The sequence below is a fragment of the Aptenodytes patagonicus genome, unplaced genomic scaffold (assembly GCF_965638725.1).
Source record: "Aptenodytes patagonicus unplaced genomic scaffold, bAptPat1.pri.cur scaffold_326, whole genome shotgun sequence".
Lineage (NCBI taxonomy): Eukaryota > Metazoa > Chordata > Aves > Sphenisciformes > Spheniscidae > Aptenodytes > Aptenodytes patagonicus.
This window is the reverse complement of record NW_027472242.1, coordinates 1-52,976: the sequence shown is the minus strand read 5'-3', so window position 1 is coordinate 52,976 and position 52,976 is coordinate 1. Positions and strand designations below refer to the sequence as shown.

The following is a 52,976-nucleotide window of genomic DNA, read 5'->3' as shown; positions in this document are numbered from 1 at the left end:
GCCCCCCCAACCTCTCACACACACACCCACCCCCCAGCCGTGCCCCAAAATCTCGAAGCACGACAGAGCCGGCCTGGCCCCGGCTCTTCCCCCCAGCACCCCGTTATGCTGTAGTGCAGAGAGGCTGGAGACAGGGGGACGTTTGGTGGCACAGTGGCCCCGTCCCCAGCTGTCACCCCCTGTTGGGACCCTCCTCCTCCTCCCCGGGGAGGCAGGGCACAGCTGATGTGCACCCGCCGCCCTCCCTCCATGGGTCCCCATCCCCACCCGGCTGCTGCCTGTCCCCGAGCCACCTCGGGGGTGGCTCATCTGTGCACTGAGTTTAGCACGTTCTCAGCCTGCGTTACTCCTGCGTGGCTCAGCCCCAGGCCCATCTCCCACACCAGCCCCTGCTGGCACCCATGGGGCCACGGTCCCCTGGGGTGACCCCACCATGAAACCCTTGCTGGCCACCCCAGCAGCCCCCTCAGCAGAGCAGCCGGTAGCTGCCGGCCGCCACGTCCTCCCAAATTCCGCTGCTTTGACGTTTTTCCCCAGAAACGCCCCCGGTTCGGGCACCGCAGGGCAAAGCCGCAGCCGGGGCGCGCAGGAAGCAGACGGGGCCGGCGGGGGCGGGGAGCGGAAAGCCTCGTGTGCCCCCCCCCCCCCCCCGAACCCCACAAACCAGGCACCGTCGCGGCCGAGCTTCGTCCCCCTTTATTCGCGCTCATCCCACGGCCACAGATTAGACAGTGAAGCCCCTTCCGCGGACCAGCACAGCCCTGACACTGGTCCCAGTGCCAGGGACTGGGGGGGAGGCATGAGGGCAGCCCTGGGCATCTCCCGCCACAGGGCTGCCCCGTGCCTCAGTTTCCCCACCTGTAAAAGGGGGGTCGCGCTACTGACCTGTTTGCTGGGCAGCTGGGGAGCGGCGGCGGAGGCAGGTTTGGTGGGGGAACCCCGAACCCTAAACCCCACTCCTCACCCCCAGACCCCCATTTCCATCCCCCCTCCCCCCCCAAAAAATAAGAGAAGACCAGGGTGGTCTCCTCCCGACCGGCAGCCCCCCACTCCCTCCCCCTGATTTGGGGCACCCCAATTTATTTCCAGGGGAAATGCACCCCGCGGAGCATCCTCACTTCGCCTGCCACCCCCTTCCCAAGGCACCCGCTCCTCGGCTGGGCCCTTGGAAGCAATAAATAACGCGGGGGGGGGGGGGGGGGGGGGGGGGTCCCGGCGGTGGGGGTGCGGCCGGAGGAGGGCAGGGGGGGGTGCAGAGTCTGGCGCGGGTCCGAGGACGCCCCGGGGGGGGGGGTCAGAGTCAGGCCGTCCCGTTGGGGAGCCGGCCGGGGCTGCTGTCCTTGCGGGCGGGCAGGGGGGACGCGGGGGGCTCGTCCTCCCCGGGGGACTGATCCGTCTCGGTGTCAGAGGGGTTCGCCCGAGCCGCGCCGGCAGTTCTCGGGGCTGTAGAAGAAGGAGAGGGTGCGGAAAGCGGGCGCCATGTGGTCCTTGATGCTCTCCAGGAGCTGGACCGAAGGAGGGGCGCTGGCGCGGGTTCTGCTGCCAGCACAGGCACATCAGCTCGTGGCTGCGGGAGAGAGGGAGCCCGCTGGGTTTGGGGGGGGGCCCGACACCCCACGGCCATCCCGACGCTGCAGAGACCAGAGGCCAGGGTGACGGGCTCGGTGCCGTTTCCCGCCCCCCCAGCCTTTCCCGCAGCAGGGTGGGGGTCCGGGGTGGGGGGGGTGTCTACCCCTCCACTCACAGTTTGTCGGGGCAGTTTTCGGGGCGCTCCAGGACGCCGTTGTCCATGACGAAGCGCAGGACCTGCTCGTTGGACATGCCCTGGTAGGGCTGCTCGGCCAGTGTGGCGATCTCCCACAGCACCACGCCGAAGGACCTGCCAGCACGCCGCTGCTCAGCCGGGGGACGTCCCCCGAATCCCCCCTGGGCTCCCCCCCACCCCAACACCTACCAGACGTCAGACTGTGTGTTGAAGATGCCGTCCTTGAGGGCCTCGGGGGACATCCAGCGGACAGGGAGCAGCCCCTTGCCCCCTTTCCGATAATAATCCGTCTCGTAGATATCCCGGGTCATGCCGAAATCTGGTGGAGGAGGAAGAGGAGGAGGAAGAGGAGGAGGGAGGCGTGAGCACCGGGAGATGCGGGACTGGCAGCGAGCCTGCCCGCCGCTGCCCTCCCACCTCCGATCTTGACGGTGAAGTCCTCGGGACACCATGCAGTTGCGGGCGGCCAGGTCCCGGTGCACAAACTTGTTGGCGTTGAGGTACGCCATGCCGTCGGCGATCTCACCCGCCATCTGGATCATGTCCTTGAGCGACGGCGGCGGCAGCCCGGGGTTGTTCTGCACCAGACACAGAGAGCCGGGGCTGGGGGGGACGCACCAGGACACCCCCCCCCCCTCAGGAACAAGGTGGGTGCCCCTTTACCCGTGGGGCACTGCGGCACCTGGCCAGCCCCTCACCTCGGCGTCAGGCCTGAGCGAGCGCAGGTAGCTCTTCAGGTCCCCGCGTGTCATCAGCTCCATGATGACCAAAGCTGGCTGGCCCTGGGACACGACACCGAGCAGACGGACCTGGGGGGGACAAATGGGGTGGCACGTGAGCGGCCGGAACCCCCCCCCCCCCGTGTCCCCTCCCTCCCTTCCAGCCGCCCACCTACCACGTGGTGGCACTTGAAGGCTTTCATGACGGAGGCCTCGTTGAGGAACTCGATGCGCTCCCGCATGGTGGCCAACTCGTTGACCGTCTTCAGGGCCACCTTGGTCTCCTCGCCCTCGGTGGCCAGCCCCAGTGCCAGCCCCTCGTACACCATCCCGAAGGAGCCCTGCCCCAGCTCCCGGATCACCGTGATCTTCTCCCGCGACACCTCCCACTCATCGGGGATGTACACTGCAGGGTGAGGGGGCACCACCCCGTCACCATCCCCATCACCCTCACCATCACCGTCGCCATCCCTGTCACCATCTCCATCCCCATCCCACCCCCATCTTCCTCCCCATCACCAGCCCAGCCCAGCCCAGCCCCAGCCCCACCGGCATGGCCCCAGCAAGGGAAGGGGGCAGCCGACCCCACGAGGACGCCCCTGCCTGTCCCTACGTACTGTCCGAGGCACTGAAGTACTCGGGGTTGACGGAGGCGTAGAGCGTCCCGCTGGGGTACCCGTCGTTGCTCCTGCGAGGGGTGGGCATCACTCAGAGGATGGGGGGCGAGGGCACGATGTCACCTCCCCACGATCCTTCCCCAGCCCCGGCCCGGCTGGATCCGGCCCCAGCCCAGCCCTGGGGGTGCAGGGGGGGTCGCTACCTCTTCTTATTGTAGAAGAAGACGAAGACGGCGAGGCAGGAGATGAGCACCATGAGGACCACGGGCGTGACGGTGAGCAGGACGTAGAAGCTGCCGGACTCCTCCTCGGCTGCCGGGAGCAGGCGGCCATGGGCCAGGGCCCGGGCACTCATCCCGCCCCACGTGTTGGAGGGACACTTGTCCCACCACCACCACCGGGCCAGAGAGGGGGTCCCCCCAGCTCCCCAGACCAGCAGCACCCACTGATCTCTGGGTGTCCCCGTCCCAGAACATCCCCCAATCCCCTGGATCCCCCGATCCAGCGGCATCCCCTGATCCTCCAGCTTCCCAGTGCAGCAGCATCCCCCATCCTCAGCATCCCGGTCCAGGAGCATCCTCTGATCCTCAGCATCCTGGCCCAGCAGTGTCCTCTGGATCCCCAGCTCCCCAGTTCAGGAGCACCCCCCAATCCCTCAGCTCCCCAGTCCAGCAGCATCCCCCATCCTCAGCGTCCCGGTCCAAGAGCACCCCCTGATCCTCTGCCTTCTGGTCCAGCAGCATCCCCCAATCCCCCAGCTCCCCAGTTCAGGAGTATCCCCCGTCTTCAGCATCCCGGTCCAGGAGCATCCCCCGACCCTCAGCATCCCGGTCCAGCAGCATCCCCCAACCCTCCATCTCCCCAGCCCACCAGCATCCCCCAATTCCCCAGTGCCCTGATCCGGCAGCACCCCCTGACCCCCAGCTCCCCGGCCCCACAGCCCCCCCCCCTTCCTGCCCGCCCCATGGCCGGGGACCCCGCTGGCATCTCCCCTGTCCCCCGCGGGTACCTGGCCCCAGGATGTAAAACTTGACGAGCCCCGTCCACGAGCCGTTGCCGGCCAGCGAGGTGGCCCGGACCTTGGCCGAGTAGTTCCCCGGCTGGAGCAGAGCCAGGTGGACCCCCCCGTACTTGGAGTAGCGGTGGCGGGAGACGCAGACGACGGTGGTGACCTCCTGGGGGGGGGGGGGGACACAACGGGGGGTGGGGGTGGTGAAGGGGGCTTCATCCCCCCCCCCCCAGCCATGCACAAGCCTCAGGGGAGGGAGGTGGGATGGGAAGGGATGGGATGGGATGGGATGGGATGGGATGGGATGGGATGGGATGGGTGCTGTGCCCCCATAACCAGACCTGGCAGGGGATGCCGGGGGGGGGGGGGGTGTCCTCACCTCGCTCTCGCGGCTGTACTTGATCTCATACTTGAGGATGAGCCCGTTGGGGTTCCTGGGCTCTTCCCAGCGCAGCAGGACGCTGTTCTTGCCGGCCGGCTCCCACGTGACGTTGCCGGGAATGTTGTCAGCTTGCACTGGAGAGGGGCACAGAGGGGGTTAGCTCCTGGGGGCATCATCTGGACCCCGACCCGCTGCCAATCCCCCATCTCGAAGGCGCCAGGACCCCAGAGCATCCCAGCATCGCCGAGGCGGGGTTTGGGAGGGGGCAGGCTGCCGGGACGTACGCTCGGGCATGGTCCTGGCGAAGACGAAGGTGGCGGCACTGCAGCCCACGGTGTGCGCGGCGTGGTTGCAGGCGTGGATGTCGATGCGGTACTCAGTGAAGTGCCGCAGCCGCGACAGCACTGCCCGGTCGCGCACCACCTTGTCCTCGAAGATCTGGAAGTCGGGTTTGGGCTCGCCCCCGGCACGGCTCGGGACCGGCGGCTCCGCCGAGGAGGCATTGGCCGGGGACGTGACGGCCACCACGTCCCTGCGCCTCTTCGGGGTCCTGCAGGAGATGGGGAGAGGAGGCGATGGGGAGCCAGGATGCCTGGGTTGTCCCCCAAAATTGAGCAGGGGAGGGGAGACCATCCAGGCTTGTGTGGTCCCGGCTCACCTCTGCGGGTTCTTGTTGATGGATGTCACCTTCCAGGGTGGCCTGAGACAGCAGGAAATCGGTTAAAGGATCTGCCAGGAGCGGCCACCGGACCCCCCCACCAGGGCAGCCCCACGCACCCAGCCTGGGGGACTCCCCCGACATGGGGACCCCCCCCCAGATGGCACCTGGGGATGATGATGGAGTTGTGGAGGAAGTTCTCAAACTTCTTCTGGAAGGACTCGGCTTCTCCCTCCATACGGAGCTGCCCGTCGGCGGGGCGGCAGGGGCAGCACCTCTCCTCCGCGTCCTGCTCCACCTCGGGGCCGTCCCCGTCCCCGAAGCGGGTGTCCGCGCTGCTGGTGGGCAGCTTCAGACCTGCGGGCGGAGACGGGCAGAGCTGGCAGCGCTGCTCGGTGGGAGCATCCCCATCCCGCCGGTGTCCCCGGCTGCTGTGCTCAACCTGGCTGCAGTGCCCCTGCCCGGCAGCCCTGCCTGCCCTGCCTGCCCTGCCTGCCCTGCCTGCCCTCACCTTTGTGGCAGTAGTCGTTGACGTAGAGCTCCATGTCCTCGGCCAGCTGCTGCCACAGCACCAGGTAGTAGGTGATGTTGCCGTTGCGCTGCGTGGGCGGCTTCCAACGCACCACGATGTGGGAGGAGGAGTTGGACATGGAGATGACGTCTCGAGGCACCGTTGGGGCTGGACGGACACGGGGGTTTCAGCCCGTCTTTGGGGGGCCACCACGGGCATCCCTGGCCCCCTCGCCAGCCCCTTACCCGCTGGCATGGTGCGGATGTAGACCACCTCGCTCTGCGCCCCGTAGTTCCGTCCTTCCTCGGCGGTGGTGAGGGTGATGGCGCGGACGAAGATGGCGTATTGGGTCCAGGGGCGGAGGTTGAGCAGGGCCACCCCCGGCGCCTGCTCGCTGCTGAGCGGCAGCTCCACGTCCAGCACATTCCAGCTCTGCGCCCCGCAGGCGTCCTGCCCCACGTACTCTGACACATTCTGGAAGGGTCTGCCCCACACCGGGCATCGGGGGGGCGTCCCGGGACCCCCTCCCAGCCGCACGACCCCCCCCTGAGGTCCAGCAGCCCACCAGCGCACAAGGACACCATGGGCTGGGGTCCCCAAGCCCTCTGCCATGGGGACAAGTGGGGGACGGGGACCACTTACGACTCCTTGTAGTAGACAATGAAGCTGAGGAGGTCCCGGTACTCGGGGGGCCGGTACCGCTCCCACTTGAGGAAGATGCGGTCGGACTCGGTGACGTTGGAGATGAAGCGCAGGGTCTGGGTCTTGCCTGTGGAGGGGTGGCAGGGTTCGGACAGGGGGCCACGGAGCTGCCGGATGTCCCCGTCCCCGTACTCACAGGACGCCCGGTCCCCGTTGGTGCGGGGGTTGATCTCCGCCTTGTTCTGCCGCCCCTTGGTGCCCGTCACCTCCTCCATGCGGTAGATCTCGGCCAGGCACAGCTTGGGGTTGAAGGCGAAGTACATCTTGCCCACGGGGATGGAGAGGACGTGGTGGCTCCAGTCCCAGAGCTGCTGCAGGTTCTGGTTGTCCAGGACGTACAGGGTGTAATTCCTGGAGGACAAGACGTGGACCGGGGCGGTGGGCACGGGCACCCCCAAAGCCACGTGTGTCCCCCAAACCCACACCCCGTCCTCACCCGTCCACCATGGAGTCGCCGCGGATCAGCTTGAGGTTCTTGAAGAAGGACAAGGAGACGAGGGCGAAGGAGTGCTTGATCTTCAGGAAGCCCGTGATGGTCTCGATGAGCCCCAGACTGCTCTGCAGCTCCGAGGCCAGGTTGTCTGGGGACAACCCATGGGTGTGAGCTCAGGGAGGGGGTCACCCCCCCGTTAATTCACCCTGCAAGGGAAAAGACCCCCCTCCTTCACCCCCCCCACACCCCGCGGCAGCTCTCCCACCCAGGGCGGGTTGCGGGGAGGGCCGGCTCCGGCACTCACAGCCCCGGCGGATGTTCACGATGAGGTTGCCCTCGACGAGGGTGCAGCCCCCCAGCTCCTGTGCCGCCCGCGTCGAATCGATGGTCTTGGTGCCCACCTTGCACTCCTTGGGGCACAGCCCCTCGCATTTGTGGCAGAAGATGCTGCAGGCAGGAGGACGGGGACGGGACGTGAGCTGGGCACCATGCCACCGCTGTGCCCGTGCCAGGAGGCACCGGGGACACCCCCCCCCCCCCCCCCCGACCTGCTCTCATTCCTGGTGTAGCCCGAGGGACACTCGGAGAGGCACTGTCGCTGGTGGATGACGAACTTGGAGGCATCGCGGGGGTTGTCGGAGACCTTGCGGAGGCTGGCGCAGTACTCGGCGGTGACGCAGCGCCAGCCCTCGTACTCGTAGGTGCGGGGCGGGCAGGAGGGCAGGCAGTGCCCATTGAAGTGGAAGTGGCGGCAGGCGACGCAGGCTCGGTTGTCGCGGGGTCGCCCGCAGCCCCCCAAACACTCGGCGTGGCAGCACTCGCCCGCCGCCGTGCACGCCGAGCCAGCGCCACACGGGCACACTGCAGGGAGAGAGCCGGCGCCGTGGGCGAGGAGAGTCCTCCGGGCGCAGATCGCCCGGCCCCGGGGCAGCGTAGCGGGGCAGGGGGTCTGGGGTTCGCTCGGGGGTGAGAGGGAAGAGGTGGGAAGGGCTGGGGGGGGGGGGCTGCCGACACCCTCCGGGTGTGGGGAGCAAGGGGAGAGGGGTGGAGGAATGGAAGGATAGATGGAGGGATGCAGGGACGGAGGGATGCAGGGATGGAGGGAGGGATGGAGGGATGGAGGGAGGCAGGAATGGAGGGAGGGATGCAGGAATGGATGGAGGGAGGGATGCAGGGATGGGTGGAAGGATGCGGGGGTGGAGGGATGAAGGGATGAAGCGACGGAGGGATGCGGGGATGCAGGAATGGATGGAGGGAGGGATGGAAGGAGGGATGCAGGGATGCAGGAATGGAGGGAGGGAGGGATGGAAGGAGGGATGCAGGGATGCAGGGATGCAGGAATGGATGGAGGGAGGGATGAAGGGGATGGAGGGATGCAGGAATGGATAGAGGGATGCAAGGATGAAGTGATGGAGGGATGCAGGGATGGAGGGATGGAGGGAGGGATGCATGGTGGAATGAAGGGATAGAGTGATGCAGGGATGCAGGGATGCAGGGATGGAGGGAGGGAGGGATGAATGGAAGGATGGAGGGATGGAAGGGTGGAGGGAAGGACGGAGGGATGCAGGGACAGATGGAGGGATGCAGGAATGGGTGGAGGAATGGAGGGATGGCCAAATGGCGAGTGGACAGCGGGACAGGTGGGTGGATGGGTGGCTGTGGGACCGGCTGGGTGGGTGGATGAAGGGCTGCACGGGTAGACGGCAGGACAGATGGATGGATGGGGTGAGGCTCAGCCCATGCTGAGCCCCAGCTGCCGCGTGCAGCCGGTGCCGGGGCAGCGGCCGAGGTTACAGCCCCGATAAGGATCTGTGTTTATAGTATATATTTCATTACCAGGTCTTCTGTTTACAGCAAACGAGCCTGGGAGGGGCCCGTATTTACCTCGCCCCTGGGAAAACACGGCAGCCGGGAGCTGGCCTCTCCTCCGGAGGATGATACAGCATGGCTCTCGTTACCCCCACCACGCTGCAGGCGCAGCACGCTCCCGGCGACAGGGGAGCGACGGCCACGTGCCGGGGCCTGCCATCCCCTTGCGGCTCCACCAGCTTTCCCCAGTGCCCTCCCAATTTACCCCGCAGCCGCCACGGAGCAAACCAGTACAATCCCGGCAAAGCAGCTGGCACGATCGAGCCCCGCGCCGCCGGCACCCACCTTTCTGGCAGTAGCTGGATGTCCAGCAGCGATAATCCAGCTGCCCGTTGACGCTGGTCTGCGCACACGGCTTCTCCACGTCCAGGATGCCCGGGCAGACGTCGGCGCACTCTTCAGCCAACTTATTGCCGACGATGTAGGTGTTGTCCACAGCGTCGGGCAGCAGCAGCCCCCAGTCGATGGTGGAGAGGTGGCAAAGCTCCTGGTTGCGCTCGATGCGGACCGAGCCGCGCAGGACGTGGCCCAGGCTGTGCAGCCCCACGTCCCGCAGGTGCGGCATCTCGAAGATGACCAAGGCGTAGCTGAAGAAGAGGTTGGTGCCGCGGATGACGGAGAGGTTGGGGAAGAGATCCCGCAGGCTCTCCAGCCCGTAGACGCGGAAAAGGAGCAGGTACTCGGTGATCATGAGCAGGCGAGGGAAGCTGAGTCCCCGAAAGTCCTCGGCGCCCGTGGTGAACATCAACAGGATCTGCAGGTTGCCCTCGATGATGGAGCAGTTCTCCAGCTTCTGGAGCTGGGAGACGTCGTTGCGGATGTCCATGCTGCCACAGACTGGGGTGGTGAGAGGGGAACCCCGTGGGCAGCGGGGACGGGGCAGCTGCCCCCCTCACCACCACCCAGGGACCCCCCCCCACCACCACTGCACCCATCGCTGGGGCTGCAGCGACGCTCGGGGGGGTTTAATATCCCGGCTCTGCCTGTCAAACGTGGCTGCAATTGGTTTGGGCGGTCAGGGAGACGCGAGCGGCTCTGACAGGCGGCCAACGCGCCGCGGCTCTCCGGGGCACGACGCGTCCGTCAGCTCGGCGAGCGGTGATGCTAATGAGGTCTGGCTGCCCAGGCAGCCGTCTCGCCCCGTGTCAGCCCCGGGAGCACGTCCCAGCCCCGCTGCCCTCCCCGGAGGGGTCCGTCTGGGGGTGCAGAGGGCTTTCCCCCTTCCCTGAGCTGTGGGGCAGCCGTGGGGGGCTCACGGCATCCTCCCCCGCTCCGCGGGCGTGTAGTTACCCAGCGGGCCAGCAGCTCCCGTGAGGTCGTTCCCATTAACGCCCCGGCACGGTGCTCAGGTGGCTAACGGGGCACGCGGGGCTACCGCGCTCACCCAGGCGGCACAGCCCAACCCCAAGCGGTGGGTTTGCCATCCCAGGGCTTTTCCACCCGGGATTGCCCCCAGACCCTGGCAGGGAGCGGGAGCATCGGGGGTAGAACGGGGCCGAGCATCTCCTGCTTCCCAGTCCCAGCGGGGATACAAGAGCCAGGACGAGCCGGCAGCTTCCCACCAGCAGCATCCCCGGCCCGAAACCTGACGCCAAGTTATGGTGGAAAGAAGCCGCTGAGATCTCGGCGAGAGATTTACTGTAAACACCCAGAGTAAACACGGCCGGCTCGGCGTGTACCCTAAACACCAGGCAACGCCGGCACCCCAGCTCGGCCGCCCGTGCCGCAGAGACCCGCCGGCCGGCGCACGGCACACGGCACACGGCTCGCTGGCGCAGTCCGGGTCCTGGCGGGGGGTCCGGGTACACGGTTCACCACCTGTCTGTCCGCAGCCAGCCTGGGCCTGCGGCTCATGGCCGTAGCCTTGTGAACGCGTGCCCGGCGGCGTTTTTTTCCCCCTCTCGGTGTCACTCATTAACCGCGGGCACTGTGGTTGTACCCCTCGCCCCCAGCCCCGCACCGGGACTCGGCCGTTTGCAGGGGGCTGGCGCTGGCCGGGGGGGAGCCCTGGGTCCCCTGTCCTCCCTGGTGAGGACACGAGGGTCCCCTCCATCCTCCCGCGGGACTGAGGGACCGGCCGCGGCTGCAGCACCGGCCCCAGGGGCTACAGCCCCCACTGCCACCGCCACCCTCCCTGACCTTGGCAAAGTCACCCCCTCCCTCCACCGCGCAAGGGGACAGGGGTCCTCCGTGTCCCTGGGGGGACAGAGCGGGGACAGGGGTGCCAGGTGGGAACAGACACAGCGAGGCGCGTCCCCCGGGCAGCTCTCAGCACAGCCCCAGCTCTGGGATGCTTCACCCCCCTCCTCCATTGCTCCCACACCCCCCCAGCACACCCCCTCGGTGCTCGGGGAAACCGAGGCACGGGGCGGCAGGTAGAGGGGAAGGCAGGACAGACTGACAGACCCTGAACCCAGCCCTCCTGGTGCCCCCAGCCCCCTGCCAGTCAGCGGAGCTGGGGCGGGAGCCCAGACGTCCCCCACCATGGCCGTGAGAGCCGGGACCCACAGCCGCCCCCCCCTCCCCGCCGTGCCGCCCCCTCCCCGGCTGTTTTCCATCCCAGCAGCAGCGCTGGGAGCAGCGGTGCCGGTCCCGGCTCCCGCACAGCTACGATTTTCCACTCTCCCGGCTCCCGGCGGGGCCGAGCGATCGATGCCCCCGGCTCCGGCCGAGCCCCCGCCACGCTCCCCTCTTCCCATCCCAGCAGCGGGGGGGGGGGGGGGGGGGGTCCCACGCTCTGCCCTTCCCGCCCCAGACGCCGCAGCACACAGGGGTACTGCCGTGAGGGGAAACTGAGGCAGGAAGCACCAGAAGAGTTTTGCCTCAGGGTTCGGCTCTTGCAAGGACATCGCCGTGCAGCCCCCCCCCCCCCAGCCCTCCCCCCAAGACCTGCCCTCCTCCAAGCAAGCGCCCCCCACCCCGCTCCTGGCCACCCCCTTCCAAGCACTTACTTTCGGAGGGGGCCCGAACGGGGGGCAGTGGGAGGGGACCGAGGACCAGCAGCATCACCCCCAGCCGCAGGGCACCCAGCACCCTCGTCCCCATCCCCGAGTGGGACCCCCGAGGTCCCGTCCCCGTCCCGCCTCGGGCGCTGCTGCACCGTGTCCGGCCCTACACGCCGTGTCCAGCCGGCACTCCCCGCCGGCACCCGCGGCACGCCGGGATAGGGGTGGCCCCCACGGCCCTCGCCCGGACCCTGCGGCCCCTTCACTTTTGTTTTCGGCTGCCGCACACAAAATATTTAGCCTGACAACTGTCAGGGCCAGGGCCAGGGCTTGTTTGGGAAATAGAGAGGGGGAAAACAGGGTGCCCCCCCCGCGCCAGAGCGGGCTGGGAAGGAAGGACTGCCTCCTGCCTCAGTTTCCCCAGTTGGAGCAGGAGGATCCAGGTTGCTCTGGTGTGGGGATGCCGGAAAAGCATCCGAGCACCAACAGAGATCCCCCCCCCCGGAGCAGCACAGAGGGGACGACTCAAGAGTCACCCTCCATCGCAGGGTGGATCCAGGGTGCCGGGACCCCACGTCCCCCGGGGACCCCATGCCCCAGCAGCCCTGCAGCGAGGAGGAGGAGCGGGAGAAAACTGCGGGCGCTCGGCACAGGCTGTTGCAGATGCAGGAGAGGAGGAGGGATGAGGGGGAGACATTTATTTCTCGCCCTAGGGCCGAGCATGGGCGAGGGTCCCGGCCGTGGGGCAGCCCCAGCCCCGCCGCAGCAGGGACCTGGGGGGCAGGAGTGGGGGGGCCACTGCCCCAGTGACCCTCCAGCACCATGGAACTGGGAGCACTGGGGCTGGAGGGTGCTCCTGCCCCCTGGGATGGGGAGATGGGGGGACCCTCAGGGCGCCTCTCATGGGATGGCCCCTCTCGGGGGGTCCCGTCTCCTTTTTGGGGGGGGGGGGGGAGGGCGGCTCAAGAGCAGCTGCTTCTCCGCCGGCGCAGCAGCGTCACGGGGTGGCTGCCCTCCTCCTCCTGGTCACTCTCGCAGCAGCGCTGGGGGCACAAGGGGGCTGGAGGGCAGGGACAGGACCCCCGTCCCCCAGGGAGAGGACTGCCCCCCCCCCCCCAGGGGAGAGGAACCCCCCCAGGGGAGAGGGCACCCCAGGTGGGGACACCCCGCCATTGCACAGCCACTGCACAGCCCTCCCCCCCTCCATTTGGGGGGCCAGGCCCCCCCAAATCCCTTCTCCCCAACCCATGCCAGGGGGGTTCTGGGGGCTCCTGGCCTCTCACCAGCTCCTCGTCCTCCTTCCTCAGGCCGCAGAGCAGCCGCATGCGGCACAGCCGGTTGCAGGCGGACACCATGTTGTAGGAGAGCTGGGGGGGGGGCAAGAGGGCGGGGGTCCGAGAGGGGGGTCGCTCCCTTCCTCTGCCCCCCCCCCCCCATCCTGCAGAGCCCCGAGATGCAGCAAGCCCTGGGATGGAGCACAGCCCGAGCTCCCCGGGGACCCCATGGGTGGTGGGACCCCGCTGCTGGGTGCCCCCCCACACCCCCCCCCACCCCAGGGCCGGGACCCCCCTTCACCTTCCACTTCCTCCGAGCGTTGAACTTGCGAAAGTTTTTCATGTTGATGGAGGAACGGCTCCGGTTCGCCGCCTGCTTCCGGCTCAGGGGCTGCCAGGGGCGAGGACACGGCGGCGTCACCGTGCCCCCACCCCACTCCTGGGGGTCCACCCCCCCACACACACACCCCCCCCCGCCCGCCCGTCCGTCCCTCTCACCTTGATCCAGGGATGGACCAGGCACTCGGCCGCCGTCATGCGGTGCCTGCAGCACAGAGGGATGCGGCGGCGGGGGGCGGTGGGGGTTCCTGCCCCACACATCCACCACGGGGATGGGGATGATGGAGATGGGGATGATGGAGATGGGGATGGGGATGGAGATGGGGAGATGGAGACAAGGATGGAGATGGGGATGGAGATGGGGACAGGGATGGAGATGGAGATGGGGAGATGGAGACAAGGATGGAGATGGGGACGGGGATGGAGATGGAGATGGGGAGATGGAGACAAGAATGGAGATGGGGATGGAGATGGGGACGGGGATGGAGATGGAGATGGGGAGATGGAGACAAGGATGGAGATGGGGATGGAGATGGGGACGGGGATGGAGATGGAGATGGGGAGATGGAGACAAGAACGGAGATGGGGATGGAGATGGGGACAGGGATGGGGATGGGGATGGGGATGGAGGGGGACAGGGACGGGGACAGGAACGGGGATGGAGGCTCACCCTGGCTCCTTCACTAGCAGCTGCTGGATGAAGTCCTTGGCCATCTCGGAGGTCTGGCTGAAGCAGCGCTCCTCGAACTCGTAGGCGCCGGCCACGACGTTGGAGAGGGTCTCGGCATCCGTCTCACCCTGGAAGGGGGACAAGCCGCTGAGCCTGCGGGGACACGACAGAGCCGCTGAGTGCCGGGACAGCACCGGCTCGGCCGCCCCAGTGCCCGGGCTTGGCCACGTCACAGTGTCCCCGTGCCTCAGTTTCCCCCAGCCGCAGGGAGCATCGCCCCATACTCACAGGATATAGGTGATGACCCCGATGCTCCTGAAAGGCAGAGGTGGGGGTCAGGCGCTGCCCTCCCTGGGGTCCCCCCCGTGCCCCACGGCACCCAGGGGGGTCCCTACCCACCCCCCCCGGCTCGGCCCGTTGCCCCCAGGTCCCTGCTCCTCACCACATGTCGGTCGCCGAGCTCAGCGGCTCATAGTTGATCACTTCAGGAGCTGGGGGTGAACGCAGAGCCGGGGGGGGGGGCACGTCAGAGGGGACAGCGCCGTCCCGGCCACCTCCCTCCCTGCACGCCCAGGGGGTCCCATTCCCACCCCGGGGGGGGGTCCCTTCATCGCATCCCTGCAGAGCATCCCACAGAGCAGGGCTGCTGGGGGATCCCCGGGGACCCCCCAGGGACCCGCCAGCCCCGTACCGATGTACTGCGGGGTCCCGCAGAGGCTCTTGAATGTGACGCCATCCTCCAGGCGCTGGGCCAGCCCAAAGTCGATGATCTTGATCTGGGGCTTGGGGACGTCCTTCTCCTGCAGCATGATGTTCTCGGGCTTTGGGGACGAGGCCGGGCACGGCGGGGTGACGGGGGGTGCCGGGCTCTGCCGGCGGGCACTGCCCCGGAGAGGGCAGCAAGCGTCCCGGGAAGCCGGGCAGGATGCGGCCAGGGCTCCGGAGGTGCCCGGCGGGGGGGGGGGGGGGGTGCAGCCCCTGGATCCCCCGAGGAGCGAGGATGGGGGGGGTCCCCACAGGCACCTTGAGGTCGAAGTGGGCAATGCGGTGGGCGTGCAGGTACTCCACCCCGCGCAGGATCTGTCCCAGGAACTCAATGGCCTCCTCCTCCGACAGCATCTCCTTCTCCGCGATGAAGTCGAAGAGCTCCCCGCCGCCGATCCTGCGCGGGGCGAGGAGGGGGTGAGCTCAGCCACCTCCAACACACAGCGCAAAAAGGGGGGTTCCCCCCGCCTCGGGACCCCCACTCACAGCTCCAGGACAAGCACCATCTCGGCTCTGCTGGCGAAGAGGTCATGGAGCCGCATGATGTTGGGGTGGTCGAGCTGGCGGAGGATGGCGACCTCCCGCTCCACCTGCGCCCGCTCCAGCCCCAGGCGGCTGCCCCGGCATCGCCGCGTCTTCACGAATTTGGCGGCGTAGAAGGTGCCGGTGCTGCGCTCCCGGCATCGCTTCACCACGCCAAAGTGCCCGCTGCGGCAAGAAGCCGGGCTGGGGCACGGCCGGGCTGGGGCACGGCCGGGCTGCTCCCCACGCCGGGGGTTGGGGATGAACCCAGGCGTCCGGCTGCCTCCGGGGACCCCGTGCAGGCAGGATCCCTGCCTGCACCCCGCTCACCTGCCCAGCTGCTCCAGCAGCTCGTACAGGTCCTCCACGTTGCCCGGGCTGAGGGCGGCCGCCAGCCCCTCGCTCCCCGCAGCCCCCGCCGGGCCGGCCGTATCCTGCGGGGATGCACCGGGACCCGGCTCAGCCGCCTGCCCCCGGGGTGCGGCGACGTGGCCGGACCTGCCCCGTTGCAGGGACCCCCATCCCACGGAGAGCACCGCAACCCCTCCAGCACGCACTAGAGGGGATTCTCTGGCATCTAATACCACGGCTGAGCTCTCCCGGTTCGCACTAAACTCTCCGGCACGTGGAAACTTGGAGACCTTCACCCCTTGATCAAGGTGGGCAGGAGCTGCTCAGGGGGCTCAGAAATTGGGCAGGGGCAGGCAGGGAGCGGGGGGGGGGGGTCACACCAGCCCCCGTGCCCCTCGCTGCACTGGGGAGGATTGGGGGTGCAAAATGCGGAGAAAAACTAACATTGCTGGGTTGTTTTTTTTAAAAAAGGGGATTAATAGTGGGGAAAAAAAAAACCATCTCCATGAGCCCATCTGCGCGAGTCCCGCCTGGTCAGCCCCCTCAGCCCCCAGGCAGGAGACCCCACACATGCAGCCCCAGATCTCAACCCCTCGGCCGTGGCTCACCTGGGTGCTGTCAGGGTCGGCCCCCGGCCCCCCCCCAGCCAGGACCCCGGCCTGGTCGCCCTCAGCCATCACTGCAAAGACAAGAAGGCACGGGGTGAGGGGGAGAGGGGCTTTGGGGGGGGACAGCAGGGCCCCACGGGGGGCTCTGCTGGGCCAGCGCCCTGCCCGTGCCCTGTGGTCCTGGCAGAGGCCCCCCCCCAACTCGTTACACTGATGGGCAGGACTCACTAAGGGGGGGGGGCCCGGCTCTCGTCCCCGGCAGCTCCAAGCCACAAACCAGCCTCTTTCAGCCGCCGGCTCACGTGGCAGCAGGCAAACACCGGGCCCCAACCCCCCCCCCCCCCCCATGCCTCCATTTCCCCAGCTGTAAGATGGGGCTAGCGATGCTCCAGCGGTCGGGGCGGCCAGGACCAGCGGCTTTGCAGGGATGCGGAGAAGGGGGGGAGGGCGGGGGGGGCGCAAGCTCTGAGCCCTGGTCTTGGGGCCACCTCGATGTCCGCAGCACTGTGTCCCTGGGAGCGGGAGGTTTCCCAGGCCAGCGTGGGCTGCAGGGTTCAAGGTCACCGGGAAAGGGACAAGGACAGCGATATTGGCGAGAGGTGGGGTCCTTCCCGCAGGAAAAAACAGCTCGATAAGGGAACACGGGACCCCGAGACGTCGACCCCCTCCCAGCTGCCTGGCTCAGCTTTATCTCAGCAAAAAGGATGGCGGGGCCGGATCCCGCACGGGCGCCCCGGCAGCCGGACACCGCTCCCCAGCCTGTGCTTGGCACGCCGGGATTTACCCCTCCCAAAGCCGGGGTGCACCCGCTGCGAGGAGTTTGTTCCCCCCCAGCTCCTGGGGGCATTCGAGCCCCCCCGGGGGGGACGGACCCACATCACGCTCCTTGCACGCAGCCTGCCGGCACGTCCCTGTCCCCACAGGGTTGTGCTGCACCGGTGTTTGCACCAAATGGGGGCCGGGACCCCTCCGATCCCCCCACAGTGGCCCTAAGGGACAGCGAGTCCCCAAGCCCGGTCCCCCCCCCTCGCTCACCCCTGCTCCCAGCCCAGCTGTGCCCCCTTACCCTCCCAAGCCTTCCTCCGTGCCTAGCCGTGCTCTCCCTCGCTCCCTGGCCGGCCAGGACAGGGGACGGCTGCTGCCCACGGTCACGGTCCTGTGGCACCCGTGGGCTCCGTGGGGGGCACCCGGCCAGGCACCGCTCGCCCCCGGCACCGCGCGGAGCCGGCTGGTCCCCGGGTTAGTACGTGCGTGGGGGCGGCCACAGCTGGAGCCGGGCCACCATCTCCGGCATGTGACATGGCCGCGGGGTCCAACACGCCGGCCACGGTCACAGCGCATCCCTGGGGATGGCCGCAAGCAGCCAATCCCCTCTGTCCCTTGCCGGACAGCCCTCTCACACCGTGCTGCCGAGCTGCTTTTGCAGGGAGGGGAAACTGAGGCACGGCTGAGCTCACGGCTGCGGGGGAGGCTGCGTGCCGTCCCACCACATCCCACTGCCGGTCAGCTCTCTGCCGGGAAAACCAGCCCGGCTTTGGCTGCGTGCTGGGGCTGGGCTGGGCGGCTGCACCGAGCAAACGCCCCGGCACCAGCCGGCCGGAAAAATGGGCTCCCAAAGAAATGACCTCGCAGGTGGCAGCAGCCGCTCCCCAGCGTCCGACTACCAAAAAGCACCGCAGGACCCCGAAACTCCCTGACCCCCCCCTGCACCGGGACAGACCCTGACCCCATCATGCCGGGGGGAGCTGGTACCCCTTACCTCCGCGCAAGGGTCCGGGCCCCCGGCGTCACCGCGCACGGCTCCAGCCTTCCTCCAGCAAACCCTGGCAGTGCCAGGCTTTTCCTCAAAGTCCTGGCGTTTTCCAGGGAGCTGGGGCAGGATCTGGCCGCCGGCCGGCTGCGGCTCAGAAAAAGAAAAACTCTTTGCGTTCTTCCTCCCAAGGTCTCTTGAGAAATCCCCCCACGCTGTCCCTGTGGCCGGCTGCGGAGAGGAGCTGGAAAAGGCCTTTTACAGGCAATTCCCGGAGTTTCCAGTGCCTCGGTTCCTCGAGGAGCGGCCAGGACCCGGTAGGACGAGCCGCAGGTGGCCAATGTCCCCCTCGCCGATGTCCCCCGGCCGCTCGACACCCGTAAGCGTGAGGTTTGCAAACAGGAAACCTGGCTGACAGATAAAAACGTTGCACGGCGGCTGCCAGAGGGGAAGCGGAGCGGAGGGTGTGAAGGTAGCGGGGAGGGACGGGTTTCTTAAGGTGGAGAGAGCCGGAGCTGGCACCGCGCCGCACCGCATGCCGGGGGATGCCCGGGCGCACCGGGCACCGTCCCCACCCCGGGGCGTGCACAGCCACCGCCCGGCGCACCCCATCCCTGTCCCGGTGCGACGGATGAGCCGGTCCCAGCCCTAATCCCTGCAGCCTCTGGGGTGCAGCCGGGCTGGCACCGCTCTCACCGCGGGGCCGGACGGAGCCTGGCACTGCCGGGAGGGAAGAGTTGCGGCTGGCTTGCGGTGGCACCAGCGGTGCTGGCAGCTCAGCTGCCGCATTTCCCAGCTGGGCTCACCCCCTGTTTGCCATGCTGATGCCCCCAGCACGTCCTGGGACGTGCCCGGCTCCGGCAGCCGGTGGGGAGAAGGACAGCCGGAGCGTGAGGAAGGGAAGCGGTGCCGAATCCCACCGTGCCAGGAACCGAATCCCGGCTCGCGGCATGAGCCTGGGCCAACCGAGCCCCGCTGCCCCCGCGCCCAGCGGCACGAGATCCCGGGGTGCGGACGGCAGGAACAAAGAGCCCTTTGCAAGCGCGGACGTGCTGGCGGGCGGGCGGCCGGAGCCCCCTCCTCGCCGCAGCCCAGCCCGCGCCGAGGGTCCCGGTGTCACTTGGGTGTCACCCCAGTGCCACCCCGCCGCCTCCCCGTGACGTGTCCCCATCATGCGAAGGCTTTTGCGGCTTCGGTTGCCGCTTCCTGCCCTTCGCAGGCAGCAGAGGCGCGAGCGCAGGCAAGGCGGCAGCGCTGCCCGCCCTGCCAGCCCGCCCGTCCCCTCGCCTTCGGCCATGGACTCCCGGGTCCCTACTTGGCCGGGCAGAGGTAGGCGCGTGGACTGGGGGATCGGGGCTGGGGGTCTGTCCAGGGTTGCGTTGGTGCTGGGATGGGAGGAAAAAGGCCGAGGAGCAAACCCCGAGCAGGGGGACTTGGGAGAGGCAAGCGCCGGGGTGACTGGGGGATGCTCTCCCCGTCCAAAGGCGCAACAGAGAAGGAGCAGAGGACAAGGGGGTGCGGAGAGAGGGAAGCGGGGTCCCCTGCCCATCCCGGCCCTTCCAGCCAGGTCTTACCCCCTTCGAAGGGGGAAATCCAGCCCAGAAAGGTCTCGCGGAGCAAAGCCGGGCTTTAGCCTGTTTCAAGTCCGATTTGGCCCATTCTCACCCCAGGAGCGCGGGGTTTAGGAAGCACATCCCGCCCCGGGGAGCAAAGCCCCCCCCCCCCCCCAAGCTGCCTCTCCGAGGCCGAAGTGCTGGGGTGGGGGAGCAGGGTCGAGCCCCCCGCCTCCGCCCAGGACCCCTGCCCGGCTGGGTGACGCACCACGAGCCGGGGACAGCGGCGTTGTCCCCAGCTGCCTGGCCACGCCTGGGCAGGACCTGACCCAAATTCACCTCCCTGGCATTCCCTGCGTCGCTCTGCTGCGGTTTGGGTTGCTTTGTTTCGCTTTGTCAACCACCTCCCCGCCTTCCCCTGCCCACCCCGGGCGCAGGAACGGGCTGGGCGCTGCGGCCGGTTAAAGGTGGAGACGAGGTGCCATCCTGCCCCGGCTCTCCCCGTCCCCCCCGGCTGGATCCCCCCCGGCTCTCGGACAAGCCTCGACCGGCTCCTCTGACTCAGCTTTGCCTCCTGGATCAAATCAGCCCCGGCCTCTTCCACCCCCTCAAGCATCTGCTGGGGATTAATGTTGTTTCGCTGAGCGCTGGCGGCTCGGGGCCGAGCTCAGGGTCCCTCGGCAGCCGCACGCAGAGCCCTGTGCCCACCACCTCGCTCCCCTTCCCGGGGCTGACCCGACACCCCGGGGACTTTCGGGAGACTCGGGGATTCACACGCTTTCCCCCTCTCCTCCTCCCCACCCAGCTCACCGGTCCCCGGGGCTTTTCTCCTCTGGGGTCCCAGGATCATCACCCCTTCTTGCCGCGCGGGTCCGGGGTGGTGTCCCTGGGGAGAAGCAGGGTGATGAGCCCCAGGACGGGGGGCACAAGGCGAAGGTGCCCCTCGCCCAGGCTGTGGGCAAGAGCAGTGCTTGGGCCGGGGGGGGGGGTGTCATGGACCCACACACACATCCCAGTGCCCCATGGGCAGTGATGGGGCACAGGGCCAGCTCAGGGCCCCGCGGGAGGCTTCACTGCCCTGAGCCCGTTTCTCCCTCCTCCCTGGGACAGGGGACCCCATGGATGACGACCGTCCCCTCTTCAGCACCTTCAAACCCATCGGTGAGCACAACACGGCCAGCGCCAAGCCAGGACCCGACACAACCCCGGTCCAGCCCCAGGGAGCAGAACAGCCCCCGGGACACCACGACACAGACGGCAGGGTAGGACGCGGGGCTGGGAAGGGTCTGTCTCCCCCAGCTCCCCGTCCCTGCGCCCCCGAGCTCACGCACCCGCAGGGACCGCGTCCTCCCGGGTTGCATCCGGAGCCCCGTGCGGGGAGCAGAGCATCCTCGGGGCACGTCCTCACTCAAGCCCCCATCCGCTCTCCCCTTCCCTCCAGGTCCCGCCAGGCTCCTGGCCGTCCCCACCGGGCTGGTCCTGGCCAGAGCGGGACCCGCAGCCGGAGCTGGTGGCCCTGCGTGCCCGGACGAGGCTGTGGTTCGAGCAGACACAAGCCAGGAGGCTGGGGGCCAAGGGCAAGCTCCCAGCCTGGTTCCACGGCTTCATCAGCCGGAGGTGAGCGGGGGTTGAAGCCGAGGCAGGGGACGGGGTGGCCCCTTCAGCATCCCCACCCCTGGGCTCCGAAACAGGGAGCTGGACCCCTGGATCCCACGAAGGTGGTGAGGGCAAGCGGCTCTGGGCCCCTTCCCACAGGGAGACGGAGCAGCTGCTGCAGGATCAGCCCCCGGGCTGCTTTCTGGTCCGCTTCAGCGAGAGCACCGTCGGCTTCGTCCTGTCCTACAGGTGAGAGACCCCCGGCCCTGTCCGAGGGACCAATGCGCTCGGTCCCCTTCCCGCCCGCTGTGCCGACCCCGTCCCCTCTCCCCCCAGGGGCAGGGATCGCTGCCGGCACTTCGTCCTGGACCAGCTGCCGGACGGGCGGTACGTGATCCTGGGGGAGCGGAGCGCCCACACCGAGCTGGCTGACCTGCTGCGGCACTACGCCACCGCCCCCATCACGCCGTACCACGAGTTCCTGACGGTGCCGTGCAGACGGGTGAGGACCCGGCCCCTCGTTAGTCCCTGCAGCCGAAAAAGTGGAGTCGTTCCTGCTGTAGGGAGCGGGGGGGGGGGGGGGGAGGATTTTCCCAAGCTGGGGAAATCAAAGCCAAGGGAAGCCGAAGCATTGAGGCCGGGCAAAATCAAAGCCGGGGTTTGCACCGGAGCCACCCTGGCCATCGTGCAGCATCCCAGGCGGGAGCGAGGAGCCGAATCGCGGGAAGCACACCCGAGGTGGGACCGGCGCCCGGCTGCGTCTGCCCCGGACCATGCACCCGTCCCCTCACCTCTCTCCTCTCGTTGCAGGAAGACGAGCCCCAAGGAGGGACGCGGACCCCAGCCGGCAACGATGCTGCACGTTCCCCATCGAGCGAAGCGCCAGCAAACCTCCTGGTGTACAGCGCCGTGTTCAAGGGGCCCCTGGGAGCCAGGCAGACAGCCGCGGCCCCCCCGCTGCCTGCGGAGCCCAGCGCCGAGGGAGGCTCGTCCAGGGAGGTAAAGGCAGGGCAGAGGGGATTGGAGGCACTTTCCCAAGGACAGAAGCCTCAGCCTGGCCAAAGCTCTCGCGAGGCGAAGGGATGCAGCCGGGACGGGGACACAGCCGGGATGGGGACGCAGCCGGGACGGGGACGCAGCCGGGACAGGGAACGCAGCCCCAGCCACCATGGATCCACGCCGGACCCGCTTCCAGCCCTCACCCCCGACCTGTCCCATCTCTTCCACAGGCTCCCAGCGTCCCCCTGCCGTTCCCAGCCAAGGCCAGCTCCTTGGCCGCGGCTCAGAGGCCGCACAGCCCCGCCGGCGGTGGAGCAGCTCCCAAAGGTCCCTACGCTCAGGTGCACAAAGAAGCCATCCCCCCCGAGCCGCCCACGCCGCCCCAGCCGGCCGATGCCAAGTACCAGCAGCTCATGTGCTTCCACACCTACGCCGAGCCCCACGAGGGCATCGCACCCAGCCCCTCCACCTACTACGAGCCAGAAGAGCCCATCCCCTTCTACGCCATGGGACGGGGCTCGAGCCCCAGCGCCGGCCCCGAGGAGAACATCTACTCCGAAGTGGCGCTGGCCCGGCAGGATCTGCCCGCTCCGCTCCCCAGAGGGGCCCGAGGCGCCTTTTCCACGCTGCCCCCCAAATCCTGTGCTCACCACCGGCTCTTCCGCAGCGTGTCCAGCCAGGTCTCCAAGAGGCGGCAGCTCCCAGCAGTTCCCACCGCAGACGGGAAGGAGAGAGGAGCCTCCAGCCCGGCCGCGGAGGTGCGTTCCCCGTAGCAGGTCACGTTGCAGAGCCGCTCGCTGCTCTAGAGCTCGGTCCCAACGCGACGTCTCAGCGAGACCTCCCGTAGAGTCTGGTGGGTGGGGGTTTGCTCCACCCCAGGGTCATGGGGGGAGAAGGGGATCCCCTGCCCGGGGCTCCACGCTGGAGCGACGATCCCCGACTCACAGCCAAAGCTGGAGCCAAGTTGAGGGCTGGGAGGGCGACGGCCCGACTTTCAACCGCGTCCTGGCTCTCAAGCCAAACCTCCACCCGATAAGGCAGGATCTCACAGCCGTTTCCCTTCTCCTCTCCCTGCGGATTCCCCAGGGCACGACGGCGAACCCTCCGCTGGAGTTCGACGATCCCGTTTACAGCCGGAGGATGAGCACCGCGAAGCGAGCCGCGGCCGCGGCCGGGCGGGAGGGCCCCGAGAACGTTTACGAGCAGCTTTCAGGAGACCGTCTCTAAGCCCCCCGCGCAGGTAGGTCTGAGGCAAGACCCAGCTCCCGGCTCGCAAACCCCCAGGCAGAAGGAAGCTCTCGGGCTCCTTCACCGCCGAAGGAAGCCCCTGGACCTGGGAGGAAGCCCTCCGCAGACGACCAGCGCCCCGGCCGTACCAGCGATGCCGGTCCGCTCCGCGCCGGGATTCCCACGCCCTTCCCGACGCGGCAGCCTGCTTCCCAAGCCCTGCGAGACAGTTAAGAGGGGAACGGATTTAATTTATCGCTGAACGCATTCAGAAAGAGATTTCTATTAATAGAATGAGGGCGGAAAAGGCTATTACAGTAAAACCAGAGACGGGTTTCGGGCGCGGCTGGTGCATCAAGTCAGATATTAAATTGGCCACAAGCCGGAGCGATAACCGCAGCCTGGCAGGCAGGGCCACACCAAACATCGCGAGCCCGGTGCCGACACCTCCGAGCCCTGCCCGCTTCCTCGGCCACAAAACACGGGATAGCACCAAAACCCCAGGACAAAATTCAACTGCTGGGTCGGCGAGGGCGATCCAGGGCTGCCCCGCGGCGGCGCCGCCGGCCCCGGTGATGCCCAGCGGCGTGCAAAACCCCGGCCTCATCGTTTTGTCCGAAACGGCACCGAGCCAAGGTCGTTCTCGCAGCGGAGCCGGCCTTAAAACGGGAGCAGAAAGCGCACGAGGACAGCCGAAGCCCTGCGCTCGGATGCGTTAGGGCTTCAAGACGGGGAGGGAAGAGGAGGGCCGTGGGGCTGCAGTCGTTTTCTTTTACTTCTCGGGGGGTGTGTGTGGGGGGAAAATCCGTTTGGCTTTTCACAAGCCTACGTTTTGTTGCTCTTAAACGGCCAAAAGCAGAGCGCGGCTCAGCCGCGATTCCCGTCCTCGTAACTCCCCTCTAGTGCTAAAAACGGGCCATTACACACCGAAATGGAAAAAGAAAAGGGGAACCCGCGAGCTTCAGCCTCCCAGGACCCCACGATCCCGCCAAGGCCGCTGAAGAAGAGGAGTTTGGGAGCAGAGGGTCTGCCGGAGGACAGAGCCCCCACCGCCCCGGCCCCGCGGCAGCTGCTCTGCCTTCAAGGCCGCAGCGAAGCCCTCCAGCGCCGCTGCCGCCTGGAGCCGCCTCGCCGCGCGCCGAGGCCGAAGGCAAGGCTCGGCCTTTTAAACGGACGACTCCGCGGCGGGGAGCCCAACCCGCCGCTGGGGTTGGCACCCCGGAGGGGCCGCGCGGAGCCGACTCCCTCGGACAAGCGTTTTCGGCACCGGCGGCGGCTCTCGCGAAGAAACCGAGGCGGCCGGCCCCAAAACGGGGGCTGCGGCGAAGGCATTTCAGCCTGCCCGGGGAGGGGGGGGGGGAAGAAGGAAAACCAAACGCCTCGAGCAAAGAGTCGAGCACCTCGCGATGGAAACAGGTGTGGTTCGGTTCATTTAAAAGTTTATTCCTTTTATCAAATCTCTTTTCAGAGGATTTCACTGTACATATAAGATATGAATAAATTACTCAACAGTAACTTTATTCCGGTCATTCAAATACTCAAAATGGGCTCTGCAAAGTACTAAAACATCCAGGGAGCTAAACTAGAAATCAGATTATTTTAAAATATTCTAAGAAAAGACTTTATTCATGGGGGTTTGTTTGCTTGTTTTTAACAGGTAACATGGGAGGAAAAACCACCTCCTGGGAGTTTTTCTAAACGGAGTAACAAATATTAGCTGTTTTAGCCGCGGTTACAACAAATATAACCCTTCGTGGTGGGAACGTACGTTAAATAACCAGACCAGCGCTCTCCGTTCCATTCGGCATCACACGCTTCGGTGACCAACAAACTGAAGGGAGGCCACAGAGATTTGGCTAAAGATAACGGGGCTCTGGCCGGCAAGGCTCCACGTGATTCGCGGTCGTATCGCCTAGACCGAACGCCTTAAATAAAGGTTTCATTTTAAAAAGTTAAGGCTGGACGCGGTCTCCTCTTCCCAGCCAGGAGGGTAAAAGTTAACACTTAATTGAAATAGAATTGATACAAACAAGCCGGGGGAGGGAAGAAAAAAAAAAAAAAAAAGAGAGGGATGTACAGTCGGCAGTTTTCATCTGTGTCTGCTCAGAGGAAATACCGCCGCTTCGCCCGCCGAGCCCGCCGCCAGCTGCACCGCCCCGTGCGACGCTGGGAACGCTCGGTTCGAGACGTCTGGCGCGCAGCCTGGTAGAGCACTGCAGGCCGTGGGGGGGGGGAAGGAGGAAAGAGGGCAAAAAGGGAAGAGAAACGTACGTACACGCACGGGTCGCGTTTGTCCAAAAGCCCTCAGCAGCGCCTCGCGCTGGGCGAGAGATCCTCGCGGCTTTTTGCGCGTTCCACACTCGGGGCGTTCTACTGCGAGCTCTGACCTGTCAAGGAGTTTCCCCTCAGGGTGGTTCGAGACATACAGGCTGGTGGAGCTGAGAAATAAAAACGCTAACTCAGCCACGCTTGGGGTGGGGGGGGGGGATAAATCTCAAAATCATTCGCAGGAGAGGAGCACTGGATTTACTCGGACGCGAGTAAGCGGCCACGAGGACGTCTCAAATCAAAGGACCAAAAAAAAAAAAAAAAAATAAAAATAAAAAGCCAAGCTCGCGCTTGAAACTCACTGCCTTTTAGAAAGAAAAATTACACTCTCAACGCACAGCGAGTCCAAGAAAGGAGCAAAGTGGGAATTGGAAGTTTATTGAGACTCTGCCTAAGGTTCCAGCGGCGAGGCCACGTCGAAGGAGGAGTAGCCCCCGTACCTACAGGACAAAAGCTCCGAGCCTTGCACCAGGCACGTTTCCTGCGGCTGCCCTGGGACCGGCATCAGTCGTACGAAAACAGGCTTGATTTGAACCTTCCACATTATCGTTTATAAGGAGGGAGGGGAAAGATTACAGGTGGAGTTTCAGGACCGGTTTGCATTAAACCTTTCTCCTGACAGGCAGGGGAGCGCAGTATCCTCCCACCCGCCGAGCTGGCCCCGTTCTACACGGGGCCTGGCTGATCTCCAGGCCAGGAGAAGTCGGACACGGGAGGTCACCTGGGACGAGAGCCAAAAAGTGGGACAGAGGTGTTAGAATCCGTATTTGGCTTGAGTCTGACGTCGGCTGAGCTTGTTTTCAGACCACGTGTTTTTCAGTTCCAGTTCTCTTTCCTTCGCCTGCAGAAATTGAGAGGATTAACATCAGCGCTGCCGCTCACTGACTCAGCAGTATTTCACCCTCCTCTGCCCCTGCTGCCGGGGATTACAGAGCACTTCAGCGAGAAGCCTCCTTACGGGAGCTAGCGCAATTATCTTGACAGAGGCCTGAATTAATTGGGATGCACGGGCATTTCATTCATGCTGAAACGCAGCTTCTCTTGTGGGACGGTCTCAGCAGCCGCTTACTAACCACACGGCAGCGGCGCGGCAGCGACGGGAAGCGGAGAGTCTCGTAACGTACGACCGCGCACACACCGGAGCTGGGCGGGAGGGGAAGAGTGAAGCAAAGCGAAACGCAAGCTAGAAGCTCAGCGCCATGACACCCTCGGGGCCAAGGCGCTGCTGCCACGAGGCTGTTTGGACCGGCGGCGGCCGGGACGCTGCCGCAGCACGGCAGCCTCCGTCCCCGTCAGAGCCGCTGCAGGTGTCACCCGGGGCTCGGGGCGCGCTCAGTCAGGGACAGCCCCCCGGTCCCCGGCTGCTGAAAGAGCAGCTCCATCGGCTCTGCCTCGTGCTGCCAAGCATCAAGCCTTGCAATTCCGCCTGGATCGGTTTCCACGCTAGAGGGAGGCCACTCACCTGATGGATCAGGTATGTGATCTGGTGTTTTCTCCTTTGCTGTCCCGTGGGTTGATCTCCTTTTTTCTAGAAAGCAAAAGCGGGTGAACTGTTAAGCCTGGAAAGATACTGACCCAGGCAGCGAAACAAGACAAGAGCTTGCACAAGCCATTTCAAGAGGCATTTGTTTCATATTAAACAGCTCTGGGCAGATTCCTTAGGCTTGAAGCAGTTCCTGGCTGGTCTTTACCACCCGCACGCTGGGACTGTGTTTTGAGAAGCTCTACTGGTCTCTCGTGTGTAATTATTTATACAACACGAGGGTCCCTGGTCCCCCGACCCTGGTGACTGCGTAACATCTAATACAGCTCCAGCTGCGGCCGCAACGGGAACTGAACAGAGGCCTCCAAAATCCCAGCCAGCGCTCCTCCCTTCCTGCCCGTACCTTGCTGAAGGATTTCATGGTCTTCTCCTCTGTTAAGGATTTGGTCAGCCACTGCTGGGCTCCACTCAGCTGATCGTCACCTTTGATATCCACAAAGTTGATCTCTTCCCTCCCCCGATTCCGCTTGCCTTGCAGACGTTTGAACTGAAAGAACAGAAACAACCGGAGTTACACACGCACGTCACCTACCAACGCTAACCTGAAACAAGTAAAGGTAGGCGGGGTCGGAGCCTTAGCTCCCCAAGCACGGGACAGGCCACGTCAACAAACATTTTTCCAGCCAGGATTTTTTTCCTTTAGGAGAGTTCTGCTTTGCTGTAGATCAGAATATCTTAAAACAACTTAGCGTGAAGGTTATAATCTCATTTTCCCATGCAGAAGGGAAAAGAGCGTTTACTCTTGCTTTCAGTCTTGCTCAGGAGAAGACCCTCGGACTCCTGGGTCTCTCGCTTTAAGTGCTAGGGAGGCACCTGAAGTTTTGCTGCTAACACATCCACCTCCCAGAACACAAATCCACCTCGGAAGCAAGGAGGTCGCTCGAAGAAGCGAGCGCCGGATGGGCTACCGTCTTCTGCAGCACTGACCAGCTCAGCTAACGAGGCTGGCAGTTTCTAGATTAGATCGACAATGGGAACGGGATTTTGAAAACAGGTTTTTGAGCATTTGAAGTAAGTGGGGAATTCACCACCGTGCTAGAGGATGTACCGCGAAGGTATCTGAACGGTAGCTCATCTGCACCTCAGCAAGCAACGTCTTCACTCCATGCACCTTGTCTGCCCTAGACACCCTTCAGGAGAACGAGGCTGGGCTCGGTGGAAATAACAAACGTCACCTCCTCATAAAGCAAGCAAAGCCGTCTGGAGCAGTAGCCCAACAGACCGCTGGAAGGACACCGCACGTGTCCGCCACACAGCGCTTAGACCCCATGGAACAACAACCCGGTCCAACTCAGCATGAAGCACAGGTCGTGCTGGCGGGGCAGGACTGCGGCTGCCAAGCAGGTCCTGCGTTCTAGCAGAGCGTAAACCCCAACTCCGCAGCGGGAGAGACAGCGAAGTGCCAACCGCTTCGTCGTCTATGAAGGAGGAGTCGGTGCTCATCTCCTGCGGCGGTGCCTGGGCTGGTTCCATCTCCTGGTAGTAGCCGCTGCTGTAGTAATCCTGTCAGCAAAAGGAAAACCAGCGCGTCACGAGAGCGAAGCAACATCGATCCTGGAGCAACCACATACGGAGGCCCCGAGACGGAGCACTGAATCGCGTACCTCACCCCGTGAGCTGCTGCTTTTTCACCTAGAGGGATTTCACTCAGCCTCCGGGGAGAACAGTACGTTACGCGTGTACCTCCTCCTAAGGCTGCCCGAAGTAGTCATTAATCACACCTCATCACTCTGGCACTACTGAAGAGTACAGGGCATTTTTTCAGAGGTACTCAACAACAAATACCTCGCTGAATTACTAGAAACAACCTGGCTTCAGACATCAGCTCTGGCGAGCCCCGACTCTGCAGCCTGACAACAGCGGGGGCAGTTGCGCAGGGGCATTTTAAAATGAGTGCAGCTATTAAACATTTATCCAGCAAAGAGCATCTACGGCTCTCGTGCCAGCGGCATCCTGTCGCGCTAAGTGCTGTGGATCTCTGCTCCTTGTCCCAGCTAGCTCAGACGGGTCAGATTCCCGCAAGGCGCAGCCTGCTCCAGTAACCGATTCGGAGCCCCTCGTCCTAGACGCCTTCTCAGGGCGGCACCGTCAAGCTTCACCTCCCAGTCAGTGAACCCACCTGGTAATATGCACCAGCCACGCCGGCTTCGCCGTAGGCAGGGAACTGGCTGTACGGCTGGCTGCCGTAGTCTTCTCCAGGTTTGGGCGCCCAGCTGTGCTGAGCACCGCTGGAGCCCGCGGCCGTCTTGAACTCCAGAGGGGCGTTAGCAGCAGCGTCCTGGAATTGGGGCTCTGTCTCTGTCCCGGGCGGTGGGTCCTCCGACACCACCGTGCCAGAGTACATGTACGTCTCGGCACCCACGACGCTGGGCTCGTTCCTGTCAGACAAGGAGAAGTAGTTCTCTGGCTTGACCTCTTCGTCGCTGTCGTCCTCTTCCTGCGTGATCTGCTTGGTTACCTGCAGGGCAGCGCTCTTCGCAGCAGCTTTGATAGCAGACGGAGAAGGAGTTGTGGGCACCGCCGGCTTGGACAGAGGTTTTGTTTTGGAGGAAGAGGTCGGGGCCTTAGCAGGCTTTGAGTCGGAGGCGTTTTCTCCCGCTTTCCTCGAGAAAGCGTAGGGCAAAAGTAACCGATTGGTCTCTTTCACTGTCAAATTTTTGGGTTGAGGAAGCAAAGCGGACAAGCCAGAGCCCTCGCCGCGTCCCTGGTGAGTTTCGTGCAGGGCAAATGGTTCACAGAAAGAAGAGAAATGAGTGAGACGCTTTCGTTTTCCTGACTCCCTGCCAACTATCTCCTCCAATTCGCACAACATTAATGGGTTTCCCATTGCTCAGCACAATCGTTTGCTACCTCGAACACGCTGCAGGGCTTTCTTGCACAAAAGGCCAGCGGGACTTTTAAGGGGGGGGGAAGCGGTACTTGCAAATATCCGCCAACTTCCCAAATTAATGCCTATTTTCCTGAGATTTAAATTTATGAAACTGCCCGAAAAAAGGGACTTGACACCCCAGGGGATTTCAGGAATTTTATACGCTAAAAGCCACGCGCTAATCAGAGCGGCTGATTTACGCTAGTGGAAGCCCAAGATCTGTCACCGTCAAATGCTTCTTCCCCGTGAAACTTGTTCAGCTGAACATCCTAGGTATTTACCTGAAGAGTATTTTTCTTCTTTGCTGGTTCATCTTCCTCTGAATCTGACTGAGAAAGAAAAACAGAGCTTAGCACAACTTGAGGTATTAAAATAAAAAAGCCCACCCGCTATGCAATTTATTAATTTTCAGTTTGAACCAGCCAAAGAATCACGGTACCGCGGATCTGGATTTACAATCTGCCAAGAGCCGAGCTAAAAAGCAACAGCGGGATGCGGTCAAGCTCTTTTTCACAGTCTTGCCGACGCATCCGTGTCAGGGCAAAGAGAGATAAAAGCCTGCCCTGGTTACTACTACGAGAGATAAATAAACTGTCCGCAGTGAGAGGAGGACCACAGTACTTGCCACAATATTTGGAGGCAGCTGGGTCTGCCGCCATCTGGGCAGAGGCAGAAAAATAAGCTGCATTCTGCTGTAAAACCTGAAGCCTTGCAAACAAGTCAGCATCGCCTCTTAAAAACCTCGTAAGAGCAATCCATCCACAGCCAAACAATAATCTCCCACTTGAGCTCATTTACGCAACTTATGGAACAAAAGGGGGGGAGAAGAAAGAAAAAAAAAAAAGGATTCGCTAACCCAAAATTCCAAATTTTCAAGGCGGCTTTTTAACGCTGCTCTGAAGCAGAGCGGGTGGGCGGAGAAACTCAGATTCTACATATTCGGCTCCTGCCAGAAATTAGCATTCAGAGAGCCAACAGCCCAAACACGTTTTTATTTTTTTTAGTAAATCACAGGAAAATAAACCTAAAACAAGGCAAAGAACACAAGCGGCGTAAGGTCAGCGCTCTCTTTCAAATTAACAGACAACTTTACGTTAATAGAGGGGAAGCACGGAACCACACAAAGCAAGGGTGTAAAAATTCACTGCGGGGGTTCACAGGGAATTGTTCACAGTAACGCTGGAGCTGCTAAATATCCATTTAAAACTTGAGTGGAAAGTCCGGTCGTCCCTGGCATCAGAAAAGGCCTTTAACATCTTTATCATTTTATAGCTTTGCAGAGCACTTTAAGGAGATTACAGGAAACAAGGTCTTCTGCCAGTTTGCTATCTAAATTATAAAACAGGACAAAGACAAAGAACATGCATAAATAAAGGCAAGTCAGGAGTTGCCATAAAACCCGCGTGTTGCATTTGGGAGAGAGGAGATAAAGCAGACTGCCCAGGAGCGTCTCCGCAGGTGCAAACAAAAGGGATGGGAGGCGTTTTAAGGAAAAAGAGGGAAGGAGCAAGGACGCGAGTCACAGGCCAAGGGACTTCCAAGAATCCCGAACGGGAACCGCTCGGGCCAGCTCTGGTTTTAAGGTACTTCTTCTCCCTTCGAGGTTCGTTCACTCGCTTTGACACTGACGACCTGCAGTATTTCTGTTCAAAGCCAATACGCTGGAACACAGAGGGGGAGACAAAGGGGAAGGAGCAAATCTCCTTTCATTTGAGCTTATTTCAGTAACCGTACAACCAGTGAGGAAGCGAAGAGCCCTAACATTTGCTTTATTGTGAAGTGCCTGTTCCAAAGCGCTGCAAGAAAGTGAGTAAGCAAAAAGTGGGTATGAGAGAATGGGATATCCCTCATCCGCTTGCCTAAAAGGGGAACCCGTACGTCCCACGCCTGGCGCACCTCTGCCGCGTTTGGGAGCCGTGGCTTGAGGAGCTCTGGCTCCGGCATTTGCCAAACCGGGCTGGTTAGGGGCGAGCAGCAGAGCGTGGTTCAGGGACGGCCGGGAAGCCCGCGTCCTCTCACCCGCTCCCCCCACGCCCCCGCAGACTGCTCTTCCAGCAAAGCAAGACGCGCTGACTTCGTTTCAGCTCCCCCAGGCCCAAGACGCTGGCAGACCACTATTAATTGACGCCGTTTATAAATCCCTACAGCCAAACCTCTTCCTCCAGCTACCTGTCCCCATGAAAATGACCCTAAGCTTCGCAGTTCAGCTCTTCCTACAGCCAGAGGCAACCACGTCTCACCAGAACCAGCGACCGAGGCCAGACGCAGCCGCAGCCACGCGACCGTCACCTCCACGCTACGACGGTACCGGCCCAGAGTGAAAGAGCAGAGGGGAGAGAAGGAAAGCTGGTCAATGGGGACACCCAGGAGAAAAAAAGAACGGGGGGGCAGGGACCTGCCTTTCCCTGCTCTTGCCACGAGCGCTGAATCCCAACAGCCCCAGGAGCCCCCTAAGGCACGGGGCACTGCAAACACGAAAAAGCACAAGCTAAGAGGGAAACGATTACCTAAAGGTCTGGAGGACGCCTGAAGCCTTTAGATAAATAAGCAATAAATTGACAGGAAAATCCATCAATTGCACAGCAAACAAAAGAAGAGACTTTTCTGGGATACCCCCACGCAAGGCCGTGCAGCTCCACATCATCAACTCGTTAACTTCAGTAATAAATAAGGGTGCAGATAATCTGGGTTTTGCTGTATTATGATTATAAATAAGGTTTCTGTATCAGTTTAATGCTGCAAAGCGCTTTAGGATTAGGGCTGGCAGCCAGGACAAATCTCCCCGTAGATGCCACAACAATAGGTTGTGGTACCTTGCTACCTTACGATGGGAGAGAGCGAGGAAAGAGACGCTGTGCTTTATGGGCAAACAAATCCACAGGGGGATTGCTCCGAGGAGAGGATTTCACGCAGGAAGGCGCTCCTTCTCGGGAGGGCTTGAGCGGGGGTCCCCCCCGGCAGAGCTGGTGGTTTGTTTCATACTCACATCTCCCTTGTGCAACTCGGGCGCCGTGATCCGCACCGGCTCCGTCCTCTTCTTTGGCTTGGGGAGGCTCAGATCCACCCCAGCCCCGGGGAGAGCAGCAGAGGCCGAGACAGGAGGGGGCAGGTCGAGGGTAGAGGCAGCCGTCGCGGTGGCAGCGTTCTTCGGGGGAGGCAGGAGGAGCCCCCCCTGCCTCGGCTGCTCCCCGCTCCCGTTCCCGCTGGCGGCCGGCTCGGGCGGGCTGACGGCCGAGGCCTGGGCCGGGCTCATGGCCGGCGGAGGGGTGCTGAAGCCCCTCATGCCAGGCGGCGGGCCCATAAGGAAAGGAGGGGGCGGCCCGCCGTGGGGCGGCGGCAGCAGGGGGAAGCCGCTGCCCAGCGGCTGGTGAGGCGGGGGCAGCAGGGGCATCACGGGGGCTTTGGGGGGAGGCAAGGTGGCGAAGAGTCCTCGGGCCGGGGGCTGCTGGGCTGCGGCAGGAGGCGGAGCGGCGGCTTCCTCCTCCTCGCCCGCGGCCTCCTCCGCATCGCTCTCCTCTTCGCTGCTGGCATAGGCCACCAGGGACATGGCCCTCCGAGGAGGGCGGCCCTCCGCGGGCAGGAGCCGCTACGCGAGGCCGAGGATCCGCCCTCCCGGCTAGGCCGCGCCGCCGCGGCGCCTTCAGCGACCGTAGCGGGGAGGAAGGGGAGGGCGGGGGCGAGGCTAAGCCGCCATGGCGGCCCCACCCCCGCGCAGCGGCGGGGCCGCGGAGCTCGGAGAGGCGGCGAGGCGGCCCAGCGCCCGGCTCCGCGCCCGGCGCGCCGCGCTCCCAGATAATGGCTGCCGGCAGCGCCCCCCCCCCTCGCCGCCTCGCCGCGCCTCAGCGCCGCCGGACTACAACTCCCGGCGCGCCCCGCGCGCCTCCCCCCCCCCCGCCCGCCTCCCGGCGCGCCCCGCCGCGGGGCACCACGGGAAGTGTAGTCGGCGCGGCCGCCCGGCGGGACCACCGCTCCCGGCGTGCCCCACGTAGGCGGGGGGGCGCGGGGAGGGACGTGACACGGCGGGGGAGCGGGAGGCGCCAGAGGGGCGGGAAGGCCCCGGGGAGCCGGGACGGGGTGGGGGGAGTCGGCGTAAGGGGTGGGGAGGCGCTAGGTGCGAGGCTAGGCCTGGCCCGGTCAAGCCCGGCCAGGTGAGGCCTAGTCGGACTAGGCCCGGCCTAGTCAGGCCCGGCCAGGCCCTGAGGTAAAGCGCGGCCTGGCCCGGCTGGAGGCCGCGAGGGGCCCGGGCCTCCCCCCAAAAGGCTCCGAGGAGGCCAAGGGACGGGCTGAGCCGCGGGCCGAGGAGGGGCTGGCTCGGTGCGGCCTGCTCGGAGTGGTTCCCAGTGAGGGCCGCTGGGCGTGGGGGCGGCTGGAGGGGGCCTGCCCGAGCCCCGCTCCATTCGGGGAGAGCCGGGGGGGGGAACCAAGCCGGCCTCCCCCAGGCTTCGTGGGGCCTGTCCGGGGCCTGCTGTCAGCTCCCGCTTCCCTCCGCGGGGCTGCGGGTGGGCTCCGGCCCAAGGTCCCCCGGGGTTTACTCGCCCCGCCCGGGTGCGGGGGGCCCGGCTGCCCTCTCCAAGGCCGCCCGCCCGGACTACAGCTCCCGGCGCTCCCCGCCGCCCTCCCCCGGGGCCTTTTCCCCGCCCTGCCCGCCAGGTCGCCTAGTTAATCGCCAAACCGGGACGTGGAGCGGGGGACTACAGCTCCCGGCGTGCCCGGAGGAGCCGGCGGGTCCCCCGGCGCTGGGCTGCTGTGTCACTGCAGGGGGACAGGGCGACGGGGGGGGGGGGGGGGGCGGCTCTCTGCCAGCTGCCTGGTTCCCTTCCTGCCTATTCATCCCTGCCTGTTTAATGTCGGGGCAGGAGCTGTGCCTAGGCAGTGCTGTGGGTCTTGGTGGAAGGCGTTTCCGAAGCGGGGTGGAGAGGGGAGTTCTCTTTTGTGGCAGCAGGGACCCTGGGCCAAGACTCCCTCGCGGCGGGTTGGTTCCTTTAGCTCTTCACTGACTTTAGGTTTGACTCCGGTGACCTCCTTCTGGTTCGTTCTGGCCTTAATAAGAAAAGAGCTGGGCTCTGAATTTGGGTCCCCGATGCAAAGCCCAGGGAAGTAATTTGCCAAGCTGCTGCAAAGTACCGGCATAAGTAATTCAAACAGAATCGAGGTAGATGGGAAGCGTAGCCTGTGACGCGAGCCCTTTATCGTTTCCAACGGTGTGAAACCCAGCTAACGTGCCCTATCCCACCCCTCCTGCGTTCTGAAGGACTGATGAGTATTAAAAATACTGTATTAAAAACAGGCATTGAGGCCTCTGAGAGCGAGGGGGAAAGGTGAACGCGGTTTTCAGTAGCTGCGACACTTAGAGGTACGTTTTCTCCCCACTCTTCACGCAGCCGAGACCTGTAAGAGCGAAGCCGAGCGGTACTGGCACAAGGACGCTGAGGAGGAGGACGTTCCTGTGGCCGCGGGACCGGTTTGGCTCGCAGAAGGTCCCGTCTGCGTCAGCTTTTCTTTGTGGCGGCGCGGAAACCCCTTTCCCCGAGACTGCAGGTTCCCCGTCCGCCAGTAAACGGCGAGCCCTCGTCTCGGCTGTGACGCGCGCGTGCGGGCTGTGACTTGTAGAGCGAACCCCTTGTCGAGGAGGCCTGAACCCCCAAGGGTGTCACGGAGGTGTTTAAGCCCCTTTCCTTTACAACTCTGCCCACCCGCTCTCCAAATCTAATGGAAACCCAAAACGGAGAACAGCCACGGCACGACGGAAACGGGGAGTTTTTTGTGGATCGCTTCCCCGGCAAAGCACCCTTTGGGCTGAAATCCTTGGGAACGCGTTGGGAATCTCCCCAGCAGATTTTTTTAATTTATTTATTTTTATTTTTAACTCCTCCATAAATGTCTGGGTCTGTTGAAAAGTAAAATCGGCCGGTCCCCGAGAAGCACTGAGCGAGCAGGTTAAACCGCCCAGAGCCTCGATGCGAGGCAGTCCTCATCCTCTGCGGGGGGGGGGGGGGGGAAATCGGCGGTAACCCGGGCAGAGATAGGAGGGACGGAGCTGAAACAAGGCCCTGCTCTCGCTGTGTGGAAGGAGGGAGAAATCTTTGTTTCCCTCGCCCTTTGTCCGTCTTCTCTGTTTTAAGATAGAGATTCCTGGGGCTCTCACCCCTGGGCAGCGGAGTCCTGCTTTCAGCTGTGAGCCCTCCGATTATTTATTTGTGTTACCCTGTGGCTCGTTAGGAGAAATTAAGCCAAGGAAAGCACGGGGGGGGATGGAAGGAAAAGAGCCCAGCCCAGGAACCCCGACTGACAGGTCACGGTGGAGGTTCTAGTCTTGCAAACAGCTTAATCTGGGCTTAATTTAATCGCAGGTGTTTGGTCGGGCCAGGCCTGCACCCGTCGCTGCCGGGAGGTCCCAGCCTCGCCTGGCACAACGTCCCCGCTGGCGCCTGAGCCCCGTCACCCCGACGAGGAAATCCCCGACACCCGGAGCTTCGCCGGTTTTAGTCTGAGGCTGGGACGCGTTTAGCAGCAGCGCTGGGGGCGGAAGGAGACCAAGGTGACGACTTACTCATCTGGTGACTTAGTCACCCCCTAACCCCCGCGCCGAGCCTGGCCGGGCGGGCCGAACCTCCTCCCCAGGCACGCAAAGATTTTCCTACAGGCTTTATTTCGCGTGCCGTGAGTAATCCCGGTACCTCTGGCCCGGGCTCTGCAGAACAGGGTCTTTCTGAAGAAAAATGCTTTGCCTGTTCGGCCTTAGGCGAAGGGGGGAGCGCACCCGAGGCGGCCCGCTGCTCGGGCACAAAACGCTCCCAGTTGTTTGTTTTCTTTCTTTTTAAAAGCTGGCCTCCCTCTCCTACGACGTATTCGGCTGCAGCCGGGATGTGGCGTTTTGGGGGTGCCACTACACTGGTTTTACATGGTTTTACGCTGGTTTTATGCTGGTTTTACACCGGACCCCTCCATTTCCAAGGTCGCAGCGGCCAGCCCGCGGCCGGGCGTCCCTCCGATGTCGCGCCGGGGTGGCCGTGTCGGGCTCTGTCCCTGTTCCTCGTGACACATCCACGATTATTCACCAAGTCTGAGCTGGAGGCATCCCCCCCCCCCCCCCCCCCCCCGACCCCCAAAGCCACCTGCAGCTGGATATATTTTTATTATTGGGTTTTTTTGGGGGGATTGGGGTTTGGTTTGGGGTTTTGGTTTGGGGTTTTTTTTTTGCACCACGGCGAGCGTGGCTGCCTCCCTCCAGCCGGGTATTTCGCAGCGAGCCCAGCCCGCCCGGGGACCCTCCTCTCCCCGATCACCCGTGGGTGCGGGTGGGTGGCTGTACGTGCGCAAGGCAGCGCTGCCGAACCTCCGAGCGCATCCACCGGGAGGAGGAGGAGGAGGAGGAGGAAGGGGAGGAGGAGGGGGGGGGGGGAGGCTGGGGCTGGCGGCGGAGGGAGGGAGCAATTGAATTTCAAACACAAACAACCGCATGGGGCACGGACCCACCGCCGCCGCGCCGCGCCGCTCCTAGCACCGCGGGCCGGGGCCGCCGCCGCCGCCCCCCCGCCCCGGGCTCTCCGCCGGGGCCCGCCGCGCTGGGGGGCAGGAGAAGCCGCTGGTTCCCTTCCTCCCCCCCCTCCCCTCCTCCTCCTCCTCCTCCTCCTCCTTCTTTTATTATTATTTTGTTTCTTTTTCGCTAATCCCTGCCTCGCCGGGTTTTGCCTCCCAAACTTCATCCTTAACAAACACCCCCCCCCCCCCTTTTCTCCCCTGCCCGCCCCCCCCCCCTTCCCCCCCCCCCCCCCCCCCCCCGCCCCGTTCCCGGGAGGAGCCGCCAGCAAAGATGTCCCGGTCCAACCGGCAGAAGGAATACAAATGCGGGGACCTCGTCTTTGCCAAGATGAAGGGTTACCCGCACTGGCCCGCCCGGGTAAGGAACCGGGGAAGGAGCCGGGGGGGGGGGGGGGGGGACGGACGGACGGAGGCGACGGGACCCACCGGTTCCCCCCCCCCCCCCCCCCCCCGGTGCTCCCCGTTGCATAACGCGGGCGGCCGCACGCCGCAGCCGGTGTCCCGGGGCCGGGCTGCAGCGGGGCTGGGGGGGGGGGGGGGGGCTGCACCGAGGTCAGGCTCTCCCGGTGCAGCGGAGGACGGGGGGGGGGGGGGGCGGGCGAGGGGGGGCTGCCGGTTTTCGGCTGGATCCAACTTTACCGGCACCTTATGTAAGGCCGGGCCCGGGCCCCGCTCCCCGGCGCGGAAAAGTTGGGGGGGGATTCGTTACCGGGGGGGGGGGGGGGGTTGGGGAAGCGCTTTCGGGTTATTTTGTTGTGGTTTGGGGGGGGGGGGGGGGATTTAATATATTGGAAACAACGTCCCGGGCCCCTTTTGTGCTATTTCCCTCCCGGGGGAGGGAAGAGACAGGTGGGGGGGTCGCGGGTGGGGGCCCGCGTGGCTTCTGCCACCGCGTGGGAGTGGGGGGACACCCCCAGACCCCCCTCCCGGGTTGCTCCTGCTCGTTTCGGTCCCCGCCGCAGGACCCACGGGGCAGGACGAGCCCCCCCCCCCCCTACACCAGGGCAGAGGGACGGAGCCGTGACCCGGGCCGCATCCTGCACCGGAGCACGAGGCCGGCGCCAGCCCCCGCCTCGACCCTCCACCCCCCCACCCCGGCATCGCCCGGTGGGTCGGGGGTGGGGGGGTGTGTCCCGTTCCCGCGTGGGGCCGCACCACGGCCTCCCCCCCCCCCCCCCCCCCCCCCTTCCGTGCTCCGGCTCCGAGCCGGCAGCGGGGACCCCCGCGAGGCGTCGGGGTGGCGGCACGCCGCTCCCGCTCCGTGGGCTCGCCGCTCCGCCTCACCGATGATTTGGGGGAGACCGGGGGGGGGGGCTTAACCACCACCCCCCCCCCCCATCCTCCTGGCTTCGCCGGCGGGTCGCCGAGCGTGTCCCCTGCGTCCGTGTGGCCTTACCTCTCGCTGGGGCCCCGGGTGCCAAATAGGTGCCAGCGCTCGCCGGGAGTTTGGCTTTGAAAAATCAATATAATTACTGAGGACTTAGGACTCGGGGGGGGGGGGGGGGACACGGACACGACACGGGGGGACACGCGGGGGCGTCGAGGTGGGGTGCCGGACCCGCCGCCTTCGCCCGGCTCGCTCGCACCGGAGCAGCGGTCCTGGGCACCGAGCGGATGCCGGGGGGGGGTCCCCGAGCGTCTGGGGATGGGGGGGTTCAGTACCATGAGGGCCCCCCCCCCCCCTCCCCCAGGATAAAGCACCTCGGCCACGCTCGCCGAGAGCCATCGGGGCCCGATCCTCCCCCGGGCAGGCCGGGTGGCCGAGCGGCGGCTCGGCCGGGTGGCCGTGGGGGGAAGCTCTGGCTACAGAATACGTCGCTGGTTATTTTTAAGCGGTTGATGATGCAGTTTAAAATTTCCTTGGAGTGTTCCCCCCCACCCCCCCCCCACCGGGCCTTGCTGCAAAGGGAGCTGGGCCGCCTGCAAACCCCCAAATTAAACCGGAACGGGGAGGAATCGCAAAGTGCGGCGGGCTTTAAAGGCCGAGGATCTCCCCCCCCCCCCCCGCCCGCCCGCCCCCCCGCCATCCCCTCCTCCTTCCCCTCCTGGGGTTTGAATAACTTTTGTTTGGTTTGTAGGGTTCTGGCGGGGAGGCCGGGGACGGGGGGTGGGGAGGCGTTCGGATTTGGCACTGGCCTCCCAACGCGCATTTGAAAGCGGCTTTGCGAGGAGGAGCCAGAGGGATCCCTGGGAGCCCGGCGCCCGCTTCCACCACCGCTTCCCTTTGGGGAGGGGGGGGAAGCGATGCTCCCCTGGCCCCCAGCGCGGACCCCTTGCTTCGTCCTCCTTTATCCGTCGCATCCCGGCGGGGTTTGGCCCCGGTTCCCGAAAAGCCCCTCTGACGGGTGCCCCCGTGCCCCGTCGCTGCAAGGACGGGGACGGGGGGGGGGGAAGCCGGGTCGGGGCTCGCGCAGCCTCGTGCCGGGCTGAGCTCCCGGAGACCAAATTAGCGCCTGCGTACGCTGCGCGGGGCCAGGCCCGCTCGGGTTGCACGCCGTGCTCGGCTCCCAGCAGCCGGTTTCACCGCCAACCATCATGGCAGGAGCGTTTCGGGGCCGCTCGGGCAGGCGGGGGAGCAGGTTTTCCCCCCCCCTCCGAAAGCAGCGGGAGGTCAGGACAGGCTGCCCTCCCCGAGCCCGGGGGGACGCCGGGTTGAACAGGGGGTGGGGGGGGGTGTGTGTGTGTGTTTTGGGGTGCTGCTCTGCAGAAGGGGCCGAGCCCCCCACTGCACTCCCTCCGGTGACTAATCCCGTCGCGGGCTGAGGTGAAGCAGGCAGGGTTTGCCCGTGACTAATCAGGCGCTGTGATGAAACGTTACCCGGCCGCCCGTGGCGTTCGCTGGGATATTTGTTTCCGACCAGGTGTGGCTGGAGCAGAAAGAAATGGCGAGGGAAGAAATGGAGCCGGGGTGGCGGTGGGGGGGAGAGAGCCGGAGGCACCGCGGCGAGGTGGGGGTTATTCCCCTGGCCCGTGCTCTGGAGACGGCGCTCGTGGTCCCACAACACCGGCAGCTCAGCCCCCCCCCTCCCCGCCCCGGTGGAAACCTCTCCCCGAAAGGGGCAGCACCGAATAGAGGGGGAAACTGAGGCACGAAAGCAGGGAGATGAGTCGCCAGCGCCCGGAGCGGGACCCCTGCCTTCCCGCACACGGAGTCCATCCTCTTTCCCCTCGCCCCATCTCCGTGGGGTCCCCGCCGCCCGGACCCTCGCTGTCGCCCACCCGTCGGCGCTTCCCTCTTGCCGTGGCCGGATCCGCAGCCCTTCTTCCTTACAGCCCGCCGAGAGGGTGTGGGAGCGCGGCAGGGACCGGTGCACCGCGCCGGGGGTCCCGGCACCGCCGGCATCCCCCTCCCTGAGCATCTCCTGTTCCCATCACCGGGCATTTGGCGGAGGCGGAGGGCTCCTCGTTGCTGGGCCGGATCCGGCCGGCAGGACCGGCCGTACGCTTTGCCACTGTTTGGAGAAGAAACGGGGTAGTTTGCTGCCGGCGGCGGAGGGCCAGGGCTGCCCGGTGCTGGGAGAAGCTCAGCGTCACGGGGCTCTGCCCCAGCGTCGTGCCACCGAGGCCGGGCGAGCTCAGTGCCCGGCCCGGGCGTTGGGAGGGGGCCGCAGCGATGGCCCCTGGGCTGGGGATGGCCCCGGGTGGGTGCGTGGCTGCTGTCGTGGGGCTCAGGGATGCCCCAGGCCCCCAGCCCGGCCGTGTGTGGCCCCCCCCCACCTCGTGCTTTTTCAGCCGTGTGCGACCCACGTGAATTAATTCCATTAATTCCCCCTTCCTGACAGCAGACTCCCGCTTGCCAGCCTTCGTCCGGCAGTGGGAAAACTGAGGCAGGGGCTGAGTTGCTCCCAGCACCCCGGTGCTGTCGGGGTCCCCCGGGGCCAACGCAGGGGCCGGCTGCTCCCAGCCTTGCTCCGCTCGCGCTCCGAGGATCGGTTGCAAAGGTCAAGTGCGGAGGTTGGGGGCAGAGTCCACACCGGGGTACGTGCCCCCTCCCTCCCCTGCCACGCTCCAGAGCTTTCCCTCCTGGGGGGGGACTGTCCCAGCCTCTTGTTTTTGGACACCCCCACCCTGCCAGCCCCGTGGTCCGCAGGTCCCCGGGCAAGGACAGGCTGGTGACACCGGTGCCATTTGTAGGAGCTGGTGGGGGAACGGCGACGGGCACGCGTGTACTTTAACCCAGCACCGCAGCCCTTTAACCCCCTCCCCCCGCCCTTTGCCACCTTCCCGGCGAGCGACGGGGTTGGACAAACAGACGTCGGACAAACAGATGGCAGTGCCTCAAGCCCCCGTTGACCATCACGGGGCAGTTTGGCAGCTGGGTGGGCTGCCAGCCCCTCGCCTTGGGGGGGGGGGGTGTGTCTCCAGGGGGGGTGAGGGGTTTCCAAACAGCCCCAGCCCTCCGGTGAGAGCGAAGCCCTCGCGGCTGCGCTCGCTCCCGGGGACAGCACGCTTTGGGCGGCGTGAGACACACAACACCCCCCCCCCAGGGGTTTCGGAAGGGTTTCCACCCTCGGCGCCTGCCCGCGCTATCGGCGTCCCTGCCGGGGTATCTCGCCCGCCTCCCCGTATCTCCCCGCGCCCCGGCTTCCCCGCCTGCCCCTGCAGATAGAGATGCTGCATCCTTTCCTCCGGGGACGAAGGTTGGGGTGCAGAAGGGGCAGATAAGGGGCTGTCGCTCGCCGGGACGGGCTGGGCGGCGGATCCTGGCTGCCATGTGGATCGGCCGTGGGGGAGACATGAGCTTTCCCCGGTGCCGGGCCCACCGTTGCCTGTCCCTCGGCCGTGCCGCGACCTTGGCCAAGGACGGTTCCTGGTGTGGGGATGGGGACGGGCGGCGGTGGGCTCGGGGACCACGGTGCCATGGGGCAGCCGTCCCTGTCCCCGCTGCCCTCGACGCCATGTGTGCCGCCTTTCCTTGGGGAAGGAGGTTTTAAAACTAGCTGGGGGAATGGCACAGCCGGGAGGGTCTCCACCAGGCTCCCGGCACTGCGAGGGGCTCAGGGGGCCGTGTCCTCACCCGGGGGGCTCCAGGGCCGGCGGGGCCTTTGCCGCATCATCCCGGCAGCGACCTGCGGAAACATGGCGTGCAGAGAAGCATCCCCATGGCGGGGCCGGGCTGGCCGGCCGCCCCTCTGACTCATATTTTCTCCTCCGCGTGGGGACCGAGCCGCTGCTCCCGGCTGCTGCGGTGGTGGCTGCTCGGTGGGCGAGTGCCGGGGGCTGCGGGCGGGCAGGGGTCCCGCCGGGGCGTGGTGGCCGGTGTGAGGGCGAGACTGACCTTTGTACCGCCGGGGACCGTCCCCGCTCGTCCCGTCCCTGCTCCTGAAATGCTTCCGTGCAGCTGGGGGTGCCGGACGGGGGCGAACGGGGGGCTTTGGGGCAGGACGGCAGTGCCGGGAGCTCCGGGACGCGGTGGAGGCACGTCACCGATCCCGAAACACACCCTGGATCCGGGAAGACGGATGCAGGAGGATGGCCCGGATGCCCTGACCCACATTTGGGCAGTGGGGATGGCGTGGAGGTGCATCCCACCCCGGTCCAGCTCTCCGGGAGCAGGGACCACGCACGGGACATCACACCGACTGCCCACCGCGTCCCGGTGCCTGCACGGAGCCCCTTGCCGGCATCCCAACCCGCCCGGCTGCCCCTGGGGCCGTGCCGGCACTGCCACCCGGCGCAATGGCACGTGTTAGTTCCTGGATGTTGGGGAGTGAAGCTGCACGGTATTCCCAGCTCTGGGAATGAAACCGGGAGAAACCCTTGGCCATGTTGGCCCTTGAGCATTGCATTTGAGATGGGTCGGTGACACGCCGGGAGGAAGGCAGGTGAAAAAAACCCCGGTGGCAGCCCTGCCGCCGGCACCCCGGCTCCGCGCTGGCCCGGCCGGCTGGGGAAACTGAGGCTCGGCGAGCCGGGGGGGGGGGGGGGGGGGGGCGGCAGTGACTTAGCAAAGGTCGTGCCGTGAGTCAGCAGCGCGCTGGAAATGGGACCCAGCGCCCCGGCCGCCGGCGCTGGCACCTTCCTGCCCGGTGACGTGCTGGCACCCGCCCCGAGACCCCCGCACGCATCCTCCCTCGGCTCCTTCCACCTCCCTTTGAGGCTTTCTCCGGGAATTTATGGCCGCGCTCCTCGCGCTGGCTGGAGCGCGGGGGGGGTGTGTGTGTGTGTGTGTGTGTTTATTTTTAGACGCTATAAAAAGCAGCCGGAGTCGCTTTCGCTCTATTCCCGCGTGGCGCCTCGGGAATATTCACGCTCGGTGAAACGGCACCTGCCGGCGGGGTCAGCGCCGGCTGCTCGCGGACCCCCACGGTCCTCGCCGTGCCGCCCCCGCGGCCCGTGACCCCGTTTCGGCTGGGGGGGGGGGTGTGGGGTGGCGTGTGTCCCAGCAGCAGAACGGCGTCACCGGGCACCCCGACACCTCCTAGCTTTTCCCCCCCACACACACACATCCCCACGCCCCGACCCAGGGCTGGAGGCGATGCCTCTGGCTTCACCGGTGCCACCGGCACGCCTCGCGCGCGAATTTGCTGAGCTAAATATGTCTGAGCCAGTCTAGACAAGAGCTTACGGCGGCCGCTCCTCGGCCATCCCCACGGGGGAGAGGGGGAGAAGGGGAGCCCCCGCTGACCGGCACCGGTGGGCACAGCCGCTTGTTTCATTAACCGCTGTTCTTGCCCGCCACGTCGCTGGCCGGTGGGTGAATTCCCGAGGAATAATGTTTTCTTCCCTCCCCGGGCTGCCTCGGTCGGTCGGTCGGATGCGGCGTGCGGGATGCCTGTGTCCCAGCCGGTGGGTGACGTCCCAGCGTCGGGGGAGCCGGGGCTCTGCTCTCCCCGATTCTGACCCCGTCTTTTGTGTCGCGCAGATTGACGAGATGCCGGAAGCTGCAGTAAAATCCTCCTCCAATAAATACCAAGTCTTCTTCTTTGGGACCCACGAAACGTGAGTGGGGCCCCGGCGCGCGCGGGAGACGGGGCCGAGGGGGGGCACTGACCGATCGACCCTTCCGTGGGGCAGCGCTGCCGATGGCCCCGGGGGTTTTGGGGAGAGGCGAGACCACCCCCACCCCCCCCCCCCACCTCGGCTGCCATCCCTCACTGCTTCCCTCCCCCCGGGCAGGGCATTCCTGGGGCCCAAAGACCTCTTCCCCTATGAAGAATGCAAGGAGAAGTTTGGGAAACCCAACAAACGGAAAGGGTTCAGTGAAGGTTTGTGGGAGATCGAGAACAACCCCACCGTCAAAGCCTCCGGCTACCAGGTGCGTCGCGAACCGAGGGGGGGTCCCGGCGCCTCGTATCCCCTTCCGGCCGCCTCCTTTTCCCCCCCCCCCGTTCCCCCTTCCCGGGTCCCCCTCTTGTGAGTCCCCCGTGTCCCCTCCCAGCCCACCAGAAGAAGACCTGCCCCGAGGATGCCGAGCCGGAGCGGGAGCCGGAGGGCGACGGGGAGAAGAAGGGCACGCGGAGGGCAGCAGCGATGAGGAGGGGAAGCTGGTGATCGACGAGCAGTCCAAGGAGAAGAACGAGAAAGCCGGGATCAAGAGGAAAGCGGAAGATGCTTTTGGAGGTAGGGGGACGTCGGGGACGACGGGGACGCGGGCGAGGGGGGGTCCGGGGCTGGGCTGAGCCGAGCTCCCCTCGCCCAGGACTCCCCCAAACGCACCAAGGAGGCAGAGGGGCAGGAAGGGGAGAAGAAGGTAGACAACGAAGAGGCCCCCAAGGAGGAGCCGAAACCCAACACGGCCGAAGGGGAGAAGGAGAAGAACAGCGACGCCGCCGGCGTGCCGGACGCCAACGAAGCCAAGCAGGAGGGCAAGGAGAAAGCGGGCGCGGAGGAGGTCAGAGACCACAAGGAGAGGTGAGGGTGGTGCGGTGACCCCCGTCCCCAACAGCCGGGCTCCTCCCTGCCCACCCCGGGCACGGGGGATCGTCCCCGGCGGCGCGGGGGGGGGGGGGGGGGTGGTGGTCCCGGTGCCGTGGGGGGTCCGTGACCGAGCGCCGGGGGTCTCTTCTTGGCTCTCGCAGCCTGTAGCGGCCTCCCCGGCGAGCTGATCTTCCCGTCTGCCCTTTCCCTGCTGGGCTCCCTGGGTGCTGCCCCGTCTCACCCTCATCGGCTCGTCGCGTCCGCAGCTCCGGACAAGAGAAACAAACGGAAAATGAAATTTCAAAAAAAAAAAAAAAAAGAAGAAGAAGAAAAGGAAAAGAAAAAAAAAAAAAAGAGAGAGAGAGAGAGAAATGAAGAGAAACCCGGTAACTCGAACCCCTGAACCGACCCGCATCTCCCGGCCCCGCCGTCGTGGGGCGCATGCTTTGTATTAGTGATTTCTAGGGGGCTGATCAGTCGATTTGAAATAAAAGCGATTCATGCCTTTTTAAAGCGCTTCCCCCCGGCCTCTCCGTGCCCCGGGGTCGGCCCCTTCCCGCCGTGCTGGCCATTTTGGGCCCCTTTGGGCTCCCCTAACGCCGCAGCGTTTTGGGGGGGGGGCGCTGCCGGAGAGGGGCTCCGGCGTCCACCGGCAGCTCCGGGTTGTTTTCTGGGTGCTGGAGGGGGGACCAGAAGGAAAGGCGGAAAGGGATCTGAGCGAACGGGGACCTGCGGGCTGTGCCTGGGGAGAGGGAAGGGAAGGAGCCGGGGGGGACAGGGGTTTTTTTTTTGGGGGGGGGGAGACGTTTAATAAAATAGAAACGCGGAGGGGCCGTTTCGGCCGGGGCTTCGCTGTGTGCCCCGGCTGGCGACGGAGCCGTGCCTCCATCGCGTCCCTGCGGCTGGACGGGCTCGGGGAGGTGGGGGGGGGGGGGGACGGGACACCACCACCCCCCACCCCTCCCGGGCGGCAGCGCCCTCGCCCCCCGGGGATCAGCCCCGGGAACGGGACGGAGGGATGGACGGCAGCAGAAAATGGAGCCCTGGCCGGGTGCCAGCCCCGCCGCGGGACTACAGCTCCCAGCTGCCCCGGGCTGGGGGCGGCGGCCGCCACCGAGGGGCCTGGCCGGCCGTGGGGAGCCCCCGGCCCCGGGGAGCGCCCAGGCCTCGCGGAGCTCCCCGCCCCCCCCGCCCCGGTCCCGCGTGGGAAGCTGCAGGGCCGAGCCCGGGCGGGAGGAGGCAACGGGAGGCGGTGAGGGGCCGGCGGCCGCCCCGCAGCTCGGCCCCGCGCCCCGGCCCCGGCTCCGGCTCGGTTCCACCGCGCCCCGGGGCCGCCCCGGGCCCGGCCGGGAGGCGGCGGTCGCGGGCGGGGACTACAACTCCCGGCGTGCCCCGCGGCCCCCGGCGCGCCCTCCGGCCCCGCTTCCACCCGCTCCCAGGACGCACCGCGCCGGGGGGGGGGCGGGGGCTGCGGACTACAGCTCCCGGCATGCCTTGCGGCGGCGCCCGGCGGGACTACGCGTCCCGGCGTGCACCGCGCCCGCCTGTCGAGAGCCGCGGGAGAGGCCGGGGGACGCGGAGGTGACCGGGGGGGGGGGGGCGGCTCTGCGTGCCCGGGTCCCTTCTGAGGGGCGGGGGGGGCTCTGCGGGGTGACCGGGTCCCCTTCGGGGTGGGGGGGCTCTGCGGGGTGCCCGGGTCCCTTTTGAGGGGCGGGGGTGGGCTCTGCAGGGTGCCCAGGTCCCTTCTGAGGGGCGGGGGGGCTCTGCGGGGTGCCCGGGTCCCTTCTGAGGGGCGGGGGGGCTCTGCAGGGTGCCCAGGTCCCTTCTGAGGGGCGGGGGGGGCTCTGCGGGGTGCCCGGGTCCCTTCTGAGGGGCGGGGGGGGCTCTGCGGGGTGCCCGGGTCCCTTCTGAGGGGCGGGGGGGCTCTGCGGGGTACCCGGGTCCCTTTCGGGGGCGGGGGGGGGCTCTGCAGGGTGCCCAGGTCCCTTCTGAGGGGCGGGGGGGGCTCTGCGGGGTGCCCCGGGTCCCTTTTGCGGGGGGGGGGGGGGGGGGCGCTCTGCGGGACACCCGGGTCCCCTTCGGGGGGCGGGGGGGGCTCTGCGGGATGCCCGGGTCCCCCCCCCATCCGAGGCACATCACCCCGGAGAGCACGAGGGAGGGGGGTCCTGGCAGGGCCCCCCCCCCCCCCCCGACCCGCTCCCCCCCCCCCCAGCCCCCGCGGCGCCATGCGCCTCTCGGCCCTGCTGTGCGCGGGGCGGCTGCGGCTGCCCCCCGGTTACCGTCACGGCACGTGGCGCCCCGACACCGCCGCCGCCCAGCGCCGCAACCCCCCGGGGCTGCGCCGCCGCAAGGTCTTCGTGGAGCCCATCGCCAGGGAGGACTGGAAGGTGTTTCGGGGTGACACGGTGAGTCCGTCCCCCCCCCACACACTTCTCCGGACCCCCCCTCCCGCCTCCCTCCTGCTGCCCCCAGGATGGCGGGCCGGGCTTGGGGGGTGGGGGGGGGCCGCCCTGACCCCCTCCTTCCGCCGCAGGTCCAGGTCCTCGCCGGGAAGGACGCGGGGAAGCAGGCGATGGTCACCCAGGTCGTGCGAGCCCGCAACTGGGTGGTGGTGGAAGGGCTGAACACGGTGAGGCTGGAGCCGGTGCAAAGGGGGGGGGGGGGCTGCCGCGCGGGGGTGGGAGGGGATACGGGCCGTCGGTGACCCCCCCCTCTCCGTCCCGTCCCATCCTGTCCCAGCACTACCGCTACGTCAACCGAACCGCCAAGTACACCGGGACCTACATCGCCAGCGAGGCGCCGCTGCTGCTCAGCCAGATCTCCCTGGTGGACCCCGAGGACCGGTAACGGCCGCGGCGGGGGGGCTGAGGGGACCCCACCGCGGCCCCCCCCCCTCCCACCCGGAGTCCCGTGTCCCCGTCCCCCCCCAGACGCTCTCTACCGGCAGGAAGCCGACGGAGGTGGAATGGCGGTACACGGAGGAGGGCGAGCGGGTCCGCGTCTCCCTGCGCAGCGGCCGGATCATCCCCTTGCCCCTGCGGCAGCGCCGGGACGGCATCGTCCCCGAGCAGTGGATCGGTGAGCGGGCAGGGGGACGGGGGGCGGCTGTCGGCCCCCGGAGGGGAACGCGGGTCCCCGTTGTCGTCCCCCCCCACGAGGGCTCAGCGCCGTCCCTTCGGCTGCACGCAGACGGCCCGAAGGACACGGCGGTGGAGGACGCGCTGGACAAGACGTACCTGCCCGTCCCTGAAGACCTTCGAGGAGGAGATCATGGACGCCATGGGGATCGTGGAGACGCGCAGGGCCAAGAAATCCTACTGGTATTAACTGGTGGGGGACGAGGGAGAACCAGAAACGCCGCCGCCGCCCCCCCCCCCGCCCCCCCCGGGGCCGGGGTCTGTCCCCTGGGCTGGGGTCTGCAATAAAGACGCCCCTTTTTTTTCCCCCTTTGCGGCGCGCGGTGCTTTCGGCGCAGCCCCCGGCTTGCTCACGCCGAGCCCTGGGCCGTACAAATCCCCGTTTTATTGCGGTTCGCGCCCGACACCGGCAGCCGGGGGGTCCTGCCCCTCTCCGGGGGCTCTGCCACCCCCACGTCCTCGTCCTCGCTGCTGTCCTCGTCCAGGCCCGACAGCGCCGTGCCCAGGGGGGTCCGCGCGGCCACCAGCACCAGGTTGCGCGGGGAGGACCGGGGGTTGAAGAGGGGAACGAGGGCGCACTGGAAACCTGCGGGGAGAGTGGAGGAGGGTCGGTAACCGGCAGCGCCGCCACCGCCACCCCCTCCCCGCCGCCGCCCCCTCCCCGCCGCCGCCCCGGCACCCACCTTGCTCCCGCAGGTAGAGCAGGCGGTCGAGGAGGATGAGGGTCTCCACCAGCGGGGCCAGCAGCAGGGTGAGGCTGAAGAAAGCCACCACCTTGTGCTGCTGCTCCAGCATGGCCCCGACGGCCTCCGAGTCCAGCTGGACGGCGGCCGGATCCAGCCCCACGCGGGGCAGCCCCAGGCGGGCGTACCTGCGGGGTAACGTCACCCAGGGGGCGGAGAGGGGGGGACGGGGGACAGGGGGAGGGAGGGGGGCGTCCCCCCAAACTCACTGGGGGAAGCTGAGGGCGTGCGCCTTCTTCACCGTCTGCACCCCCGGGCGCTTCTTGCTGGGGTCGGCCGCCCGGATGAGGGTCTCGAGGACGGCGCGGTAGCAGTGGGCGCGCAGGCGGCCGCTCTCCCCGCCCAACCGCCCCGCGTACTCCTCCAGCGCGTGGCAGGCGGCTTCCCGCGCCCGGTAGGAGAGCTCGTGGCCCGGTAACCGGCTACCCAGGCGCTCAGGGGGTAGCCGGGGGGAGAAGCGGGGGGCTGCGGCGGGGTGGACAGCTCATGTAGCAGCAGGCCACCGAGGCGACGGCGGCCACGGCGGGGCTGCAGGCGAAGTGGCGCAGCAGGGCCGGGCTGAGGTCCCCGCAGGCGTGTAGCCCCGTCACCAGCACCCGCTCCCCCCCGTCGGAACCCCCCGGTCCCCCCAGCGGGTTCCTGGCAGCGGGGCCCGGCCCCGGGGGGTCGGGGGGCAGCAGGAACTCCCCCAGGGAGCCCCGGGGTCCAGGCGGCCGGCCACGTGGCGTGGGCCCCGGGGGTGAGGGGAGACTGGGGGCGGCGAGGGGGGTTCTGGCGGCGCCGGGGGGCCCCTCTTTCTTTCCCGGCGCCCCCATTTTCCCCAGCTCCCGCAGCAGCTCCCGGTCGAAGCGTTCCGCCGTGCCGGCCAGGCGGCCGTCGCCCTCCACCGCCGTGACGGATAAGCCGAGGCCGAAGGCCAGGAAGCGCGAGAGGTGGCCCTGGGGGGGGGACGGGACAGGGACAGAGACGGACACACACGCTCAGCTGGGGGGGGGGGGCATCCCCCCGGGGTCCCCCCCCGTCACCACCCCCCCTCCAGCTCCCTACCTGCCCCGCTCCGACGTCCACCACGCGGTCGCAGCCGGTGCCTGGCTCAGCCGCTGCAGCAGCTGCGGGGAGAGGGGGGATTTGAGGGGAGGGGGGGGGGTGTCACAGGGGGTGCGGGGTGGGGAAGGGGGGGGTGGGGAAGGGGGGCACCCACCTTCCCCAGGCGCCGGATCTCGTGCTGCTTTTTGGGCTTGACGTGACGGCGGAGCAAGGGGTGCAGGCGGGGGTTCTGGCAGGGGGGGCGCGGGGTCCCCCCCCGGGCGCCCCCGGGGGAAGGCGAGGGCCCGGGCGGCGGCGGCGAAGGCCAGGAGGGAGAGGGGCCAGGCGGCCCCCGGCCCCCCCCGGCCCCCCAGGAGCCCGGCCAGCTGCGGGGGGGGCGGCGGCCAGGGCGGCCTGCCAGGGCGGGGGGAGCTGCGCCCACAGCCCCTCGGCGAAGAAGTCCTGCGGGGACGAGGGGGGGGGTCAGCGGGGGGGCGGGGGGACGGACACGGGGACATGCCGGGGGGGGGACGGGGACGACACACACACACACACACATGACGACACGCGGGGACACTCACGATGACGGAGGCGTCGAGCAGGGGCCGGTAGAGCGTCAGGAGGCGGATGATGTCGGCCGCTCGCTGCTGCTCCGGCGGGGGGGCCGCCATGGTGGGCGGCCGGGGTGTCGTCGCCCCCGGGGCTCTGATGTCGCCCCCGGGGCTGTGATGTCACCCCAGGGTGCCACACACCCGCCCCCTCCTCCTCTGGCTGTGACCTCACAGGGCTGTCGCATCATCAGACCGTAACATCTCTCAGTGGCTGGGACGGCACCAGGCCGTGACGTCACGCAAGGACGCGATTCCCCCTCCCACAGCCGTGATGTCACCCGGCTGTGACATCACCCAGTGAGGCACCCCCTGCAGCATGACATCACCGGGTCACGCCATCGCCCAGGAATGCGTCCCCCCCCCCCCCCCCCCCCCCACGGGCCGTGACATCACCAAGCCACGGCATCACCCCGGGGATGCAATTCGCCCTCCCGCAGCCGTGATGTCACCGGGCCCGTGACATCACCCAGCGTGGCGCCCCCTGCGGCCGCGCCATCGCCAGGCAGCTCGAGCAACGCTCCCGCCGCCGCCTCCCCCCCCCCCCCCCCCGGGCAGCGCCGACGAGCCGTGACGTCACGCCAGGCCCTGACGTCACCCGAGACGTCAGCACCCGCAGGCCTCCCGGGCCATAGAGCCGCCCCCCCCGCCGGCGGGGCCAGAGCGGCCCCACGCGCCACTCACCGCCCGGCCCCCCTCCGCCTTCCCGCCGCGCACGCGCACTCGGCCGCGCGGCGCCCAGGGAGCACGCGCCGGGCCGGGGCCCGCCCGCCAAGGGCGCAGGCGCGTCTCGCCTCGCTACCGCCCGGCGCCGGGCCGCGCGCATGCGCGCCGGCGGCGAGCCCCGCCGCCCGCCGGCCACGCGCCGCTCCGCCGCGGGGGCGCCTTCCGCTTCCGCTTCCGCTTCCGGGGCGGCGGCGGGGCCTTGGCGGGGGGGGGGGGGGCCCGGTGCTGGGGGGGGGGCCCGGTTCTGGGGGGGGGGCCCGGCGCTGAGCTGCCTCTCCCCGCCGCGGGCAGGACCGGCCCGGCCCGGCCCGGCCCGACCGTGCTGGGGGCTGTGGCGGGGCCGCCCGCTCTCCGCCGGCGGGGCCCGCCATGGCGGATTTGATCCTCAACGTGGACTTCGCCCCCTCCCAGCGCCCCGGGAAGAAGGAGACCGGCAACCGAAAGCACAGGAGCTTCCTGCAGCGGCGGCGGGCGCTGGAGCGGCGGGGCGTGCTGAAGCCGAGGCAGCTGCCGGCGCCGCCGCCGCCGCCGCCCGGGAGGGGCTCCCGGCAGAAACCGGGCCGAGGGGCGGGAGGCGGGAGGCGGCGGACGCCGCCGGGGAAGGGCCCTGGAGAAGCCGGACCCCGTCCGGCCCGAGCCGCGTCCCGAAGGGAACGGCCCCGCCTCCCTCGCCCGGCCCGGCGCGGCCTCGGGGAACGGTTCCCCCGGTTCCAACGGGACGGGGCTTCCCTGGAAAGCGAAGGCGACGGCCCGTGGCGCGGCCAAGGGAAACCGAAGAGCCCCCGGTTTCCCCCCGCCTCCCCCGGCAAACTGGTGGCCATAGACTGCGAGATGGTGGGCACGGGGCCCGGCGGGCGCACCAGCGACCTGGCCCGCTGCAGCATCGTGGGCTACGGGGGCGACGTCGTGTACGACCGGTACGTCCGCCCGCCGCCCCCATCGTGGACTACCGCACCCGCTGGAGCGGCATTCGACGGCAGCACATGGCGAACGCCGTCCCCTTCGGCCAGGCCCAGCGAGAGGTGGGGACACCCGCCCCCCCCTGGGGACCCCCCAAGGCCGCCCTCGCCCGCCTTTCTGCCGGGGGGCGATGCGGGCCCGGGGGGCGATGCGGCCCGGGGGGCGATGGCGGCGGGGCCGGGCTCCTCGTCTCGTCGGCTTCGCGGGCCCTTCGCGGGGTTTGTCGGGCTGCGGGGACTCGCCTGCGCGGGCGAGGGCTGCCTGCCTCCCCGTCCGGCCTCTGCAGCGGAGGGGGGTGTCACACCCCCCCCCACACACACACACACACACACACACGCCGCCACCCGCTCCCGTTCGGGCCCGCCGTCTT

The 52,976-nt window shown here is 66.7% G+C and overlaps 8 protein-coding genes and 1 long non-coding RNA gene across 10 annotated transcripts; 5 read left to right on the top strand and 4 right to left on the bottom strand.

Annotated features, from left to right (window-relative positions):
• Window positions 1–1,300: 1,300 nt before the first annotated feature.
• On the bottom strand, window positions 1,301–11,710 carry INSRR (insulin receptor related receptor). The gene is given in 25 exon segments (XM_076363963.1): window positions 1,301–1,411; window positions 1,413–1,511; window positions 1,513–1,567; window positions 1,745–1,879; window positions 1,955–2,084; window positions 2,183–2,207; window positions 2,209–2,343; window positions 2,464–2,574; window positions 2,661–2,890; window positions 3,102–3,172; window positions 3,305–3,413; window positions 4,111–4,276; window positions 4,490–4,626; window positions 4,777–5,042; window positions 5,151–5,192; window positions 5,318–5,507; window positions 5,662–5,829; window positions 5,907–6,145; window positions 6,304–6,430; window positions 6,500–6,714; window positions 6,800–6,944; window positions 7,101–7,243; window positions 7,345–7,657; window positions 8,951–9,502; window positions 11,617–11,710. Coding segments are annotated over 25 exon segments (4,008 nt in total).
• An 862-nt stretch (window positions 11,711–12,572) lies between these two features.
• Window positions 12,573–17,216, bottom strand: LOC143173828 (death-associated protein kinase 2-like). Its single transcript, XM_076363964.1, has 13 exons — window positions 17,206–17,216; window positions 16,140–16,210; window positions 15,511–15,614; window positions 15,145–15,366; window positions 14,917–15,055; window positions 14,585–14,714; window positions 14,336–14,384; window positions 14,182–14,208; window positions 13,894–14,046; window positions 13,383–13,428; window positions 13,186–13,275; window positions 12,894–12,977; window positions 12,573–12,653 (listed from the first exon to the last, which is right to left on the bottom strand). The coding sequence occupies exons 2-13, from the start codon at window positions 16,206–16,208 to the stop codon at window positions 12,573–12,575; spliced, it is 1,194 nt and encodes a 397-aa protein (XP_076220079.1). The 5' UTR covers window positions 16,209–16,210; window positions 17,206–17,216.
• Window positions 17,217–19,184: 1,968 nt separating this feature from the next.
• On the top strand, window positions 19,185–23,285 carry SH2D2A (SH2 domain containing 2A). The gene is made up of 8 exons (XM_076363962.1): window positions 19,185–19,218; window positions 20,553–20,704; window positions 20,884–21,059; window positions 21,198–21,287; window positions 21,375–21,540; window positions 21,849–22,043; window positions 22,268–22,795; window positions 22,917–23,285. Exons 1-8 carry the CDS (start codon window positions 19,185–19,187, stop codon window positions 23,262–23,264), a joined length of 1,689 nt encoding a protein of 562 aa, XP_076220077.1. The 3' UTR covers window positions 23,265–23,285.
• Window positions 23,286–24,683: 1,398 nt separating this feature from the next.
• Window positions 24,684–33,708, bottom strand: PRCC (proline rich mitotic checkpoint control factor). The gene is made up of 7 exons (XM_076363960.1): window positions 32,991–33,708; window positions 30,286–30,333; window positions 29,255–29,839; window positions 28,543–28,638; window positions 27,479–27,622; window positions 27,055–27,120; window positions 24,684–26,433 (listed from the first exon to the last, which is right to left on the bottom strand). The coding sequence occupies exons 1-7, from the start codon at window positions 33,549–33,551 to the stop codon at window positions 26,347–26,349; spliced, it is 1,587 nt and encodes a 528-aa protein (XP_076220075.1). The 5' UTR covers window positions 33,552–33,708; the 3' UTR covers window positions 24,684–26,346.
• A 251-nt stretch (window positions 33,709–33,959) lies between these two features.
• Window positions 33,960–36,960, top strand: LOC143173825 (uncharacterized). Of its 2 annotated transcripts, none has more exons than XR_012997793.1 (3): window positions 33,960–33,989; window positions 35,386–35,481; window positions 36,355–36,960. It is a non-coding gene; the product is annotated as an uncharacterized LOC143173825 (long non-coding RNA). The 2 variants fall into 2 exon arrangements; XR_012997792.1 differs by lacking the exon at window positions 33,960–33,989 and adding an exon at window positions 34,851–34,976.
• Window positions 36,961–37,800: 840 nt separating this feature from the next.
• On the top strand, window positions 37,801–45,655 carry HDGF (heparin binding growth factor). Its single transcript, XM_076363961.1, is given in 7 exon segments — window positions 37,801–37,904; window positions 44,412–44,488; window positions 44,666–44,808; window positions 44,928–44,999; window positions 45,002–45,109; window positions 45,175–45,400; window positions 45,568–45,655. Coding segments are annotated over 7 exon segments (720 nt in total). The 5' UTR covers window positions 37,801–37,817; the 3' UTR covers window positions 45,575–45,655.
• A 1,277-nt stretch (window positions 45,656–46,932) lies between these two features.
• MRPL24 (mitochondrial ribosomal protein L24) lies at window positions 46,933–48,855 on the top strand. The gene is given in 7 exon segments (XM_076363967.1): window positions 46,933–46,987; window positions 47,619–47,811; window positions 47,940–48,035; window positions 48,146–48,249; window positions 48,354–48,484; window positions 48,596–48,645; window positions 48,647–48,855. Coding segments are annotated over 6 exon segments (648 nt in total). The 5' UTR covers window positions 46,933–46,987; window positions 47,619–47,631; the 3' UTR covers window positions 48,734–48,855.
• A 15-nt stretch (window positions 48,856–48,870) lies between these two features.
• Window positions 48,871–51,064, bottom strand: METTL25B (methyltransferase like 25B). The gene is given in 11 exon segments (XM_076363965.1): window positions 48,871–49,129; window positions 49,227–49,414; window positions 49,496–49,709; window positions 49,712–49,771; window positions 49,774–50,224; window positions 50,334–50,374; window positions 50,377–50,395; window positions 50,488–50,589; window positions 50,591–50,708; window positions 50,710–50,774; window positions 50,894–51,064. Coding segments are annotated over 11 exon segments (1,584 nt in total). The 5' UTR covers window positions 50,984–51,064; the 3' UTR covers window positions 48,871–48,893.
• An 842-nt stretch (window positions 51,065–51,906) lies between these two features.
• Window positions 51,907–52,668, top strand: ISG20L2 (interferon stimulated exonuclease gene 20 like 2; the record flags this gene model as incomplete). Its single annotated transcript, XM_076363968.1, is given in 5 exon segments — window positions 51,907–52,202; window positions 52,205–52,254; window positions 52,257–52,442; window positions 52,445–52,574; window positions 52,577–52,668. Coding segments are annotated over 5 exon segments (645 nt in total), but the record flags the coding sequence as incomplete, so codon positions are not given.
• Between the last annotated feature and the right edge of the window lie 308 nt (window positions 52,669–52,976).

Coding starts and splice junctions, on each gene's coding strand:
- SH2D2A (XM_076363962.1), top strand. CDS start 19,185: ATGGACTCCCGGGTCCCTACTTGGCCGGGCAGAG. Junction 19,219..20,552: donor CCCTACTTGGCCGGGCAGAG/GTAGGCGCGTGG, acceptor TCCCTGGGACAG/GGGACCCCATGGATGACGAC. Junction 20,705..20,883: donor ACCACGACACAGACGGCAGG/GTAGGACGCGGG, acceptor CCTTCCCTCCAG/GTCCCGCCAGGCTCCTGGCC.
- LOC143173828 (XM_076363964.1), bottom strand. CDS start 16,208: ATGGCTGAGGGCGACCAGGCCGGGGTCCTGGCTGGGGGGGGGCCGGGG. Junction 14,385..14,584: donor CGGGACCCCGCAGTACATCG/GTACGGGGCTGG, acceptor GTTCACCCCCAG/CTCCTGAAGTGATCAACTAT. Junction 14,047..14,181: donor GGGGTCATCACCTATATCCT/GTGAGTATGGGG, acceptor GTGTCCCCGCAG/GCTCAGCGGCTTGTCCCCCT.
- PRCC (XM_076363960.1), bottom strand. CDS start 33,551: ATGTCCCTGGTGGCCTATGCCAGCAGCGAAGAGGAGAGCGATGCGGAG. Junction 29,840..30,285: donor AGAAGAAAAATACTCTTCAG/GTAAATACCTAG, acceptor GAAACTCACCAG/GGACGCGGCGAGGGCTCTGG. Junction 27,121..27,478: donor CCATGAAATCCTTCAGCAAG/GTACGGGCAGGA, acceptor TTTGCTTTCTAG/AAAAAAGGAGATCAACCCAC.